The sequence below is a fragment of the Mytilus edulis genome, chromosome 3, assembly GCF_963676685.1.
Source record: "Mytilus edulis chromosome 3, xbMytEdul2.2, whole genome shotgun sequence".
NCBI classification, from domain to species: domain Eukaryota; kingdom Metazoa; phylum Mollusca; class Bivalvia; order Mytilida; family Mytilidae; genus Mytilus; species Mytilus edulis.
The window spans coordinates 18,966,315-19,038,403 of record NC_092346.1 but is presented as its reverse complement, the minus strand read 5'-3'; the positions used below and the strand labels follow the sequence as shown (position 1 = coordinate 19,038,403).

Here is a 72,089-nt window from a genome sequence, read left to right as displayed (position 1 = left end):
AAAAATGTTATTAAACCAATTTATAATATCATTAGAAATCCAAAAACACTAAATATATAGTAAATAGTTCAAATGTTTTTGAAAGAATTTTGTTACATTTTTGCGCATGGGCAAATACTGGATATGTCAAATATTAATTTTTGATAAATATGTGATGTAAGGAAGGTAGCCACCAAACCTTGTTATTGGTTTTTACTAAAAGAAGTTTAAAGAAAAGTTTTCCAGAAAAATCAGTATTTTCAAACTAAAGAAAACAGCCATTTTAGAAGATGGCTGTGGCCATCTTGAAAAAAATAATTTTTTTAATCGCCAGCAGTTATTTCTTACAAAGTATATGATAATGATGCTTTGTGGTAATTTTGATGCTTGTATCATCATTTGCACAATTCCCTCGATTTTGCTTGCTAATATCTTCCACTAGTTTGCCTGTTGATATCCAACTTAAAATGTTTGATACTATGGTTTCTCCAATTCTTCTTTGTGGTTGTGAAGTGTGGGGTTATGAGAATAATGCTGCTGTTGAATCTTTGTTTTTACAATTTTACAAAATTGTACTTGGTGTTAAAAAATCCACTCCTAATTGTATTTTATATGGAGAACTAGGTAGATACCCTACTGACATATTTTTTAAAGAGCAGAATGATAGGTATGTGGAAAAGGCTCATATGTAATAAACAAGACAAGATATCTGCTATGTTGTACAAATTGTTGTTTAATATGCATAAGAAAGATTTTTCCATTTTAAGTGGATAACATATATTGAAAATATCTTGAATGATTGTGGTTTTTCTGAATATTGGATTGAACAAAATGTACCAAAATGTATAAATTTATCAAAACTTAAACAGAGATTATGTGATCAGTTTAAGCAGAATTGGGGTACAATTATTTTTAACTCACCAAAATGTCTTAACTACAGAATTTTTAAATATAATCATGGTTTATAATATTATTTACTTAATTTACCAGATGATTTGAAAAAAGCCTTATGCAATTTTAGATGTCTAAATAATCAACTTTGAAAGGGGCCACTTTTGGGATATAGAACGTAACGACAGAATTTGTGACATATGTAACAAAAACCAACTAGGTGATGAATATCATTATTTATTTAATTGTACTTTTTTCAATAATGAAAGGAAATCTTTATTACCTTGTAATCTTATTACCAACCATAATACTGACAAATTCTATGAGTAATTTAATTCTGACTCTTACAATGTTGTTCTTAAAATTGCAAAATTTTGTAAAATTGTACTAGCTGTTGTTAATTAAACTAATATTATTTCAACCATTGATATGTCCATTTGAAGTTTACTGTCTTCCTTTAAATGCATTACTTTTTCAAATGTATATATGTCAATGAATGTTTATATTGTTCACTGCATTACTTTGATACTTTGTTATTTTGTTATATTATGAATACTTATGTACTAATTGTTATTGTTCACATACCCCTGTTGGGGTCTTTGAGAAATAAAAACTTGAAACTTGAAACAAAAAATAACTCAGTTCATATTATTAAAACCAGTTTATTTGTTTATAAAATCGAACAGTTCAACATTTACAACTAGAATCCACTTCCTAGGAAAAATAAAACGTTGGTCTTCGGGCATACCTTCCAATATATATTCCTAATATTTGCGTATACGACAACATTATTTTTAATTAATTGATGAATGATAACCTGAATGGTTTGTTCGAAACAAAGGAAAATATAAGTCAAGGAATACTAAGTATTTTTAATCTATTCTATAAAGCTGATACATTTGTAAGTTACGATTGCAACATAACTTTAAAAATTCCATTCGCAGAAGTTGGAACTGTTAATGCTGAAAAACTGCAGTTCAGTTATAGACTTTAATGGGGTTTGTTGTACTTTTCTTTCGTTCTCTGTTATTTATTACTACCTTATCTCATCATATTTTAATTCTATATACTTGATGATAAAGATCACCACTATGTAGAATAATTTAGAAACTCATTTCTTATCAGTAATTGTAAGTGGTTGGTGTTAATGAAAATCAAAATTGTAAGCATCTTCGTGCCAACAATTTTTTCAAATTAATTCTATGTACATGGGTTCACATCAATGATATATTAACGAGTTGAAATATTAGCGTTTATCAAATATTTTTGAGGAAGTTATGATTTTAAAATATGAAAAAAAAAAAAAAATAAAAATAAAAAATACACTGTATCTTTTAAGTACCAATTCTATCATTTAATGAAGTGTATATCATACATAGGTTACCGCATCAGCAATGCCTCGGTTAAGTTCGAAAATCAGGTCGATCGATTTTGTTTTTGTTTTGTTGTGATTTATTTTTAATTTATGCCATTTTGATTGGTAGATAATACAGAAGAACAGTTTGCACTTAAGTTGAAGGAAAATAAGCTAATAATTCAAAGTTAACGTCTGCGATATTTTAGATAAGCGCTATTTTGTGCATTTTTCCTTTGATCTTTTTTTGTGATAATTTTTCATCATAATTTTTCATATCATGCTACTCGCTTGAGATGGAAAATTATCGGTAGAAACTAAGCAGGTACGTAGCGTTGCTAACAAAATTGACATGAAATTGACAACGTCGTCATAGGTAAAATAGCGATAACTTGTGACAGATTATCATTGGTCATCTCAACTCGATTGCCTTTCACGCTTTCGCCGTGACCGGCTCAAGCTCGTTGCGATGATCAAAGATAATCTATAATTATTAAAAAGAAGATGTGGTATAATTGCCAATGAATTAGTTCGTAAATCAGAGCTGATTGAATATGTTGGAGAAGTTATGTCCCTTTTAAATGTAAAATGCTACGAAAAAGCAATACTATAAGTACTCGCACTCACATTTCTCAATGGAGATGAATGAAATTGTGATTAGCAATTTAGCATTTCCTTAAAAAAATCAATTATAGTAATAATAAGTGAAGATATAACCTGATAGTCAAGCAATGTTAGACTGAAATTAAATTGAACTACTACGAATTGTGTCCGTTATTCATGAAACATCATTTAAAAGATAATAACACTTCTAATTATTTGTTTAGGCTAGAAAAACTTTTATATCACAAAATAACGAATGCACTAGGCTTAGCGTTTTGTGAATATGAACTTGAAAAAATGCAATAAAACAAGCGAAACAACCAAAAAAGATATAAATCCGGCTCTCTCAATTATACTTCATTGCAACAATTATCTTAATACACGCAACTTATTTATATAAACAAACAAGCACAATGACGAATCTTGGTTTAATTCAAAACAATGATTATTACACATGCGATTCAGAAATTTGGGTATATTTTTGTAAGCTATTTAAAATCCTCCGTTGACACCACTTTTAAAAATACCAGTGAAATTTATCAGAAGGATTACTGTGGTATGTTCAAAATATGGCGGGTTGACTTTGTTTTACGTGTCCACATGCCTCCCCTTTTACCAAACTGACCATATGTGGTGAAATAAAATCACACATTTAAAAAACCTGCACAGGATGGCCACACACTTGAGCATTTAAGGGCATACGATATAGTTTTGATCCCATATTTAAATTTTGCTGACAATTTGCATATACAAAATGTAGGCTATTTTTTGCCTGATTAAATCAAATATATAATACAAAATATACCTTCATGTGTAACTTTTTTTTAGAAAAATTGGGTCCAAATTTGATATATTTGCTCAAAATTCGGATTTGTGGACTTATTTTTCCTTTCGACAGAAATACATAACTTTTTTGTTTTAAAAGATAAACACAATGATCTGTTTTTGTTAAAATATTTGTTAATTCTGTTTTATATAAATGTCCTTTAAATTTGTGCAATTTGTTTTTCACATAACTCATATTTATCAAATGTTCACGAATGTAGAAAAACGACGTTAGTTTTGGCACATATATTTATCAAATTAAAAAAATACACTATAATTTACGTTTTCGTGATAATTGGCACACATAATCTCATTACGTAATCAAACAAAATGGCATTTTAAAAAAGAGGGGTCCATGAACTGGTTTTCAAGTTAGATAAGTTTGAATGATAAAAATCAGTCGAAAACTGAATCTTTTCATAATAAGTCATAGTTTGGCGTCGCGAAAATAACAATTTACGTAAGCAGCGTCATTACCTCCCCTGTAACTGTATCGTATGCTCTTAAAAGTACAAGTGTGTATATAGTTTGCTTATTGAACTGCAGTGGCGGATCCAGAGGGTGATTCCGGGGGTTGGAACCCGCCTTTTTTGGCCGATCAATGCATTTGAATGGGGACATATAGTTGGAACCCCCCCTTTTATCCTGGGTTGGAAACCCCTTTTAAAATGGCTGGATCCGCCCCTGAACTGGTATTTGTAAGCATAAGAATAAAACGATATCGTTTGACCTTTTTGAAGTATACCCCACGTGTTCCTTAATAATAGGAAACAATGTAAGTTGATTGTGAACTTAGAGACCTTGATTTTAGAGAAGACACAAATAAACAGATTATATAATGAATTTAGGTACTCAGAATATAATCGCGTGCATCTAAATGAAGATAAATACGGCAATAATAACTAATATTAGACATACAAACATGCAAATCATGAGTTTTCCTGACGGATGATAATTATTTTTTTGGAGGGAAGGACAAATTAAGACATTTTCAAACATAACAATAGCCATTGTAGTGGTAATATAAGGAAGTATAGGAATATAGATATTTTCAGATCAAGTCGAAAGGATCAATAACACGTACATGTACATTTTATTTGTAATCTTTATTGCCATAAAACTACATATTTATACAGTAATATCAAAATTTAGAAATAGGTATTCGATTACAGCTGCTCACTTTAACAGTTTCATGTATTACTTGCGCTATATTGTCGTGTGTTGATGACACATTTGTTGTGTATGCCCTCAAAAGTTTATTTTAAGCATAAATTTCATGTTCACTTAACTTGCATTATGTAACTGTTTGAACGACTTCTGTATTGAGGTTCTAGTAACTTACAAAAAAGATGCTTTAATTTACACAAAGTGCAACGAGACAATTAAAGACCAAAACATGTGAAAGTCCGAGTTAGGGTAACTAGCAACTGGTCCGAGTTTTTAGTACGAGTATTCTCAAAGTTAACTTTGTTAAAAAAAAAAACACTCAGTGGAGTCAATATTTCTATCCCCTTATTCAACGGTAGTGCACTTTTACGTCATTCATTCTGGATCGATCACAGTATGCATTTATTTGGCATTTTAGACGATTGTATTAGTAATTGTTAATTTACAAATTTTCTGCACGTTATGCAATCCATAATCAACAATTAAATATTAATCTGATTTGAATCACACGACTTAATTTGTAGTTTGAATCAGGGTTTGAGGTTATGTGTTGTAACCTACTAGTGTGGCCGAGCTGAGCGAGGTGATTTTTTAAACAATATCCATGCCACTTAGAAACCCTTTTTTCCCGAAACATATTGAGTTTAAACAGCGTAAGACTTAAAAAACGCAAAACATCTGTACCGAAAAATTATTTTTAATGATTTATATCTCCTAAATATGTAAAACGGTTGTGTGTAAAAGGAACTACTACCAAAATCATTGCCTAGTTAGTACAAGGACTGCACCAACAATTATCAGTTGAAAAATAGAAAACAAGCAAAGAAAAACAACACCGAACAAAATATGATCACGGTATAATTGATTTTGCACAGCTGGCAATATGTGGTAGGTAAACACTTTTATCGTGCGAGGTACTGACCATCCTTAGGCTTTTACTTATACTGTTATAAAATTGAGAATAAAAAAATGGGAATATGTCAAAGAGACAACAATCCGACCACAGAGCAGACTACAGCCAAAGACAACCAATGGGTCTGCAATGCAGAGACAAACTCCCGTACCCGGAGGAGTCCTTCAGCTGGCCCCCACACAAATATGTTACTAGTTTAGTGATAATGGACGTCATACAAAATTCCGAATTATACACAAGAAACTAAAATTAATAACCGTACAAGAATAACAAAGGCCAGAGGCTCCTGACTGAGGACAGGCGTAAAATGCGGCGGGGTTAAACATGTTTTTTGAGATCTCAACCCTCACCCTATACCTCTAGCCAATGTAGAAAACCCAAACGCACAACAATATGTTTTTATATATTCTTTGGTTGTTTTTTTTCAATAATACCGCATTTGTCATGTTCATGCAATTCGTGTTTTCTCTTTATTTAACAGTAATGAAAAGTTTGCCGCTCTTTTATATAAGTTTTTCTGTAACCGCTTTTGTGCGTGTAATACCCGTTGACGTTCCCTGCTTCTTTTGATTCTTCATTCTTCAATTCTCCTACAAAAAAAAACGCAAACTTGAGATTAGACTAATTACCCTTTAACCTAAACTTTCATATTTGACGTCACTTTAGTTCAAAAATAGTACATACGACTAGTATTACATCATTTATTTTACTTAGTTAATGAATGGATTTGCTTACATTCACAAAAGAAGAGTGTGCTAATGACAGTAAGACAATCTATTAATTCTATGACGTTATATATGTAGTTTTGACGGCCGTACGATGACCTATAGGTTCATCTGGACTCTGTTGGACAGTTTTCTAATTGGCTTTTATACTTCATCACCATATTTGATCATACTCTATATTGTAGTAAGCATAAATATACAATATTAGATCACTGTAAAAAAAATATAAACTTTTTTGTATGAGGCCGAGAAACTGAGGATGGGCGAGGTTCTTCCGAGACCTTCCCCGGTTTTGTGCTGAGTACAAAAATTTATATTTTTATGACAGTGACCTAATATTGTTTTATACTGCAACTTAGATTAATACATTGACAACTATTTAAATTGGAACACACTTTTCAAACTTATTTCCATTCCTTAGCGAACCCCTGACTGTGTTACTATATTTAGGAAATGAACAGAACTAGTTGCAGTTAAAAATTGAATGCTTCTTTTTTTAACTTCAGTGGGGTGTAAAAGCGTTGACAGAAGTACATTTTGTATAAACCGCGCTTTATTCTAAATATGTACGCACGGTCAACGTTTATACAACCCTATGAAGTTACAAAAAGAAGAATTCAATACTTATAATTACATGTTTTAGCTAGGATCATGAAAACACAATTTTTATCAAGTTTTTATTTAATTTATCGGATAAAAGTAACTAAAAAATAATAAATGTGTCAATGGTATTTTGTGTGTGGTTCCATAAGCCATTCGATTCGTGAAAAGGTTATCTTTCAGATGATATGCATTGTATTTACCCGTAGAGTACCCCTTACCCCCAGTACACAAGATTTGTCAATGAATTTTCATGTGATCGTTTTTAGTCCTCCTACAAAATACAACTACTTCCGTTTTAGATAATTTGCATAAAACAGTGAAGGATAAGTCCAAAGAGTCACAAATGATTAATGTAAAATCCAGAGAGTGAATGACCCTATGAACTCTGAACCGACCAATCACAAGCGGTTTTGAATTTTTAGGCTTTAAACCGATTGTTGTTGTATTTTGTAGGAGGACTAAAATGATAACATGAAAATTTATTCATAGGGCCATTACGTTTTTCGGTCTGCACGTCCGCCCGTCTGTCCCGCTTCGAGTTTAAGATTTTGGTCAAGGTAGTTTTTGAAAAAGTTGAAGTCCAATCAACTGGACACTTAGTACACATGTGCCCTTTGATATGATCTTTCTAACTTTAATGCAATATTAGAGCTTTGAACCGAATTTCAATGTCTATTGAACATACTGAACATAGAAAGAGATAGTGAGAGAAGAGCATCCGTATATCATGGACACATTCTTGTTTTTAACGATGCACATTGTAGTCTGCAATTAGTAAATACAACTGTTTCACCAACCCCGCCTCTTTATTTGAAATAAATAATATTCATAGATATTTTGTTTTGTTTACCAGATATAATCTCTATTTTTCATCCGTCATAGAGAAATAACTTTGGAATATTACCATTAAAAACATCTTTAGCTGTAAAAGGAGTATCTATGTGAAGGGCTAAATAGTCTGTATTTACAGAAATGCAACTTGTAAGTACCAATCTACTAACTACCGAGTTGATATACTGACAGATATAATAACATTATGGCCTTTTAACATTTAAAATACCTCCTTGAACAATGCAATATTGTTTGATTTTATCTTTTATCTTACACATAACATTATGGCCTTTTAACATTTAAAATACCTCCTTGAACAATGCAATATTTTTTAATATTATCTTTAATCTTACACATGACATCGTGGCCTTTTAACCTTTGAAATACCTCCTGAATAACTGTAATCGTGTTGTTTTTTTTTCCACTTTTCAATTAACACTGTAAAAAGTTGTGTTTTTTACATTGTTTTAAAACAAATAATTACCACTTTTTACACAAAAGTTATTTCCCGATTGTTTTTCACTTCACTGAGAGCATTTCAAAATAGTGTTGTAAGCTTGCATTTCATTGGGTAGTCATGTACACTAATACGTATTCCATTTTGTGTCGTTACGATTAGGTATATTATCAGGCAGACAAAAAAATCACAAACCCAACTAACAAACAACTGAACACTCACAAACACGTTCCTGTGTCTTGACTGTGATTGTTGCTCTCGACAGATTGCAGTTTATTCAAATTCTGACCAAATTACAATTTGTTTTATCAAACCAAACTGTTCAACTTGTCACAAATTTTGAGCAAACTGCTGTAGAAAACCACAGTTTAGTTGCGATAGTGCAAAGTTTGATAATACAAATTACAATTTGTTCTGAATTCCTCATCTTCGGAGGATCAATCTGAACACTCTGATATTTCAATTACTGGTAATCACTTTGTAATCTATCTCTTAAAAGATCACTTGTAAAACCTCTATCTTCCAAAATATCACTCTGTAACTTTCGTATTCTGAGGAATCACCTAAAAAACCTCTATCTCTTGATTAACCCATTTGAAAACCCAATCTTATGATTAATCACTCTGAAAACCTCCATCTTCTAAGGATTCACTCTGAAAACCTCATTTAGTATTGATCAAATCTCCGTCTTCCGAACGATTGCTCTAAAAACCTCATTCTTCTGAGGACTCACTAAAAATCTTATTTATTTATCGATTACCCTGTAAAACACTATCTTCTAATATAAATAAACTCATCATAGATACCAGGTCTAAATTTAGTATATACGCCAGACGCGCGTTTCGTCTACAAAAGACTCATAAGTGACGCTCGAATCCAAAAAAGTTAAAAAGACCAAATAAAGTACGAAGTTGAAGAGCATTGAGAACCAAAATTCCTAAAAGTTTGGCCAAATACAGCTAAGGTAATCTATGCCTGAGGTAGAAAAACCTTAGTATTTCAAAAAAATCAAAAATTTGTTATCAGTTTTATAAATATAACCATATCAATGACAATTCATAAAGATTGCTCTGAAAACTTCAGTTTTTCGAGACGTCACCTAGTTAATTTCTTTTCATTTACAAAAAAAAACAAACTTAAAATCTGCTTGCTTTATACATGGAAGCGGGTAAACATAAATGATGTTAGAAAATAACAAGAAATTTCTCGGGAACTTGACAACTTTTGTCCAAGAAAGTCAAACTATTAATCTACCAATGAAGTTTTATTATTACATTTTAAAAATTTAATAAAACATGCTGAAAAACGTTGCAATAACCTTTCAAATGCACTGAACATGTTTTTATATCGTTTACAAAGATGTGTTAGCAATAACCATTTTAATAATTATGTGACAAAACTAATTTCCTGGTTTCTGGTAAATTATACGTAAGTGAGATCAGAAATCTGTATTCAGTGTTAAAGATATTATTAAGATTGACTTGTGATTAATACCAGAATATTAATTTTACAGCGAAATTCCTTAGTTTACATGTGCTCTGTATCACACATTATGTTTATAAATAAAAGGCGGCATATTGTAATTATAACGTATCTTATCTACGTCATTAGTAAGGATATTTCCTCAATATAATTAACATATACTCTATACTCAGACGTACTTAGAAATATAATTATTTTCTGTGACTGTATCTTACATTAATTTGTAGGATCCTTCACTATAAATAATTTAGCTGATCTGTAAGAATAACATCTTCATGCCTTATATATCATGTACTGTAGTACGACGCTAGATTAAAACTGACGTGGAAAGATAACACCTGGCCACCGAAAGCTTCATGTGGTCGTGTGGTCTAGCGGGACGGCTACAGAGCAGGCGTTTTGGTGTCACGATATCTCAGTAGCATGGGTTGGAATCCCGGCTAGGGAAGAACAAAAAATTTGCGAAAGCAAATTTACAGATGTTTAGACGAGTTGTATATATATATATATATAAACGAGTCTAAATTGAAAACTACGTTCAAACCTATGATTGCGTTGGATAAAAACCACAATTTTTATACGTGTGCATGTAAAACAAATTTCGTTGTAGAAGGGTCTATAAACGAGTCTAAATTGAAAACTACGTTCAAACCTATGATTGCGTTGGATAATAAACAGCTGCGCCATGAGCACATGATACGCCCGACGTCTTGTGTGGAAGTTTTATGCAATAATCATAAATAGTTTCTGAGAAAGTTTAAAGCAATAACCATATATTGTTTTGAGACAAGGTGGGACATGTGAAACCCCCCACCCTATTTTTTTTTTTAAATAAAATTTTAAATCAAACCAAAAAGTAAACAGATCTTTAGATTAATATAACAAAGACTTGTGTAAAGTTTCAAGCAATAATCATATATTGTTTTTGAGATACGGCACATGTAAAAAAAAACCCTCCCCCTTTTTTACAAAATACTCAATAACTCAAAAATAAAATTTTGAATCATCACCAAAAAGTATACAGATCTTTACATTAATATAACAAAGATATGTGTAAAGTTTTAAACAATAATCATAAATGGTTTTTGAGATATGGTGCGACATGTAAAAACCCCTCCCCTTTTTTTACAAAATACTCAATAACTCAAAAATGAAATTTTGAATCATCACCAAAAAGTATACAGATATTAAGATTAATATAAATAAGAAGTGTTTAAAGTTTTAAGCCATAATCAAGAATCGTTTTTGAGATACGGTGCGAAAATGTGAAAAAAACACACCCCTGTTTTAGTTACAAAGTGCTGTAACTCAAAAAGTTTAAATCTTATTTTCACAAGAAAGCATACAGATCATTTGACCATCATAAGAAACAACTATATTAAGTTTCATGAAATTTGGATAAGTCATTCTCAAGTTACGGTGCGACATGTTTACGCCGGACAGACAGACGGACGGACAGACGGACGGACACCGGACATTTGTATACCATAATACGCCCCGTCAAAATTTTGACGGGCGTATAAAAACCACAATTTTTATACGTGTGCATGTAAAACAAATTTCGTTGTAGAAGGGTCTAAAAACAGCACAAACAACATTTTCTAAAAGATCAAAAAAGTGAAAAAGTATATTTAAACAAAACGCATTTGACTAACAGGTCGAACAACTGATGTTCTTTAACCCTGCTGACTGCCATTGGCGATTGCCAAATAAAATTGATCACAAGATGTAACAAAAAGGATCTTAATATAAATTTAATACTAAACAGAAAAAAAATAACTTGTGGCCACGATGTTATGCTACAAACATACGGTGTCAATATTTTTTTAGTACACCAGATCCGGATTTCGACAATAAATGTCTCTTCAGTGATGTTAGAGATCGAAACGGTATTTGGAAGGCCATATAAAAATTACCCTTATTTTTAGAAAAAGTATCCTCAGTTTTAGATAGAATCTTGAATTTTAAGAGTCAATATAGGATGAACGGATCATATAAACCGGAGGGAAAATATGATGCAAGCCCAAACGAAAAAATATAAACGAGTCTTAATTGAAAACTACGTTCAAACCTATGATTGCTTTGGATAAAAACCGCACTTTTTATACGTGTGCATGTAAAACAAATTTCGTTGTAGAAGGGTCTAAAAACAGCACAAACAACATTTTCTAAAAGACCAAAAAAGTGAAAAAGTATATTTAAACAAAACGCATTTGACTAACAGGTCGAACAACTAATGTTCTTTAACCCTACTGACTGCCATTGGCGATTGCCAAATAAAATTGATCACAAGATGTAACAAAATGAATCTTAATATAAATTTAATACTAAACAGAAAAAAAATAACTTGTGGCCACGATGTTATGCTACAAACATACGGTGTCAATATTTTTTAAGTACACCAGATCCGGATTTCGACAATAAATGTCTCTTCAGTGATGTTAGAGATCGAAACGGTATTTGGAAGGCCATATAAAAAGTACCCTCATTTTTAGAAAAAGTACCCTCAGTTTTAGATAGAATCTTGAATTTTAAGAGTCAATATAGGATGAACGGATCATATAAACCGGAGGGAAAATATGATACAAGCCCAAACGAAAAAATATAAACGAGTCTAAATTGAAAACTACGTTCAAACCTATGATTGCGTTGGATAAAAACCGCACTTTTATACGTGTGCATGTAAAACAAATTTCGTTGTAGAAGGGTCTAAAAACAGCACAAACAACATTTTCTAAAAGACCAAAAAAGTGAAAAAGTATATTTAAACAAAACGCATTTGACTAACAGGTCGAACAACTGATGTTCTTTAACCCTGCTGACTGCCATTGGCGATTGCCAAATAAAATTGATCACAAGATGTAACAAAATGAATCTTAATATAAATTTAATAATAAACAGAAAAAAAATAACTTGTGGCCACGATGTTATGGCTGGATGGAGGATGGAGAGAAAAAACATCTCTGAAATGGAAAAGGATACGACAAAGCTGTGGAATGTGACAAATGCTGAAAATGATGAGGGAAGTAAAGGCCAAAAGATAACTCTAGAAAAAAGTAAAATAAAAAAAAATTCTGAACTCAGAGGAAAATCAAATCGGAAAGTCCCCAATCACATGGCAAATTCAAATGAAAGAACACATCAAAAACAAATGGACAAGTACTGTCCTATTCCTGACTTGGTACAGGCATTTCAAATGTAAAAAATGGTGGATTAAACCTGGTTTTATAGCAGTAAACCTCTAACTTTGTACGAAGTTGATAGGAGAACAACGATAGGAAATAATGCTGCAAATGCTTTTGCAAAAGGATATGAAGCAGAAATCAATACCAACATCCCAACTTTACGTAAACAGAAATTAGAGAAAGATAGAAAACACCAGCACATGAGATCATGCAGAGCTGACATCACTATGTCTGAGATGAAACATTCTATAAGAAAGCTAAAGAAGAAAAAGTCTCCAGGTCCAGGTAACATCACAAATGAGATGCTTCGACACCTAGGGAACTCAGCCTATATACTTTGCTTGACATAGTCAATCTTAGCTAGAGACAAAGTCAAGTCTCACAATGATGGAAGGGAGCAATAATAATGCATATACTAAAGAAAGGAAAGAACAAGTCAAAAGCCTCAAGTTATCGTCCTATAAGCCTAACAAGCAGCTGTTATAAATTCTTGGAGCGCATAATAAACAAGCGCATGGACATATACTTAGAATCAGAGAACATCGTTGGGCATGAACAAGCTGGGTTTAGACATTACAAAAGCACCGAAGACCAGACAACACATCTATCGCAGGTAGTAGAAGACGCCTTCCAATCCAAGAAAGTAACGTTGGCTGTGTTCTTAGATCTACAAAGAGCACTTGATAAGGTATGGAAAGATGAACTCCTTGCAAAAATACTTACATATGACATAAGTGGAAGAATGTACAAATTGACCAAACTGTACTGGTACAATAGAAAAGTCAGAGTGCTTGTAGGTGGAAAGTGTGGACAGAAAGAACTCTTAAAACAAGGGGTCTCACAAGTGGGAGTATTACCACCAACTTTATTTATAATCTTTATGAACAATCTAGTATCAGAGCTTCCAAAAAGGGTACAATCAGAACATTATGCAAATGATCTTGTTCTCCCTGTGCTCAGAAGAGTAGGAAACTACAGCTAAATACAGAATACAAACAGCTTTAGATATGATAGTCACATGGGCTAAGCAGTGGTATGTTACCATCAACAGAGAAAAATCAAACGGAACACTCTTCACACTCTCTCCCAAAACCCAATCTGTCAAACTGATTGTGGATTATACTCCACTTAAAATGGAAGACCAACAAACATACCTTAGGGTAACTTTTGACAAAAAGAATGACATGGAAGCAACATATAACATCCGTTGAAGCTAAGGCTAGAAGAAAATTGAACATCATGAGGATCATCTACCAAGGAAATGTACGACCACATCTTGAATACGGATCTAGCTCATGGATGACGACAGCCAAGTCTCACCATCAAATCTTGGATAAAGCCCAGAACCAGCACTACGTATCATCACACACCAATACAAATTATGGAGAATATAACAAACATACCATCATAAAGTAAGAGAAGGCAGTGTAAAGCCATAATACAAGCCACTAAATTTCAGTATTCACAAGACCACCCAATGAATACCAGACTTCAGCACAGGCACTTGTCTCAGAAAAATAATTCATATACCTTTATATAACACAAGGTACTTAACTTGCATTTTAGAAAAATGTCAGGTGGTGACGAAGTTCCGTTATATGCTGATTTATAGGCTGTCAACCCCACTAAAACTTGTTATATCGTAAATCTAAATTGATTTATCTTTACGATGGTGTATAACATGCCTACATTTGTTGTCGGAAAAATCTGTAGCAATCATACCAAAGTATGTCAATCGTAATGATTTTGCAAACCGCTGAAGAATTGGCAATAAACCCGTCACGTCTCCTTGTATATCTCGGTTTCCGATTGGTCAATTCTGTGGGAAAGGCTAAATGATTCTCGGAGTTATCTGATCTTGTTTCATTTCATACGTAAAGTCAAGAGAGAGTCTGCATGACATTGACGTCATGGGAAAATTTATAACTATTACACATACCATAAACAACACTTGTTAGGTTTTTTTTTTCACAGTATATTATACAATTTTACAAACTTTATGATAAGTTCTATTCATACGAAAACTAACAGTTTTTTTTTTTTTTAAAACAATTTTTATAATAAATCATTTACTGCGAGACGCGTATTGCTAATTTTGTGTACGTTGACTAAATAATTACGATTGACATACTTGGGTAGGATTGCTACGGATGATTCCGACAACAACAGTAGGCGTGTTATACACCATGTGAAGATAAATCAATTTAGATTTACGGCATAACAAGTTTTAATGGGATTGACAGCCGAGACACGGCATTTTTAATGGAATTTCGTCACCATATGACATTTTTAAAAATCGCGAGTTAAGTACATTGTGTTATATAAAGGTTCATGTATATAGGTGGAAAAATTCTGAGACGACTGCCTGTGCTCCTCAGGCAGACTCAAAAGATCCAGATTTAAAAGGTAGAGCCTTACAAAATAAACACCAGGAAGCTCTACCAAAATATATCGAACCCATTGCTTTCACATTGAAAAACAACCCGTGTGAAGATAAATCTGAAAATGTCACCATCCGACCTGAGTTTCGCTCATTACATCCAAAGATCAACAGACTAGCAATATTAAGAAAACACTGACCACGAGTATGCTTGATGAAGAGTACCATTCCTAAACCTGGGTAAGTGTATATATAGATGGATCAATCACAAATGCCACCACCAAAGGAGGGATCGGCATATACATTAAGTCCCCTAACGGAGACCAACAATCAGAGGCAATACCAACAGGCCTAAATTGTTTAAACTGAAAAGCTGAATAAGAAGCCCTTACTCATGATGCACGCTCAATCAAAAACAAAATAGATAACACAACTCATGTAGTATTCCTGACTGATGCCCTCTCTTTGCTACAAGCTACCTAAACTCCAACAAGCTTTATACAACATCAAAAGTCTGACAAAAGTTTTACAGTGGATTATACACGTCTTTTAACATAGCTTTAATATTTACAAAACGTTCACATTAAATATCAACAAATGAAGCTTTAACTGCAGTAAATCTACGGAAACGTCCTCATGTGACGTTCTCAAAAAGTCATCTTTTAAAAAATGAGCAAATTAAACATGTTACAAGCATACATTACTTATAAAATGGATAGTAAGCATGGACTAATGTCAAATTATTCTAAATACTTGAAGAAATGGAACAAAACATCTGTTATTCAAATTTTAAAGATGTGAATTTAAGCATGGATCCAGTTGGGTACTTTTCACAGCGAAATTCTGGGTCGTTTGGAGGTCGATTCAAAATTAAATCTGTGTAACTATAAAGAATGGAAACTTTTGTATGGATCATAAAAAAACGTTGGTGAAAAAACTGAAAAAATAGGTGCAATTTGGGTACCATCACTTTATAATTAAATTGTTTTAGGCTTTAAAAATCTTATGAAGATGTCCATTATAATTAAGGATGTTTTGCATCTTTATTTTATTATAATTTAATTTTGGATGTAACGCGTCTTCTGATTGGCTGACGTTATTTTGTTATGAGCCCATAGACATAATTTAGTCATGTGACCGTGACGTCATCAGCGTTTTTTCATGGTTTTCTACGGTTTAAGGTGGTATGGGTGTCTTCCTCCATCTTGGATTGTAAAAAACAGAGATTCAAAGGTCCAGATTTTCAATCAAGTTAGCAAAATTTGATGCAGGAATGCAGATGTTTAATGTACATTTTAATTAAAAAGTACCAATTTATAAGAATATAACTTCTAAATATTGATATTTTTGCAAATGTTAATTATTTTTGGTTGTTTTTATTTATTTTTTTTAAATTGGCATTTTAAAGGGAGGTAACTCTAAAAAAGTGCATTTTCTGAAGGATTCTGTATGAAATTTTCCTATTTTGTATTTTAGCCGGAAAAAACGTACGGTGACCATATCTTTTCTTTTGATATTCTCAAAGCAGTGTCTGGAAGCTATCTTTTCCTGAAGTATTTAACAATTCTATCATTTTGTTTAGTTTCTAATCACAAAATGGTGTTTTTTCCTGTATAATCCATACAAAATGTGTCATTTTGTCCCGTCCTGTAGCTTGAGAAAATGCGCGGTGACCTATCATTTTTATTATATTTTTCAACATGTATCAATAGATACAACGTTTTGGCAAAGTATGAACAAATTCTATCATTTTTATTTTAGACTCCCATACCACCTTAAAATAGAATTTAGAATTAAATTATAAGAAATGACTGTAATATTTTTTCTGTCTATTCGAAATAACATAAAAAATGTGGTGCACACTGTTAAATAACCCGCTACGCGCGTTATTCAGTGTGCACCAAATTTTTAATGTTATTTCTTCATAGACAGAAAAAATATTACAGTCATTCCTTAAATATTCGTGTTTACAAATTTCTCATCCTGTCTTTGTTTTTAACCCAAACTGCTGTCCTGCCTTTTTTCACAAAAGAGTTGATTATGGTAGTTGCAAATACATGTGGAACTTTTTTTGTGCTTAGTCATAAATTCCATCGTAAAACTCCACCGAAAGATAAAAAGTTGATGCTTTTCAACATTAATTTGCAACTCTGTCCCCGGTAACCGTTTTTTTTTTTTAGAAAAAAAAATAATTCTTAAAATAGTCAATAATCTTATTGAAATGTGAAATCCGTGTACACGTTTTTATGTCCAGACGTGTTTAAACTGACTATTTTAAAAACTTATAAAGCAACTCTACTAGTATTTGATATAATCATCTGGCTTCAATTTCTATTATTGTTTTGTGTTTAGACTACAGGTTGACATAGTAACAATAAAAATTTGACAAGGGGACCTTACAGTACATGAAATTATGCCTTTATAGTTGATAGATAATTTGTCTTTTAAAATTCAATTGCTATATAAGGATTGTAATGATGACATATGGTTAAAATTAAAGATTTTCAAAAGTTAAGTTGACAGCGCGTCATCTTGTCACTGGTTTCTATTTTCATTATTGAAAGATATAAGTGGCGTAATGGGAAGATATGTTTGTCGAAGTAGAATACTGACGATTTACCTTTTCTTTCATCATGGTATTTACTTCGCACTTGAGTTGTGTGGTTAAAAAAGTGGTAACGAGAGGTCTTGGGGTTAGGTCACTGAATAAGGAAAAGTTATTGAGAGGTCTTGGGGTTAGGTCACTGCATAAGGAAAAGTTATTGAGAGGTCTTGGGGTTAGGGCACTGCATAAGGAAAAGTTATTGAGAGGTCTTGGGGTTAGGTCACTGTATAAGGAAAAGTTATTGAGAGGTCTTGGGGTTAGGTCACTGCATAAGGAAAAGTTATTGAGAGGTCTTGGGGTTAGGTCACTGCATAAGGAAAAGTTATTGAGAGGTCTTGGGGTTAGGTCACTGTATAAGGTAAAGTTATTGAGAGGTCTTGGGGTTAGGTCACTGCATGAGGAAAAGTTATTGAGAGGTCTTGGGGTTAAGTCACTGCATTAGGAAAAGTTATAGAGAGGTCTTGGGGTAAGGTCACTGTATAAGGAAAAGTTATTGAGAGGTTTTGGGGTTAGGTCACTGCATAAGGAAAAGTTATTGAGAGGTCTTGGGGATAGGTCACTGTATAAGGAAAAGTTATTGAGAGGTCTTGGGGTTAGGTCACTGCATAAGGAAAAGTTATTGAGAGGTCTTGGGGTTAGGTCACTGCATAAGGAAAAATTATTGAGAGGTCTTGGGGTTAGGTCACTGTATAAGGAAAAGTTATTGAGAGGTCTTGGGGTTAAGTCACTGCATTAGGAAAAGTTATTGAAAGGTCTTGGGGTAAGGTCACTGTATAAGGAAAAGTTATTGAGAGGTTTTTGGGTTAGGTCACTGCATAAGGAAAAGTTATTGAGAGGTCTTGGGGTTACGTCACTGCATAAGGAAAAGTTATTGAGAAGTCTTGGGGTTAGGTCACTGCATAAGGAAAAGTTATTGTGAGATCTTGGGGTTAGGTCACTGCATAAGGAAAAGTTATTGAGAGGTTTTGGGGTTAGGTCACTGCATAAGGAAAAGTTATTGATCAGTGAATTGAAGTATGAGAAGACAATATAAATTTAATAGAAGCTAATTTTTGAATATTTTGATAAGATAACGGATTGTCTTTTAAAAGATGGATATATATATATATATATATAACTCGTCTAAACATCAACCCAACAATGTTAGATCTGTAAATTTGCTTTCGCAAATTTTGTTCTTCCCTCGCCTGGATTCGAACCCATGCTATCGTGACACCAAATCGCCTGCACTGTAGCCGTCCCGTTAGACCACACGACCACTTGGGCTTTACAAAAATAAACCTTTCAGTGGCCGTGTGTTACCTTTCCTCGTCAGTTTTAATCTAGCGTCGTAATACAGTACATGATATATAAGGCATGGAGATGTTATTGTTACAGATCAGCTAAATTATCTTTAGTAAAGGATCCTACAAATTAATGCGAGATACAGTCACAGAAAATAATTATATTTATCATATACTTAGACCAAATAACATATGATTTTTACTGTATGATAATAGCATTAAATGAACGTAAATTCCATATTTTTCGAATTGGTGCTTAGCGGGCTGATATGAAAAGTTTATCACATGTTTCGATTGTTATCACATGCCTTTCCGTAACGTTATCGCATGGCATTCCGGTGATACTCGGCAAATTCCGGAAAATACACCTCAATGCTACGTTTTCAATTAAAAACATTACAAAGTAGTGTACAAAACAATTATTTGGATATCAGAAAGTTAATTGTGTGAAATAATAATAAAAAAAAACAAATAAATAAAAAACAAACAAACAAACAAATTATTAATTAATGCATTTTTAAAGTTTCAAACAATATTTAGAAAATTACTTTTAAAAAGTTGATTTTCCAAACATGTTTATTATGTATATTTTTGTCGATTCGTCCATATTAAAATATTTTTCTTCTCTGTTTATTCATATGATAGAAAGATTCCATATTGAATGTACTAAACTTGGGGTCCGACGTCAGTGAACTTTTCACTCTTTGAACTCCTATTGGGGAGCCATGCGGCTCTTGGGCTGATATTGAACCTAAGGCTGATAATACATGCGATATGAAAAAAGCCATGTAAAATTCTGATATCATAAGTGCGTCTGAGTCAGTGGCAACTCTACAACAGATTTATCCATCGGACCAACAGCAATATGATTCCATTCTTTTGTTTGATTTGCTGGACAAACGTCCTTTGTTCTAGACAAGAATATTGAATTTGTTCATTAAACGTGGATATTGAAAAAATGACCTATAATGTCAGACTCTCAAACTTTTCCCATTTTGTCATTCTAATTATCTATTGATGTTCTGTGTTAATATCAGTAAATGTTCTTTTCAACAACATCATTTACAAAGTTAATCGATGATTACATTGTGATATAATGTGGACATTGTCACAAAATAGCTCATCAGGGATGATAATCGGGATAAACAAATGCCTTTTCTTTCTTTTTAATTTATGGCTCTCATATAACACATGTTAACTGTTTTATGTTAGAAAAGTATTAATCTCTCCTGCTGACAATTAAAAGATCGATCATCGTTATCTCTTTAAATCCGGGTTCCCAGTTGTTAACATATTCTACTTAACAAATGAAAGACAAGGTGTATATGTTTATATTTGAAATCCCAGTGCATGTTTATATGTAGATTATTTTTAAACTGGAAATGAGGTGCCGTGTTAATTGTAAAGACATCGCACTTTACTTCCACGTAAGCATGGTAAGATATTAGTATTTTATAACACAAATTGATTACCGAGATATAGAAAAATACTCAATTGGACGCCTCCGTATTTATATGTATGTGACAGATCATTTGATATTTTAACCTTACGCGTATGGTCATGAACATATGCGTATACTCATATGGTTTGACCACAAGATGATATTTCCGGTTAATGATTAACGGACCGGACCATATGAGTATATAGTTGATTTAACTTAATGTCTTAAGGAAGGAACCAGCAAGCCTTGCTTAAGTGTCACTGATATGGACTCCAACTGGCAAGAGGAACAGTGGAAAGCGAGATGAAGGAGGTTGGGATGTCATGGCGAGAAGTAGAGAATAAAGCACAAGACAGAGTGTTATGGAGAGAGGTAGTGTCGGCCGTATGTGCATCGAGTAAGTAAGTAAGCATGATCATGAACATATGCGTATACTCCGACCACAAGATGATATTCCCGTTTAATGATTAACGGACAGGACCGTATGTGTATATAGTTGATTTAACTTTCTTCGCCGGCAGAAACACATAGCTCGTTCTCTAAACTAGACATAAACATCTACTTTAAATTCCGTTAGCAATTGATAGGTTACATTCAAATTGTCCTAAAACATATGGTTTTAGTTCAGAGGTTCTTGATACTTTTTCATGAAATCTATACTATTAAACGAGAAGACCTCATTTTTGGTGTCGCTTCTCTTCTTTCCACAATAAATTAATCAACACGACTCTGTGTCCTATATATACAGTGCATAGTCGCATTTGTCATCCATTCATATGATTATTCAGATTGAGTTATTTTGGGAGAAAAACGAGAAAAAAGGCATCCGGATATTGTCCCGTCATTGGACGAAATTTTAAGTCAGATTATACTTCCGGTTTGCGTTTTTCTGTATACTTTGAACAAACAAATAGTACGAATAAAGTGTATTTTAATTCTGTTCAGAGTTTATTAAATGGAGGGGGTCTGTATACTATGTCAATTGACCACCATGGATCGATTACTAAACTAAGAATTGAAAGTAAATACACTTTATTTATATAGTAATATACAGATAAGCGCTAAAATTATTCATGTGAACTTTTGATACCTTTTCTGAAATTCTCCATTCATTAAATATTTTACAAAATTCATTGATTACAAAAATATAAAGATGTGGTATGATTGCCATGTTGAGACAACTCTCCACAAGAGACCAAAATGACACAGAAATTTACGACTATAGGTCACCGTACGGCCTTCAACAACGAGCAAAGCCCATACCGCATACTCAGCTTTAAAAGGCCCCGAAATGACGATGTAAAAAAATTCAAACGAGGAAACTAGCGGCCTTATTTATGTACAAAAAAGGAACGAAAAACAAATATGTAACACACAAACAAACGACAACCACTGAACTACAGGCTCCTTACTTAAATGTTCATAACATACTAAATGTATGTTCATATTGAAATTGATAGAAAACCAAAAATTGGGAATTTTGGAAATGAAGGAGGAGGTATAAAACTTCTAACAACACTTTACATACTTCTAACTCCGCTCTGAATGCCCGCGATTTCGCGGGTGTGTTCTAGTAATATCTAAAAGTTACTACTACAGATTCACCTAAGGTCACTTCTTAGATCAGCCTTTCCATGTCATATGTCTTCAAAACTAATACAAAATCTCAATCGCTCTATCATGTTTTTTTTTTGTTTTTTTTGTTTAACAAAGGTTAACGTCTAGAATGTCAAATTTATCAATTTAATGAGTTAAATTATCATATATTTTATATACACTTTGCTAGAGAGTAAAGTCCCATCAAAGTTTGATATTCAAGGAGGAGTATCAATGAAGAGCAAAAGTAAAGCATGACTTTGACCTTTGAACTTGAGCTTATTTTCTTTTATAATGACTAAGGACCTCAAATAAAAAAAAATAAAAAACTCTCAAGATTCTTACTATAAGCCTTAGGGTTTAACTGTGACAATAACAATTCACTTATCAAATGAATTACATAAAAGGAAATAACTCAATATTAATTTCGATATACTGACAATATAATAAAAAAAATTACAAAATAGTTTTGTAGGTTTCTTTACGGTTTCGAAAAAGGAGCGATCCAAATAAAACAGTGTTCGTGGATATCACTCTTACAAGGAAAAATGTTTAGTAGCAGTTTCAAAGCTTACAAACTGTTGGATATCATATACCAAATATCAGAGTGACATCTTGCTAACTGAAAAAAACAAAAATGGCGGAAGTAAAAATATATTCAAAACAAAATCAAACGGTGTTTCCACGGAAAGGTGAAAGACACAATTAAGACTAAAGCGCTTTTAAAAATTAACTTGAGCGATTTTATTATAATTATTATAACAGCAAATATCACAACCTGTACCACCATCATCACAAGCACCTCTCTATAGCTCGAAAACTTTAAAATTTGTGAAATCAACTTCAAAGGACGTGGTCATAAAGGGGTACATTGAACATACTATAAAAAAAAATGCAACTTAATAAATCAAAACGCATCTGGAAGCCAAGTTTTTAAGCGTAATTCCGTAAAAACAACGGTATGATTGCCGGCTAATCTGCATGTTCGACTAACAAATTGGCCATTAGATCGACAAAAATTCTGTCCGCAATGAAAAAGGGTCTTTAGAAGTAGTGTGAAAGTGTTTACTCGCGTAGTGGAAGCAATGGATTAATAAAAAATCTGAATAATTTTATATCTCGATGTTTTTCGGAAATATTTTGATTTTTCAACCCTGTAAATCATCATTCCTCATGTGAAATTGAAAACAGTCTGAAAGAAATAATCCAGAATGCTTTTCGACATAAGAATGGTAAAGCATACGCTAAAAATTTGTTACTTTTGGATACCATACGTCAAATTTTGTTAATAGTGCACAAAAACGTAAAACTTGCTACACATTGGTACAAGTGATTCTTATTGACAACATATTTTTTGAATGGGAACAAATTGTGCCCCTCTCCCTGCTGACCTTTTCTTATTTTCATATGAGTCGGATTTCTTTCAGACACTTGCCAAAAACAACAAGAACAAAGAATCCAGGTCATTGAATTTCACATTCAGATATATGGAATTTGATGCGACTGTCATACAAGTGAAAGGTTTAGCTAGCTATATAACCAGGTTCAATCCACCATTTTCTACATAAGAAAATAGCTATACTAATTCGGGAATATGACAGTTGTTATCCATTCGTTTGATGTGTTTGAGATTTGATTTTGCGATTTGATTAGGGACTTATACCAACTTCGCCTGCCTATGGAAAATACATTTCCATACATTCGGTCTTGAAGAGCTTATAGTGGCAACTCGGACTTTGTAAAACTTTACCAGTGTCTGAGCAGAGTCAGTTGATGAACCAGGGGAATTTCAAAGAAAGTCTCGTCCTTTTTCTAAAAAAAGTTCATCGGAAGGTACGAAGATCTTGTCGATAAATATTCCGTAACAACTTTACAAATAATACATGATGGTCTTGAACTATAGTTTCTTGGTACATACATTGTGTATCATCTTTTATTTGTCTTTTTGAATATTACTTTTACCGTTTAGTTTATTTTTGGTTATTAGATATAAGAAGATGTTGTATGAGTGCCAACTTGTGAGAAAAAACTCTCCATTCAAGTCACAATTTATAAATTTAAAGTAAACCATCAAGGTCAAAGTACGATCTTGATCACGGAGCCTTGGCTAACACCGAACAGCAAGCTATAAAGGACCCCAAAAATGACTAGTGAAAACTTACGGTCTAATCTATATTATGAAAAACTGGAAACCAGAAACAATTATGAACCACATGAACAACTGACAACTATTAAACATAAGATTCCTGACTTAGGAGAGGTGCAAAAATTCCTACGGGTTTAAACGTTTTAATAAGTACCAATCTTCACCCTTATCTGAAACAATAGTGTAACATCACAACATAGAAAAACGCACTATAACATATCAAGTGAAATGGCCTAACTCAATCAAAAATTAATAGTTTTGATGCTCATAGTACGAAGAACAATTATAGTAATACCAAACACTTATCCAAGTTGCTATATAGACCAGAATAACCCTGAATAACAGTGTTATAAAGTATACTAAATACATCCAATACAAAAGGGGTCAACATGTTTCCGTCCAAAAACACTGTGAATTTTCTATTAGATAATATATGGGAGCATGAAATTTATCAAGGTAAGCTCTTCAGCCTCTTAAAAGTTAGCATGGTTATATGCGTCCTATTATTGATGCTTTGTTTTTTTTTTTTTATATAAGGGGTGTCTGTCCTTCTGTCAGTTACAACAAGGATATACTATGGCAAGCCGTTTTGCTATTTATTCTAACTTCAAGATATCTCATACTTTATAAGATATCTTTTATAGTTATATTTTATATTTTCAGAGCTTTTGTCCCCTTTATTTTTTCTTATCACTGTTAGACTAAGAAGTCATTAACAAAAATCAAAGTAGCAAGACATCAAATGAGCTGTCGGAATAATGGCGGGTAACCGTCTGGGATAATTGCTAGAGAAATTGCAATAAGATTAATAAATATCTGAAAACACAAATGTCTTTTTACTTTAATTTTATTCTTTGTCTAACAATGATAAGACCTCAACAAATACAGGGGGTTACGACCCATTATTCCGGTAGCCAATTTGTCCGACAGCCCAATAGTCCGACAACCCAATAAGCCGACAGCCCAATAATCAGACACTTAGAAACAATTATTGCACGGTATATCAGGTAATATATGTGTCTGTCTGTCTGTCTGTCTGCAGAGGCGGATCAAGAGGGGGTCCCGGGATTGGAACCAACCTTTCATTTACGATCAATGCATTCGCATCACGTTTTATATGGAATTATTTATACAGCTTCTCATCAAAATATTTTCATTAATTAGGTGGGGTCATGATTTGCTTTATAAAATGCAGAATATATTTTCTGTACATATTGGATATCGTGTGGCTTCACTATGCCAAAATCAGACCCGCCTCTTAAGGGATATTGGGGGCGAATATGCGTCTCATTTAGAACAACCTTCGACTTTTTAAAATTAATATTAAATTTGCTTAAAAGTGGGGCAAACTAAATGCGACTTTAGGGAGGATTCTACTGGGTCCCGTATTGTGATGCATTAACATACATTTTACTATTTACAAGATAATTGTAAGTACTACTAATAGTATCAGTTTCTTTTTCCTTCAATGTAATTTAAGAAAGACAGTATTTTTTATTAGCTGGTATTGGCTTTGAACTAGCTTTCATTAACTTCAAGTACCCTCAGATATGTACTTTGAGTTTTTATTGTTGTGAATGATGTATAAATATACTAGGCCTGCCACGTCCATGCTGTATTTGTGCAAGATTTTTTTTTCTGCTTTATGATGAGTTAGGCCTTTTTGAACTGATTTTTATAGTTTGATCTTTGTACTTTAACCACACTGGCCCAAATTCAATAATGAATAATGAAATAGTTTATTATTCACTATTCAATGTTAAGTCATGAATAATGAATATAAATGACATACGTTATGTTTCAGTATTCAAGTTGAAAAGTAAATAATGAAATAAAAAAATATTTTTTGACCTTGACACTACATCACGTATTTCTGAATTCGTCATTTTGATGTTATCTGTTTCAAAAAAGTATCTTCAATGTTCTTATATTTTATTTTTTTTTGTATTTTGTTAGTTTGTTTGATATTTCCTCCCTTTTTACTGGACAGCTCTGCTCGACCCTTTAGTTTCATTCTAAATTGTTTAATTGTAATATGATTATAATTATTATTTAAAAAAAAAAAAAAATATTTTAATTAAACACTATCAATTTAATTAATATATAATAAAACATTCAATGTCATACAAACATGTGAAGTTTGTGACAAAAATCTCTATCATTTTCATGCCCCTTGACTATTTTATGACCCTTTAAAGTTCATAAATAAAACAATCAAAGAAACAATTAATTTTTTGAATGTATCATGTTTCATTGCTCTCCCCCTTTGCCATCTTTTCTTTGGTAATGGCCTGGACTTCTGATACTACATGTATATATATAATCAATCAAAGTTGAAATTTGTTGCTAAATGAAAAAAAGGAAAATATGATAATTAAATTCATCATCATCAAAGTATTGGTGTTTGCCAGTAGCAAGTATTTTATGCACGTGTCGCTTTAACCATCGGTCTATTTATATGCTCCTTATAATAAGATTCGTGAAACAACGACACAAAGAAATTTAAATATATACTCATTACTTTATTCAAAAGTACATTAATGTTCAACAGATTGAAGAGGAAATTCAATTTAATTGATCATTTAACGCACATATAAACACTCAATAACGTGTCCGATTCCCCCAAAGCGTGTCCATGTGAGGTTAATGATCTGATAAACATGTCAATTTGCACGGGCGCCAAAATATGTTCTGTTTATCAACGTCTGCGGGAAGTCGGTCGTGCAATACCCTCATAGACATACATTTGGTAAAAAAGACATTTAGGCATCACCGGATGATATTAGAACAAGAGAATACGCATGACATATTTGCCACTGGACATTAAATAATCAATAGTTATTGTGTGTTGTAAACTTAGCCTGCAGTTATGCTTGTTATGAATAATCGATGTTGAAAAAACTAATGCTTATTAATGACATACAGTGAAGCACCAGGAAATTAGTTTTCTTAATTGTAAAGTACCTCTGTCTGAACTTTATTATAATAATTATCCTATTAATAAAAAAAATCATAAAACCGCTTCAAATAAACATAACTTTTTATTGTGCAATTTTTTAACTAGGTGTCTGTGTCTGCAAGCAGAAGTAAGGGTGCACAGTGTAGCATATCTTGGACATTTGTCTGTACGGATTTCTAAACCTTTCCTTCAGATTTTTTTTGAAAGCTGCTTCGAGTTTTTTTATAATCCAAACGAACAATACGGGTTTTATCGTATCACACACCATTAATATTGAATTGCGGTAGACGTTTTATACTTCACAGAGTATTATTGGGGGTATTTGAATACTCTGGCGTTTTTAACTGGACACATTCTAAAATTATCGGACACATTTTGGGGATGTGTAATAATAATAAAAAGTTATTGTTCTAAGTCAGGAAACTGGTATTCAGTAGTTGTTGTTATTGATGTGGTTCAAAAGTGTTTCTCGTTTCTCGTTTTTATAAAGATTATTTTTCCCGTTTGAATGGTTTTACACTAGTAATTTTTTGGGGCCTTCAGTAGTTGTCGTCTGTTTATGTGGTTTATAAGTATTTCTCGTTTCTAGTTTTTGTATAAATTAGACCGTTGGTTTTCCCCTTTGAATAGTTTACATTAGTAATTTTTTGAACCCATTATAGCTTGCTATTCGGTGTGAGCTAAGGCTTCGTCGTACCTTCACTGTAAATCTAAGTATTAATAAATAGAACACTGATTGAACGCTTTTTTGTAACATTTTTTGAACGTGTAATGGCGTTCCAAATGTTTACACTAGTGTTCATCAATTGAATGTGTGGTGTTCAGTTTTTAATGCCTTTGTGTTTCATTTTTGAACACTTGATGTTAGATATTTTAAGACTCAGTGTTCAAGGATTTAACGTGTCCGGATACTTAAAATCTTTTAAATACGTCGACGCGTTCAAAAGCTCTGTAACACATTTTGAACACATAGAACATGTTTAAAACCGAAGTGTTAAGAATCAGAACACCAGACGTTTACTTTCAGAACAGTTGACTCAAGTGTTCAAAGTGATGGTGTTCAAGACAATAACAATCAAAACCAAGGAGGAAACAAAGACTCACAAAACCAAAGGACATTTACATCAACAGTTATAAATAATAATTAAGAATCAACACGAACTCCACTAAAAACCGGGAGTGAAATCAGGTGCTCCGGAAGGGTAAGCATTTCCTGCACCGTATACGGCACCCGTCGTGTTATTTCTTTGTTCAGTTCGGTAATGATGGAAGATTATTATGACTGAGGAAGAATATCAGATATGATTTCTAACACACTTTTGTCATAATGGCCAATCAGCTCATGATGTCGACCGTAAAATTTCTTGAGTGATGACCTTAATTTGATTGATTCATAGCCCTGTCTTAGCATCTTTTGAGAAAGCAGTATTCCTCGTTCAACAAAAACAACGTACTTTGAGCTAGCTCTAGAGTAACGTATCGGACTAAAGGGGCGTCGGAATCATGGTTTATTGTAAAATAAATTAGGAAAAGACAATACTTTAAGAAAATCAAAAGAAAACATAGGGTTAAATACAAAATAGGAAAATTCCATGTAGAATCCTTCAGAAAATGCACTGTTTGAGAGTTCCCTCCCCTAAATATTCCAGTTTAAAACATTTAAAAACAACCAAAAATAATCAAGCTTGTAAAAATACTAATATTTATAAGTTATATTCTTATAAATTGAGTTTTTTAACTGAAAATTCACATTAAATATCTGCATTCCTGAATCAAATTTTGCTAACTTTATAGAAAATCTGGACCTTAGGTTCTCGGTTTTTTACAATCCAATATGGCGGAAGACACCCATACCACCTTAAAGAGAGGACATATTTTTTTATGAACACAGTGATCTATTAATCCATGCACTGAAAAGAACTAGAACATTTATATACTTAAAACAGTAATGAAAAATTCCCTACAGATACAGTACAGTGTTATAATGAAACAGTACTGAAGAAATCAGTAACGAAGCATTACTGACGAAATCAGTACTGAATCATAACTGACAAAATCAGTACTGAAACAGTACTGTCATAATCAGTACTGTCGAAATCAGTACTGAAACAGTACTGTCAAAATCAGTACTGAAACAGTACTGACAAAATCAGTACCAAATTTATAGAATTAATAAATGTACCGTTTTTGTATAGACGTAATAAACAGTACTGGATAAACAGAAAGTATAACATTACAAGTTTTCTGTCTTGCCGAACATTACTGATATATACGAGGGTAGAAATGTACCAAAAAAACGTGAGTAAATTCTTATTAGTGTAGGTCATGATATCAGCCCGAGAGACGATACTTAGGTTTTTTCTTAAGAAACGTTTTGACCTCACGGTGTAGATCTTCGACGATGTTGAAGTCTCCTGGAATAACATGATCATAAGAAACATATATAAAACTAGATTTTTTTACAGTCTCAAGTGGAAGGAACATTATATTCTATATTAAAGTCTGATGTAACTGACGTATAGTTGAATGAAACATCTGCTAGGATTTTTATAAGATTACGAAATAAAAGGTAGTTCTTTATCATCAAAATATGTAGGTATTTAGCTATGGATGGTAGATTCATTGAATATACTTGATAAGTTAAAAAAAAATTAATATCTCTATTTATTTATTTTTATTTAAGAAAATGCCGTTTATGATGTTAAAAATGGACCAGTCGAGGACCACCTCCCCGGGTGCGGGATTTTCTCGCTGCGTTGAAGACCCATTGGTGGCCTTAGGCTGTTGTCGGCTTTGGAGAGGTTGTTTTTCTTTAAAATATTCCCCATTTCCATTCTCAATTTTATTATCGATACTAGGAAACAGCCTGTGAGGACGAGTGTATTCATACAATGGGTTAAAAAAGAATTTTTTTCACACTAAAAAAAATTCATAAATTAAGTTATAACTTCAATCAATCAATCGGAGAATTTTCGTACTTTCGCATTTCATTTTTGAAAAAAAGGAAGAATGGGATTTTTTTTTCAAATATAAATTTAAATATGTTTTTCATTATGTATCAATTTTAACATGCCGAAGTCTTATCAAAATCCAATTGATACTTTGCAGTTTATTCCAATTTTGAAAAAAAAACATCATAAAACTAGTACTTGCAAATAACCAATTATAATTGCTTACTTTTTACTGACAGTTTAAGCCGAGATATACGTTGTTAATTTGAGTTAGAAAAGGCGAAGACAATAAAAGTTCGTTTTCGGGTGAAAAAAGTGATCAGTGCTGATTTTTTTGAAAAAATAAAAGACAAAGTAAATTTTGTCATTTAAACCTCAAGGGATCTGGAACAATCTGTGTTCAATTAAAGTAAGATTATTGTAAATGAAAGAACTGTTAACAGAACGTAAAAATTCAATTCACTTCATGTTATTCTTTTTTTTTTATTAAACCACTTTTCGCTGTAGCATTACAATTAAGTACAAAGGATCCTTTTTTTTTTCATTCCGAAGACAAACAACTGTCCAAAAATTAATTTCATACAACTTTGAATACATAAATATATTTTTCAGATAATAAAATTTTTAGTGAATTAGAAATGGTTGTGCAATTTCATAATTGAACTTTCTATTGATATTTGACCAACATGAATGATTATGAAAGATATAATTGATAACTTTTAATGAACCTAACAAAGTACAGATAATAATTAATTATAGATCTACTATCGAGGAATTTACCCTGCACCCCTATCTGTGTCAGCAACTTGTTATCACAGATTTAGTATAAAAGGCACATTTCCAATTGGAACACCTCAATTAGAAACGAGACATTACACAAGCTCCATAATGGTGCTAAAGTTACTTATATTATGTGCCTTTGTGGTACTTAATCAAGCAGGTTTGTTACAGGCTAATTATATATTTCTAATTTTGATTCAAATAAGTAACGATAAAAACGAATGATTTATTATCCGAACACACATGTGTATTTCGTAATATTGAATGATAATGAGAAACTGATAATGTTTTATTGTAAAAATCGTGAAAAACCCAATTCTGTGTATCTCATTGTTACTTCATATCATACTTTTTTTTTTCGTTTATTGTTTTGCTCGTAAAACTATATAAGATCGTTCGTTTTCTCGCTTGAATTGTTTTGCATTTGTTATTTTGGGCTTGATAATTATTCAAGTCCGTACGATGAAATACTCGTGTTTGGTTGAGAGATGTTTCATTGCCAGTTATACCACATCTTCTTATTTTTATTATTAACTATGATATTCGTTTTCAGCTAAACTACCTAAATCACAGACTGCTACATGTGCAAGACAATGTACAGGTAAGTCACGTGTTTCATACTTTGTTACCTGAAATCTAGCGTTATTTTATAATACAATTAAAACATCATTGAATTCTTAAGATAATGTAGTTTTAAAGCCCAGAAATAGAAATCAGCATGCATTTTGACACGATGCATTACTTTATTTCCTATATAATAGTTGTCTCTTTCAGTCATGAAAATAATCGCTTTTATATAAAACCGAAATCATTTTAATCTTTCTATTAATAAAAGGTTTTCCTCATTACTTCGAACAGGGACAGTCTATACCTGTCCCGGTTTCGAAATATCCTCGTATTTAAATTAAAAACTTCCGTTGATATAAGTTCACTGTGGAACATCATATATTGTTTTTTTTCGAAAAGGAGGTTTTATCATAGTCATTATTTTATTTTGCAGAATCGAAAAAATTTGGATACGAAACCGGAAAGACATACGACTATGACTACACATCAAAGGTGTCAACGACAATACAAGGGGCTTCCGAAGATAAAGCGGGAATTGACATGGCTGCAAAAGTTCACATCGAGGTTCAGTCAAAATGCGATCTTGTGCTTAAGGTAATAAAGAAGAAAACAAGTTAATTTAAATTCAATTACTAATCGTCATTAATTTTGTTGTTGTTAACTATAAGTAGACATTGTGTCGTTAATATAGTAAGTCTCGATAGATTGAATTTATATCGATACATTTTCGTATTCAGAATCCTAATGCATTATTATAGTCATTTCTTTCCATTTTCAGATTTGTTATTAAGGAATTCAAATGGACAAAACCAGAGGATTTCGAAAATATATTGTCTTGTTAGATTGAATTCATAGCGATACATTTTCGTATTCAGAATCTAAATGAGTTATTATAATCATCTCTTTTCATTTGCAGGTTTCTGATGTAGTACTTACTGAATCAGACCCTAAATCACCAAACACCAGACGCAATGCTGACGTCACAGGCGAATTCAAGAAGAGTCTTGAACAGAATCCATTGATGTTCTCCTTCCAAGATGGCCGCGTTGATGATCTATGCCCATCAAACGACGAACAGACATGGGCTCTTAATATCAAACGAGCAATCATCTCTGCTTTCCAGAACTCTATGGATGAATTCAGTCAAGAACAGAAAATCAAAGAGGTAAAGTTGTGTAGCACAATCTATGGATAACCGATCATTCAGTTTTAAAATAACTCTATTCGTGTTTTTTTGTAACTATATGTTTGGTCTTTTTCATCTTCGGTTATAACAAACCAGTCAGATACTCCCGTAATTGGGACCAAGTCGTTATTCTAACCATTAAAAATAAAAGTTTTCAAAAAATCAGAACTCAAATAAAAGTTTTATTCAACGTAATTACTATTTAAATTTTCAACATTTACCGTATGTTATGAAAAAAAATTAATTATGAATTTGTTTTCAGATGGATGTAACCGGAAGTTGTGATGTAAATTACTCTCTGGCTTCCAATGGGTGGTACACAATGACAATCAAAAAGACAAAAGACACATTAGGATGCGTAGATCGTCATGGTTACAAAACAGCCATGCAAGGAACACCATACAGGGTACCATCTGTAAGTTATTATTCTATATTCAATAAATAATTATCTTAAACTTTAAAGTTGAAGGTATTGCAAAGTATTGCGCCTAGTCTCCGTGTTGAAGACCGTACCATGCCATATAATGGTTTAATTTTTCAAACAATGGTGTATCATTTTTAACAAATAAACAAGATCAAGGATAATCTTTTCAATACTTTTTTCCGTTTTAGGAAATCCAGTCAATGCCATTGGTTAAAAGCACACACGAATGTCAACAGGGAATCAGTAAAACTGGTATCCTTCAGAGCAGCAGTTGTGAGGAACAACATGTTCTCCGACCATTCTCCAGGGAATCCAGTGGAGCTGTTACAGAAACAAAACAGACATTGAAATATATCACAGAGAGTCAAAGCAGATCTACAAAAGGTGAGATTGAAACAACAGAAACTATTGATATATGCATCGCGAATCAAACGAATACTAAGGACTTTTTATCTACAAAACTCTTCCTAATATTAACGAAGTCCAAACGTCATTTATTTAACAATTTCATTGTAAAGAAATTTTAATACAAGAGCTTATATGACCTGGCATAGTTGACCATAGATGAATTTGTCTGTTGTGTTTATGTCCATTTGGTACTAACTAGCTTCTAACGTTGCCATGTACCCACGCATTCATTTAAGGTTGTGCGTTCCCGATCAAGATAAGAGAAGAAAAGCGGTATCACGCAAATAAATAATAATTGTGTTTATTGCATTAACCATATATAAAAAATGTCCTAATTAAGTATTTTATGTTCAATTTAGTGTCTACTGAAAAGAGAACAACATTGGCATTTGAGCATGCTTTTGACAACACCAATTCTGCAAACGCACAGAAGGAGGTTCTGAACAAACTGACAGAATTTTGCGAATTGTCTAAAGATACCGTGAAAGTATCCACAGCGAAACAGTTTACTGAGCTTGTCAGACTTATGAAAACTTTGGATAGCGATAGCATGGAAAGTGTCCACAAGAAAGTACATTCAGGAAAAGTCTGTCCAAAGAATACAAAAGTCAGGTATGTATAATATATGATAGGAGATAAAGTATATATGTGATATTTTTTCAGTGCAGCGTTTGCATTTACGACCTCAGTACTGTACAATATTACATGATCGGGTAATTAGTTAAATCAAATAATTCAAATTCTGCTTTCTTGTAGCTTTTATGGGTTTTTTTCATCACATTATCTCATATTTAACGTAATTTCAAATATGACACCGGTGATTTGGTCAGAGTTATAAAAGACATTTACTTTTTCTTCAATACTTTGTCAAATTCAACCTTTCCAATCTGATGAGAAGTCTAAAGTAATTGATACCGTAAGTGAAAAAGAGCCATTGCTTTTTTTAAAGTTGAAAGTGTAAAACATTTTTTTTTATAATTTACAGGAAATTCTTCCTCGACGCCATTCCAATGGTTGAAACTAAAGCTTCTCTGAAAATGATGACACATTTGATTAATACCGACGAAGTTACCGGAGCTGCAGCTGATATGTGGATGACAAGTCTATCTTTTATTCAACATCCAACAAAAGACATGCTATTGGAACTGAAGGTATATACAACTCTTTAATTATTAACTGGAAACAAAAGATTTAATGAATTGATTTCGTTTTCAAGATGTTAGAATGTAACGGTTCTTTGTAAATATGTAAATATATGTACAACTGTATATGTATAGATAATAACGGTTCTTTCAAATATGTAAATATATATATATACGTAATGATAATAACGGTTCTTTCAAATGTGTCAATATCTTTATACTAATGCATGTAGATACGTTTCAGCATAATGTATGGTGTTCATGATTTTCGTTTAAGCCTTTGTTGACTAACACAAAGAACGGACAAGCCATGCTTGCAGTTTCATCACTTGTGTACACCTACTGTAAAACATCTTCCTGTGCTAACGACATTGATATGGTAAACCTTGTTGCCAGCTTAAAAGACAAGATTGGTGTTGGATGCTATGCAGACAAGAACAGTGTTAACAACGTAAGCAGTTTCATTCATTTCTTAAAACATGTTGATAGTTCCTCGAAAAATTTACGTTTAAATATAATTTGTCATATTAGACAACAGTATTTTCAATATAGGATAATTCACTTATCTTTTACGTTTCGTTTTAGATAATCCGTGCCTTACGTGCCTTTGGAAATGCTGGTTTCTCTAGCAGTATCACAATGGTCAATAGCTGTTTGACGAGAAAAGAAAATCCGACAGAGGTTCGCCTTGCTGCAGCTCAAGCTTTCCGCCGAATGGCATGTGATGCAAACGTAATTAAAAACTTATTTATTATTTCTTATTCATTATCTAACATTCTATACTCTATGATAAACGAATCTATAATTTGACTTGTTAAATTGCCGACATTGTATTTTTTTTTAATTTTTATCAAAATTGTCTTTATTGTATCAATATATAAATACAATCATACCGTCTGATTACTGTTGTGCAAACATTTTATTTTGATGTTACTGTCATTAAATATCATAATTGATTTATCTTTTAATTTAGGGGTAGAAAATGAAAAAAAAACTATAAAAAAAAATATAGTGTATTTAAGATATCGAATGTATTATTACTGCAAAATAACATACTTACATGCAAGAAATATATCTTCAAAATAGGATTTGTTTTTATTTCAGAGAAACGAGTTAATGACAATTTACTCAAATCGCGATGAGGATTCCGAAATAAGAATTGCTGCTTATCTTGGATTGATGACATGTCCTTCAAAGTCTATCCTCAACAGAATCCAGACCACACTGGAATCAGAAGAAGTAAATCAAGTAGGCTCCTTCGTCTGGACTCACCTTACAAATCTAATGGAAACATCAAGTCCACTGAAACAAAGCATAAAATCTATTTTATCTAATGACATACTGAAGAAAGAATTCAACTTAGAAAAAATGAAGTATTCCAGAAACTATGAAGCTTCATTTTTCCTAGAAAAGTTGAACACAGGTGCAGCAATTGACAGCAATCTCATTTGGTCTTCTAAGTCTTTCCTTCCAAGATCAGCCATGACAAACCTCACCGTCGACCTTTTTGGTCACTCTGTTAACCTGTTTGAGTTTGGAGGAAGAGTAGAGGGACTAGAGTATTTCCTAGAATCATACTTTGGACCCGAAGGATATTTTGGCAAGTCAAAGGATGTTGTCAAACAATCAGTGAAAGGAATTAGCAACAAAGCAATGGATAAACTGAATGAGGAGGTGAGCAAATAGATTGACAGAAGTTATCCGTTCTTTTCATATTGTATTTGAAATCCATTCACATTTGCCTTTATTCATATTTTGTTTGTTATACATTAAGTGTCTAATCGTTTTATTCAAAAACCAATACTTATATGAAATAACCACTTTTCGTCCTTTTCATCTTATAAGTTCAAGTATATTTAATTAAAACAGAAACTTCAATAATAAATTTTGAATTTTTGCCGTTTTTTAGTTTGGATCAACAATGGAAGAGTTCAAAGGGAGCATGTATTTGAGAATATTTGGCAATGAACTACAGTACATCAACACCGACGATATCAAAAGTCTGATTGAAGGACAAAACTTCAACATTCTGGATTTTATCATCAATCTGGCTAAAGAGCAAGACTATTCTTTCACACAGAGCTTCATGTTTCTAGATACCAGTCTCATAATTCCAACAATGGCTGGTTTCCCACTTAACATAAGTTTAGACGGAAGTGCTACAATTGACCTTCAAGCTTCCGGTAAAATGGACCTTAGACAAATTCAGTCAAATCCCATGACAGTTTCCATCGATGGAAAAATTCGACCAAGGTAATATTAAATACTCAGATACACAATTTTAGTATTAAGATCAACCAAAACAAAAGACGCAAAAATAAAAAAAAAACCAAAGCCAAATGTCAGCTTGAAATTCAAACTGAAACATCAGGAAAGTCATTAACCAAATAAGCACATATCAGTCAACAACAATAGTTTGAATGGAGTTTTATGATTGTCTCCGCTTTTCATTCAAACATAAAATTTGTCATAATTTTGCGCAATAAATATCCCGTGGTTGATGATATCAACATGATCAAAGAAATTAAAAATTATATCAACCAACAAATTTTTCAAACTATAAAGTAATAATAAATGCTTTAAACAGTGAATACATATAATCAAACAAGTCTGGTGTTAATTTTTTTCTAGACAAAAAAAAATTAAAGACTATGCATGTTTTTACGCACGAAAAAAAAACCAGTATATCACAGTTGCGAAAGAATGTAGATCTGAAAAGATATATATCCGTACGCATAATTAAGAAATGCATATTTTCTAGGTAAATTTGTATCTTAATCAATCTAAATATCTTTTTAATTCAGTGCTGCTTTGGAAGTGACAAGTCTAATGAGTGTTGATGCCTTCGTAACTAAAGCTGGAATGAAAATGGTATCCTCAGTGAACTCTGCCTCTGCTGTTGAAGGTCATCTGGAAATTAAAGGTGGACAACTCTTTAGTGCCGAATGGAAGACACCAGATGCAAAGACAGAAATATTTGAAGCAAAGTAAATATGAAAAATTTCATGATAACTTATTTAGGTCATAAAAAATATCTTTTACTCTTAATATAACCAGTCTGGGTTTTTTAAATGGTATAGTTTCCGTGCTGTTTATGAAGTTATCTTGATATAATTCACTCGAATGACAACCTTAATTTACCTCTTTCCATATCAACAGCATGTTTTTTTTAGAATAATTGACTGTTCTGTTCTTTTCTATCTGTTACATTTTTTATTAATCTAAAAGGAAGAAAAGGGAATGCAGTCTCTTATCCATATAAACCTTGCATACTTTATAGTATGGTAATGGTTATCTCTTTTTGCAGAACTTCATTCTTTACTGTTCATCGTGATGAGACCCGTGAACAAAAGATGATAACACAAAACAGACAAACAAAGAAACTATGCACAGGAGATGACCTTTCCCACGTGACTGGACTTGAACTCTGTGGCGAAATTTCCTATCCTAATGCTTCTTTAAAGGCTGATTCTCCATATTTCCCTCTAACTGGACCATTGACAGCTGGTGTTACACTCTACAAGAGAGACAGCCATACTAGTTACAAAATGGAGTATAAATTTGGAAAGGTAATTACCTTTTTTTTACAGCTTACTTTTTTGCTGAAGACTAATGTTTAAAAATTATGAATTTATTTTTGATCACTGAATGCTAGTCTTATTTTTCAATTAGGTAATAATACTTCAACCACTCATATATATCATAACAGGAATATAAATATATATATCATTATTCCTTTTTTTTCTGACGTGAGGTATAATGGTTTTATTATTATAATTTATTTTAGACAAAATCTGTAGTGATTGCCAATGTAGGATTTAACACACCAGGGTCAAAGGTTGATAGAGAAATGAGACTCGGTTTCAATCTGAATATGAAGAAGCATGATATAGAAATGATGATGCTGTCACCATGGAAAAAGGCCACCTTCAATGGTAACTTTTAATATATAAGGAATTATGTATTTTATGTCAATACCTTCAATGTTATTTGTTATTGACAATGCTATCAATTTTCACAGTAAAATTTAATTTAGTATCAAGTCATGATTTTAAAGTTTTAAATCTTAAATAACATTATATTTATCAGGTATTATGGACTTCTTCCTTTTTTATTTATTTAAGAGATAAATACTTTTGTTAATACTTTTTACTAAAAAGTAATCTATTTTATAGGAGCTGTCGATACCAAACAAAGACAATTAAATGGTAAATTACTTATTGACCAATCAGAATACTCAGTCAATGCAGCTTTAGCTAGAAAGAAGAAGTCTTCTAAAATGATATATACACCATCTGTAGAAATAGTCATTCCAAAGAAGGATAACATCAAACTTGATGGAACTATTGAATATTTGGCGGGAACAACTTTGGATTCTGTATTTGCCATTCGTGGAGTTTCAAAAGAACCAATCAACATGAGATGTGAGTTAAACATCAATAGTCATAGAAGTTAAAGTCACATCCCCTTGCAAAGAATACCAAAATAAATAAACAATAAATCAAAAAGAATCAGCATGCCAGATTTACAGTAGTACATCTCTTTTATGAAATTCAATGATTCGATATACTTTAAATGCAAAAAAAAAACCAGCAACTAAATGCTGTGATGTATACAAAATCTATATGGGCACAGTTTCAGTTTTGTTTATTTTCTTCATAATTTACGTATACATATTTTTAATTTAAGTGATATACTTAATTCTATAAAAAAAAGAGAAGTTTAACTATATGGTTTTTGCTGTTTTATTTGTAGTGAACATGCTAAACAAGAAGGTTATAAAATCCATCAAGGGCAGTTTTACAATGGACAAAAAAGAAGAATATAGTTTCGAGACCAGAATGCAGACACTAGTAACTAAAAAATCTTTGAGATATAGTCCATTTATCTCAGTTAAAACCCCAGCAAAACTGTTGATGGGTCTTGGCGGTTCAGTGGAAATTAAATATAAAAAAGCTGCAAAGGTTGACCTGACTGTTACCGGATTGACACGTTCTCCAATGAAATATTTTGGTAAGTAGAATTATTCTTTTCTATATATATTCCATTTATCTCTCTTTGTTTAAGAGTATATTACAAAATGTATTTAGATTTAAAGGATGAATAATCTTGTTGGTATTCAACTTAATTTAAAACAGATAATAGAATTTGTTTTGGTGACATTTGGTTGTTTATAATTAGGGCCAAACTTTCCACTTTTGTTGATGTCATTTTTAAATATGATTTATGTTTTCAGTTCAATTAAGAGATACAGGAAACGCAAAGCAAGCCCGTTATCAGACAAAAATGAACATCCAATCTCCAATTCTGACTGCTAAAGGCAGATCCAACATTATGATTCGACCTACATCTATTATAACCAGAACCACGTTTGATTATATCATACCACGTATTGCCCGTGATAAGGTTACCATGAACAGCAAGATTGTCATGAAATCAACAAAGAAAGCTACATCAATCAAAGGCAATGGGTCAGTGTTATTTTATTTATTAGAGTATCCATAAGTCAAACATAGTCAGAAAATAAGCATAAGTAGCCTAAAAACATGGCAAATCTTTTAGGAATTTTGGTCCTCATTGCTCTTCCACTTCGTACTTTATTTGGCCATTTTAACTTTTTTGGATTCGAGCGTCACTGATGAGTCTTTTGTAGACGTAAAGCGCGTCTGGCGTATATACTAAATTAAGTCCTGGTATCTATGATGAGTTTATTTACAATATCATTGTTGAAATATTTAGCCTTCGCTTTAATTGATTAGACAATTTTGTAATAGTATCAAACAATGTACATATATTTAAGAGTCTCTTTGTATTTCTTTACAGTGTTTTGACTTTGAAGAAAATGTCACATTTGAACCTTAACCTTGGAATGAATTTTTTGACCAACGCTAAACTGACCACTAGCAACTTCAATGTCAAGTATGGTGCCAATAAGAAAGATATGAACAAACAGATTAGCTTTTCATCAACAGTAAAACACACGTTAGCATGGCGAGCAAGCGATGTCAGAGTCAGCGCACAACTGCAACACCCTGAATCAGTAAGTTATAACAACACTTTGGAATGTACGGCTGATATTCTATGTTTAAAATACAGAATATTATTGTCTTAAACGTCACAAAAAATATTCGATCAATGAAGCCTTTAAGTAAGTATACATTAAAGAATAAAATAGAAAGTTTATATGTAATCTGATTTTGTTTTGAAGAACGATGTCTATATGGTACCAAATATTTTGTTTTCTAGGCAACAGACCTGAAGATAAAGGGAAGTCACATTCATACCAAAAAGGCACTGGATACCAGCATTTCGGTGTCAGTTGGTAAGAAACACACCTTGAGCACATCAGTCTTCCTGAAAAACAAATCAAAGAAATTGACATCTGTTTCTGGTGGAATTTCACTTTCATTGAATGAGAAATCCCTTTCCATGTCAAATGTCTTCATCCAACAGAATAACCAAAAATATACCAACGACTTCGCTGCCACTATCGGTAAACAAAGAACAACGATAAAATCTGCCATCAAGAGCATGTCAAATATCGAATTCGAAATATCCAATGATGTAACACTACCAGAAAGAAAACCTTTTACCATTGCTGGTCAGCTAAACAGGAGCCCTAGGGATTTCAAAGTAGGAGCACAGATTGGAAAATCATATATTTTGGCATTTACTTCTCAATACAAACCAAAGACCTTGATCAAGATGTCTGGTGATGTGAAGGTTAACAGCAGACGCGTGACAGCTGAAATTGAAGCAATGAATAACAATCCTCAGTATACCGGAGCATTTGATGTTAAGTGGGATGCTGATAAAGGTGAATCAAAAAGAATAAAGTTTGTAGGAGATTTGACATACAAAAACTCCATGGATGTAAACGCTAGACTAGAACATGTCAACCCATTTACTAGTGTCTTATCGAGTTATAATCATATAGTTGATATAAATACCCAGGGCCATTTTGATATCTTTGTGGGAGGGAAAGAGGAAATAGCTTTAGATCTTAATCTAAAAAACAAAGGTGAAGGAAAAGCTGGAACCCTTAGAATGCAGACACCGGTCACTGGATTAGTACAAATGAATTATGATTTGATGTCAACTACCAAACAATATCAGAACTCAATGGATATCACATGGCAGAAATCAAACAAAATTGGAATTTTAGTAAATTTGGACAAACCATTCAATGCCAATAAATTTCATGGAATTGTTACAGTTAAAACTCCATTCAAGGGCTTCCAAATGTCCTCAGTAGAAGTGGACCATGAATACAACGGAAAGGTAAAAAGTATGCTGAAAACTGAACTCAACAACGAGAAAGTAAAAGTTGATATTAACTACAGTAACGAAGACCAGGATGTAAACGGTGTAATTAGTGTAAAATCGTCATTATCCAGCTTGAGAACAGCTTCTGTTAGCTTCCACCATAAAACTACAGACAACAAATACCAGAACGCTTTAGCAATGGAGCACAATGGCAAAGTATATCAGTATGAAGGTCAAATGAATCACAGATTTACAAAAGGAGGACTGAAGAATAAAGGAAAAATTGTCTTTAATCTACCAAACAAAAAATATGATGCAAATTGGGATCACAGCATTACCAGCAATGAACTCATTTCTAAAATGCAGTCAAATATTAATGGTAAATCCTATGAATTGGACGTAAATGGAAGACAAGCCATAACATTGAGTGAAGGGGGAGTATCATTTAACCTGAAGATTAAATCTCCACTTATGGACGATATCCTTCTGTGTGTTGACCATCAACACAGACCATCATTGATAGACAGTTCAGCAACCGTATCTATTAATAGTAACGTTATGATGTCTGGTCATGTAGACTACAAGAGAGAAGCGGGCAAGGTGATGTCAAAACAGTCTTTCAAAATGTCTGATATCGCTTTTGAAACTTCAATTATATCTGAATATGCCCGTTTTCCAATGTCAGTACAAATTAATATGAAGTTGAATGATAATGAAATCGATGCAAGTGGAACCTTTGATCGTCAGCAGAACAGCCAAAACGGTAAACTTAAATTTAGGTCACCATTTACCAAACCTATTGTACTAAGTATTGATCGAGCAATTGATGGAGAACAGATCATTTCATCGTCTATTGAGTATGGAAAAACTGAAATTATTGCCATGGAAAACAGATTCAGATGGGACAACACAAAAATTGTCAAGATATCAGTTGTAACACCAATAGAGTCAGTCAGGAAATTTGAAACATTACTCAAGTTTGATGGAGGTATAACTGCTTTCAAAACAGTCGCAAGTTTAGAAATTGAACCTACTTTTAGACCAATCCAGATGACATCAGAATGGAACTCTGTCAATGGGCTCAATGGAAAAATTCGTTTGGAAACTCCATTCCAACAAATACCATACAGTCAAATAAGTTTGGTTTCTAAACCCACTTCTAGAATGACATCATCAGATCTAGTTATTGAATATCTCCCAAGACGAGAAATAATCATGAAATCAAGCTACATGGTGCAGAAAGATCACGTTGAAGGCAGTTTAGACATAAAAACTCCCTTCCATGATATGCAAACAATGTCAGCATCAGTTAAACATGTAACTCGAAATAACGCCCTAAATTCTGAGATGACCTACACCTGTCCTAAAGGAACAAAATACGTCGCTGACATCAACTATAAATCTGATATCAAGAAAGAGGGGTCAGTCAGTCTGAAAATGGATAAGAAAAGAATAAGCGTTAATGGTATGGTCGACATGACGTCTGGATATCCAGCTGGTTTCTTGAAGACATCAACACCCTTTACAAATGATATTATTGTTGATATTAAGCAGAAGAATCAAGCTGAAGTAATTGTGACGTCGGGCTCGCTGAGATACGATAATGGAAAAGAAATATCATTGGAAAACCGATTCCGTTGGAATGATGCCTTTGTGTTCACAACAGCTCTTGCTACACCATACGAATCCATGAAAACAATTAACTCTGTAATAGAAGCTAAAGGAGACTTACGATCTTTCTCTCTTTTAAGCAGCATTGAAGCAGAACCAATCACAAAGAAGTTTTTAATATCCAGTGCCGTAAATACAAATGGTGGATTCGATGGTAACTTCCGCATTGAAACCCCATTCGAGGCCATTCCATATAGTCAGATAACCGTCTCTAGTCAAAGAAGTAGCGGATCCACAAGAACAGTTGCTGATGTAGAATACCTTCCAGCTAAATATATCAGTGTCAAATCAAGTCACACAATGGATTTGGATAACATTGATGCAACTTTTGAAATTCAGACTCCATTCGCCAAATTTCAACATGCATCTGCTTCAATAAAACACACAAATGACGACAAAGGCATTTCATCTTCTGTAGGAATCGAATATCCTAAAGGAAATATATATTCTATAGACACTTCCGTTAAAAACGCCGAAAGGAAAGACGCTTCCATCACCGTCAAAAGTCCATACAGCAAACCAGTAAGTCTGTCAGTCTATCATCAAGGAAAATATCCGTCAATGGAGACACACGGTGAACTACAGTACCAGGGCAACCAGAAACACATATTGGATATAGCATTTAATAATAAAGCTAATTTTAAGTCATCTGTGTCATACAAGTGTCCATCTATGGACAAAATATCTTTGGAGATAAACCATAAAGGAAGCATGAAACAATTCAATTCTCTCGTCAAAGCGCAATACAAGAAGGGCGAACCACATCAAATCGAAGTAATCTTTAAAAATTTGGCTAAAATGCAAGGATCTTTTACAGTCAAATCAGCGTTCATGGATGACTTTAAAGCATCTTTCCATCATACAGGGTCCTTGAGGAATCTTAAATCTCATGTTCAATATGCTTACGGTAAAATGACTCCAGCCTCTGCCGATGTAGCACTTATTTCTGGAAAACGTACCAAGGGATCCGTGAAATTGTCTGCACCAATGTTTGAGGATATTACCATGACTCTTATTCACAAGGGAAATCTGAAAAGCTTCAGAAACAAGATGAACCTAATCTACAGCAAGAAACAGAAAATCAGTACCGACTTTAATTTCCGTCTGGCTAAAGTAATGAAAGCTACATTTATGTTTGTTTCTCCTTTTAAAGGATATAAGAAAGTCATTGCCAACGTGAAACACGAAGGAACATGGAAGAGCTTCAAGTGTGATGCCAATATTAAAAAAGGAAAAGACGTTGTTAAAGCCAACATGAAAACATCCATGGGGTCTAAATTCAACTGGGAAGCAAGTGTAGAAACTCCAGTTGCCGGTTGGAAGAAAATGAATGCTGCTGTATCGCACGAAGGAACACTTTCTAATTTTAAATGCCATGCCGAGATAGGTCGAGGTAAACAAGACATGGTCGCTGCAGACATACGATTTGCAATTAATCCATCCATTGATATTCTGTTGGCCGCACAGACACCTTTTGTTGGCTACAGAAATGTCAAGGCATCTTTGTCACATCAAAAATCAGACAGCAAGATAAAGTCTCATGCTGAAATAACATACTTCAAGAAAGATACAATATCTGCAGATATCTTAATAAACAAACCAACAAGAAGTGTTGATATTTCCATAAAGACTCCATTCAAGAAATATGAAAAGATGACAGGTTCCTTCTCACACACTGGTTCATTATCAGAATTCAGTACAAAGATGGATTTGGCAGCAAACAAAGATAAGTACTCGGCTCAGATCAATTTGAAGACTGTAGGTCAATTATCAGCAGAGATGAAAATATCAACACCCATTGTCGGCTATCAAGAAACCGATCTTTCCTTTACTCATAATGGAAGCTTAAACAATTTCCGTTCACGAGCAAATATTCTTTTCAACAAGAAGAAGAGTGTCGCTGATGTCTTATTTAACTCACTCAGTGGTGTAGAAGGACAATTGACATTGCAGACACCCTATACAGAAACTGTAAAAGCTACAATTATGCATAGCACTGAGGGAAAAATGAAATCATCTTCAAACATTGCATATGGTAAACAGACCATTTTAGATTTTGATGCTTTGTTCAGTCAGAGAGGACAAACATTTGGAACTGTCTCCATCAAAGCATTGAAGGTACCAAAAATGGCAGCAACTTTTGAATACGAGGGAGTTATATTCAACAATAAAGCAACCATACAGGCATCACTTGGGAAAGACAAGATCATTGTTGAGACACAAATGGAAACCAAATCGGATGTCTCAGGAAGAATTTCTATTTCAACTCCATTTGATTCTGCAAAGACGATGTATATGGTATATTCTAAAACTGGACCGATGAATAAAATGAACGGTAAAATTGAAGCTGGAATCAACGAACAGAAGATTACGACTGACATAACTATTTCATCTGATGGCGTAACAAAGGCATCTGTCACACTCCGAACACCGTTTGCTGAACTTCGAAATGCTGATGTATCCATTAGATTTTCTGGCACCACTAAAAACTTTGATAGCCACAGCGAAGTGACAGTTAACGAAAAAATGGCTGAAGCTGATCTGACAGTCATTGTGAATGATCGTCTTGACATTAGAGGGTCTATGAAAACTCCATTTACTAAAGACTTTGTCATCCGAATGAACCATGATGGTGCATTGAACAGTTTCAAATCTTCTTCTGATGTATCATATGGATATGATAAAATTAGTGGACAAATAACAACTGATTTAACCAATGGAGTACAAATTGACACCACCCTCAAAACTCCATTTTCAAATGATGTGATCTTTGCTACATCTTCTAACTACGATTTCAAGGACTTCCGATCACTTTCTCAGTTAACATACAGTGGAACTAAACAACACGAATTAGAAGTCACCTTCTCTGTCGTCAAGGAAAGAAAATCTCTGAAGACAAATGCACAAGTAACCTACAATGGAAAATCAGTTTCAGGAAAGGTTGACTTTGAAGGTGGAATGAGAAACTTCAAATCTGCAGGAGAGGCTAATTACAATAACCAGAAAATAATGGCAGAAATCCAATTCCAGTCACTGAGAAGACTAAATGGACAATTATCATTGAAAACACCATTTTCGTCCGATTTCCTCCTATCCTTCAACCATCAAGGTCAGATACAAACTGCTTTTACATCAGCTGCTTCGATGTCATACGGAAAGATATCCCATGATATTCGGGCATCATTTAACCACGATGGGTCATTTAAGAAGTTCTCTACTAATGGTCAGATTAGTTACAATGACAAGAGAGTATCTGCAGACATTTCCTTTGATGCTACTAGTGACATAACAGGAACAGTGACATTGAAGTCACCTATGACGGATGACATAATTGTTACTTTCTCCCATGATGGAACACCACTGACATTCAGGAGCATTGCCAAAATTAGTTACAGTGGATCAATGAAACACGATGTTCTCATAACATTCAATCATGGCGGATCAATGATGAATTTTAACACTAAAGGCGCTTTAACATACAATGGCAAAACCACATCAGGCGAAATCGTATTTGATGCTATTAATGACATTGAAGGAAAATTAGAATTAAAAACTCCTATTGCAGATGACATAATTGTGGCAGTTTCTAACGAAGGATCCTTAAGGAATTTCAAAACTTGTCTCAAAGTCACATACAAAGGACAGTTACAACATGATGCCAGCCTTAAATTTAACTTCGATGGATCAATGATGCGGTTTGGAACAAAATCATTTTTAATGTATAACAGCAAAATAGTATCCTTCGATGTTAGTTTTGATGCTACCAAGGATATTGAAGGGAAAATTACATTGAAATCGCCATTTACCGAGGATATGATTGTGGCCTTCTCACACGAAAAAACGATGAATAATTTCAAAACCTGTCTCAAAGTTACTTACAGTGGAGAATTGCAGCATGATGCCAGTCTTACCTTTAATATGGATGGAACATTGGTGAAGTTTACAACTAAATCAGTGTTTACCTACAACAACAAAATGGCCTCTACAGCCGTCAGTTTTGATACCACAAACATTCTTGAAGGCAGAATAACAGTCACAACACCATGGACAAATGAAATCATTGTAGCTTTTTCAAATGAGGGATCTATACAAAATTTCAAAACCTGTCTTAAAATTACATACAGTGGTTCTTTGAAGCACGATGCCAGTGTTTCATTTAGGTTGGATGGAACAGTCAGAAAGTTCTTAACACTGGCTTCGGTGAAGTACAATGACAAAATAGCTTCCGCTGAGGTAACTCTTGATTCTAGAAAAGACATTGTTGGAAAGATCACCTTGAAAACACCAATGTATGATGACGTTATCATTGAGATTGCCCGCAACGGTAACTGGAAAAACTGTTTGTCTTTTGTTCAAATCACCTACAATGGCGCTTTGCAACATAACGCAAGAGTAAGCTACAAGTTGATCAAGAAACCAACAAGTATCCAGGCAAATACTGAGGCAAGTTACAATGACGAAACAGTATCCGGAGACATTTCTATTGAAACATCATCTGGAATTGATGGAACCATGACTGTTAAATCACCATGGAACGAGGACATTACCACAATTGTTAAATACAACGGAGAACCAAAAGATTTCACTGCCCAACTCCAGCTGGACCACAAAGGCTCTCGTCAATATGAAGTAAATATAAGACATAAAACAACTGGTGAAATGAAGAAACTTTCAACTGCTATCTCTGCGTCCTACAACGGCAAAGAAATGTCGTTTGACGGTTCATATGACTTAAAAGACAACAAGAACGCTCAAATGACTTTCAAATCACCATTCACCGAAGATGCATTTGTGAAAATATCTTTAGAAGGAACAGTTCAAAGATTTGGCTCAAATGTAGAACTATCATATGGCGAGAAGACCCATGTTATGACCTCAAAATTCAATATGATCATGACTGATTCCAAATTAGGTTCTACAGTTGAAATATCAGTCGACAACCAGAAAGGATCTATTGACCTCATTGTTGAGTACTCTGATGCATACAAGGTTAAAGTATCTGCCAGTTCTCCACTAACTGACAACATTGAACTAATTTCTTCTGCAAAAATAAACCGTAACAATCTAATTGGTTCATTACTGATTAAACTCGCAGGAAAAACAACCCACGACAGCAGTTTCAGCCTGACAAGAAGAATGGGAGAAAACCAATTTGTCGCGAATTTAAATGCTGTATACAACTCTAAAAATGTCAATGGGGGATTTTCAATTGTTACATACAATGGAATTGACGCCAAAATGACACTAGAGACTCCAGTTGCAGGATACGAGAAGATTGCAGCCAATTTCTTATACGAAACTGACAGGGATACAATTACGGCACAAGTCAATGGAAACGTTGGATCTAACAATGTAGAATTTAATGCAGTTTTTGATAAGACTTCACCATTCAATGGAAAAATTAATATCAAAACTCCAGTCAGTGGATTAACCGAAATGTCAATGAACGTAGTTTTCAACAATAATCCTTCAAACTTTCGTCTCACATCTGATTTCGCTATTGAGGGTCAAAACATGTATGACCTTAGTTTTGAGCATATCTCCTCAACAAGAAATATACAAGGAAGTCTAGAACTGAAAACAACAATTTTAGAAGACATTGACATCAAGTATGACATCTCTGGAAGTATAACAAAGTCTTCATCCTCGTTCAGTGCCTCCGTTGGAAGTAACAACCAAATTTCATTGAACACTTTGACCAACATTCAAGGCAGGCAAATGGGAGAAGTAAAATCAACCTTAAATATTAACATTGCTGGTTTCACAAAAACAGCTGAATTAGAATTAAAAAGTGGAAGAAGCTTCAGCGATTTCACTTCTAAAATAAGTGGAAAAATTGATAACGATGAAATCTCTGTAGAAACCATATTTAAAAGTCAACCATCTTATGAGGCATCGGTTAAGGTAGAAACACCTTTCAAATCAGCTAAATCAATGTCAGCTACGATCAAGAATATTCGTAAATCAAATTTTGTCAGCACATCAGCTGTTGTTGCACTTTCCCCTGAAAAGGTTTACGAAATGAATCTTAATTATCTCAACCAGAACTTCAGAAAGATGGATATAAAAGCCGAGGTAAAAACTCCAGTGAAAGGACATGAGTTGATGAGATGGGTATACAGGCACGGGACTGACCAGGTTTTATCTGTATTTTCGAACTACGAATGCTCAACTGGAATTCAAATTACTGGTGATATTAAACTGTCACCAAGATCGATCAACATGGATGTCAGGACTCCGTTTCAATCAATTCGATCATTGTCTCTTAAGGGAAACTTAGAAAGACAAAATATGATCTATAGTTTAGACACTTCTTTTGAGATGAATAAGAAATCAGTTAAACTATCTGGTTTAGTAGACTTAGAAAGCAGACCAATGACAACTAGAATCGAGCTGAAGACTCCATTTAAGGGACTTGAATCTTCCGAGATCAATCTGTCATGTACAGGAGATATCAAAGATTTGCGCGCCACAGTCGAAGTTGTAACTCCTTTGATTAAACCAATCAATTCCGAAGTACATATCCGTTACGATTCTCTTATGGACATGGAAACCACTGCAATTCTTACCACAGGGTTTAAGTCCTTCGAGCGATTGAGTGTTTCATTGGTCAACAAGAAATACAGAAATGAATACCAAACACATGTTGAAACCTCGTGGAATAGAGAAAAGACCATTTCATTTGATGCTTCATGTGATGTTTCGGAGATATCTAGTGGAAAGCATATCAAGACATCCATGTCAATTTCTACACCTTTCGAAGCCCTTAAAACTATAACTGTCAATATGGGACATAAATATTCCACTGATAACTACATGCAATCGGTCTTCTTGGAATACAACGGGAAACCCCTACTAGATATTGACACATCTTATTCAAATATTGAGCATCACACAGTATCCATAGTAACAAGACACCCTAGACCTATGAACTTCAGAATCGGAGGTCACATGGAAGCCGAAAAGATAAACAGTGATATTAGCTTAAACTGGAATACAGACAAAACAGACAGCAATATGAACATGGAAGTCTTTTATAGTCATAGCAATAATAAGTGTAACTTAGCACTTAGATTTGTACATCCATCAAAAACCATCGGATTTAGAGGAGAATTAAAACGTTCAACAAGTCATAACTTAATTTCGCTTGATGTTAACATAGATGATACCAATGTATTTGGATATACCTATGATTGTAAGCACGGCAATGATGACAGAGATACTAGTATGAAATTCCGTTTTCCAAACAGATCTATCATGTTTACAAACGCAATTCAGAACCGTCTTGGATCTAAAATGGTAACTGGTGCCTTCTTCTGGGATGCTGATGGTGACCAGACAAAAAAAGTATCTGTTAAAGGGGATATAACTCCAAGTGAAAATGGTGTAGATGCCAATGTTGTTCTAGAAATGCCAAGTATTGGACAGGTAATGAGATATTTTAAGTAACTTTTCTTGTAACTTAATCAATGACAAATTGAATTGTTCAATTTCTGTAATCGTACTTTCTTTACCGCCCCTGATGATAAAGTTGAAAGAAACATTGTATAAAGAATCTTTTTCTTATCGATGAATGTTAAATTAAACAACGTTTTATTCTGGTTATTCCAAAAAAAACGAACCTATTCTATATAATATATCCTGTATGGATAAGTCTCATATTTTTTTGTAAACATTAACCGATATTCATTTACTTTTTATAAATAGGATGTTAAGCTTGATTCCAACGTGAAATTCAACAAGGGATCTGTTCTGTTTGATGGTAAAACTGCATTCCAGTATTCCAAATATTCAAGGAAGACTATCATCCTTTCCTCACGACTGGAAGATCTTTCATCCGGTACTGACACCAACTACAGCTTTAACCTAGGAATCAAACATCCGTATACTACTGTTGATGTTGAGGTAACTTCACTCCTAGAATCATCAGTTTACAAAAAGATGGCTTCTGTCGATGTTAAATACCAAACAGCAAACAAAATGGCAAAGAACTTTGGAATAATGGGAGAAATCGATAGCTTAAAGAAGAGCATCAAGATGGATGTAAGTTATTAATTTACTGCCATGTTAAGGGATGAATCATAAGCAAAAAAGCGTTATTTATAATGCTATATAACACCCGAATAATCAGTAGTAGCTTGTAATTTGTAGAAGCACAAATAGAGAATTACTTGAATTAAGAAAGATGAAAAGAGGTCAACAAAAGGGCGGAACTCGAAGAATTATAAACAGAGAAAACATTTTAATGTCCATGAAAGATTACAATTTTAGAGAATAAATATAACAAAATACATTGAATAATAAAAGAAGTAGCTAAAAATTCTGTCAAAACCCTATGTTTTATTCAGAGAAAAATTTGAAATGTGTACGCAAAAGTAATATTGAAAATATATGTTTTATCATAATATATACATGTATTTTAAAAAAACCATATATGTTCATTTACAGCTGACCACGCCTATTAAATCAATCAATATCCAAGGAAATGTGCAAACAACAGCTCCATACAAAGTGTCAATTAAGAACCTGTATGATAATGCCAAACCAGTCAGTGCAGATATTGTCTTTGACCCATCAGATGCCAGTATTGATGTCAACATGAACTATGATATTGGTAAGAATCAAAAGCTGACCAAATCATTATTAATATTTAAACTAAATTGTAAATTTTCTATCAACTAATGTTTCAACTAAGTATTTTTTTAGTTACAAAGATTTCTTCTCGTTTTAGGCAAAGTATGTTTTAATAGTAAAAGTTGCAGCTTCTATAGGCAAAGTACTTTTTCAAAGCAAATGTTGCAACTTTCTCAGACAAAATATGTTTTTGAGTGAAAGTTGCTTCTGCCTCAGGCAAAGTTGCACTTCGATGATATTGCCTGCTATTTTTATGGTTAACTATTTTTGTCTAAACAGAAAAGCCCTCTATGTTTTTATTACACAAACTTGGATAGAGATTTATTCGAAGACAGTTATTACAAAGCACGTTGTCTGTTCTATTTATTCGGTCCATTACATTTGCAAATCTCAGACTTTTATACGACGATTAAAGATAATGATCTGTGTACTTAATATAGAAATAGTTCATGATAAAAATATGTAGCATTCGGATTAAGGACAATATAAGAAAGGTATACTTCTTAAATATCGAAGTAACAAAAAACATTAACGTGTACAGCATTTTAAGATTTTACCTTGATATTCTTTCAGACAATCCACAAAACATTCTTCATGTGAATGCTAAAATGTCAGACGAAAGTGGAATCACAGCCGAAGTTTTCAGAGATGTGGACAGTAAGAGAGTTTCCGATACACTCATCAACCTGAAACTGAAGACTTCAAAGATACTCCATACAGGTGTACATTGGAACCCAGATCTTTTGAAAACCGTCAAGGTTTGTTGTACATTAAAAGTTATGGGAAAACATTCATCAGTGTTAAACATGAAATTACTTAATTACAAATTAAGCAAAACATTTATCTTTTTTACATCAGTAACTTGTTAAGATGGAAATAATAAGATAAACAAATCAAACAAAATAACAACTTCATTAATATTACAATTATGAATAGAAATTATATTGAAACAAATTGAATTTGAAAAAAGTCTTTTGGTATTTGCATTTTTTTTCTTTTAAATTATATGTCCGTTGTTTAAGCTAATCATGATGTCTTCTTTTGTAGTCTGTTGGTTTGAACAAGATTCATAAATATGGCAATGGCATCAACAAAGCACTTCAAACATCATGGATTGCTGTAGAACAGGAGGTCCAATCAAAACACAGATTGATCATATCTGCTATCAAAGAAGACATGAAACCATACATCAATTTTATGTCAGCTAGAGTTACCGAATTTTTAAAAATGAGACGCAATAATGATTACTACTTAAATGATATCGTAGCACATTTCCAAACAACACAAACTGTTATCAGGTAGTTAAAACCGAATCATTATCTTTAATTTTGTTTCGTTAATTTTCACTATTATTGGAATTCAAAATTTTGTTATTTCTTTAAATATAATACAAAATAAAGATGTTACTATAACAATAAGTAAAAAGTATTCACAGTAATACCGAAAGTTAAGTCTTAAACAGTTATGTGTAAAACATGTAGGAAAGTCTAAAAACTAATAGAAGGAGTGTCAACAAATGGTGAAATATCCAAACGAGCTTAAGAAATTAAACACTTTTAATTTCTATGAAAATGTTTGACTATAATTCTGACAATTTCCTTTATTATTTTAGACATCAGATGACATCACTTCAGAATGAAATCAACAGTCTAATAAAAGATATGGACTGGACACTATATAATTTGTATCTTGATGAAATTACTGAATTAGTAAAGGTATATTTATTTCTGTGATTTTGTTTTAGGTTTTGCACTCATATTGTTTTATAGCGTTTCAATTTGTATATGATTGCTATTCCTTGTCTTAAACATTTTACAACAATAACAACTATGAATTGTAACATTTTACTACAATAACAACTATGAATTGTAACATTTTACTACAATAACAACTATGAATTGTAACATTTACAACAATAACAACTATGAATTGTAAAATTTTACTACAATAACAACTATGAATTGTAACATTTCACTACAATAACAACTATGAGTTGTAACATTTTACTACAATAACATCTATGAATTGTAACATTTTACTACAATAACAACTATGAAGTGTAACAATTGACCTCAATAACAATTCAAAAAAAAAATATATGAGTTGTAACAGTTTATTACAATAACAAATAAACAACTTTGAATTGGAATATTTCACTAGAATAACTACAAATTGTAATATTTTACAACTAAACATCTATGAACTGTAACATTTTACTACAATAACAATAATGAATTGTAACATTTCACTACAATAACAACTATAAATTTTAACAGTTTATTACAATAACAACTAAACTTTGAATTGGAATATTTCACTAGAAAAACTACGAATTGTAACGTATAGCAACCATGAATTGTATCAACAAACTTCATAATATTTGTTCTTCTTTAAGAAGAATAACACATTAATATTTTATTTACATTACAGTTGATGGAAGACATGTCGTTACAGTACTACTCTGAAGTTTTAGATTTTACACAGTCACAGACAACACAGCTGTCAAACACCATTGAAGGAGTATATACCAAATATGGAAAACAAGTAACAGGTATACATCAACATTAATGATTAATGCTAAGGATATAGATATCAGATACTACTCTGTAAATAGGAACGATGAATTAAATTTAATATAAAAGTAACAGGTATACATCAACATTAAAGATTAATGCTAAGGATATAAATATCAGATACTACTCTGTAAACAAGTAACAGGTATACATCAACATTAATGATTAATGCTAAGGATATAAATATCAGATACTACTCTGTAAATAGGAACGATGAATTAAACCTAATATAAAGTACAAAAGTATGTAAAAGGAAAACATTAATACTGAAGTCCAATTCAAAAGCTTTTTATTTGGCTATTTAAATTAGGGACTTTCCGTTTAGAAATTTTCTCGGAGTTCGGTATTTTTGTTATTTTACTTTTTTACGATTTGATGTATTTTCAAGTTTAAACTATTTCTTATTTATCTTTCAGATTCAGTTGCATCTTTTTCAAGCAATAAAATTTTGGAATCAGTTCGTTCAAGATTACCAACAATTCCAATGAAACAAATGGCTGACAGATACAACACAGTTATCTACAATGCAAGAGAATCAATCAATACTGGGCTAATAAAGACACTTCCAACCCCAGTATATCATATGGTGAGTTATATATTTGAAATATACTCTCAAACCCCCAGTATATAATATTGTGAGTTATACATTGGAAATCCATCTTTAACTTGCAGACATCTTCAAACTATATCATCATAATGCTCAAAGTTTTATCAGCAAAGAAAAATTTAATTAAAATTCAAATGAAACCAATTTTTTGTTGAATTCTATCATTTTTTATAAGTTGGTTATCTTATATTGTGTTGAAATATTGACTCGATAAACTAAGTGTTAATTGAATGTTTCTTCTGTTCTTTTCAGGCTTCATCAACATATAAATACTGGGAGATTGAAGAAAACATCAGATCTGTTTTTATCAAATTCGTCAATTTTATTAAAAAAGATATTGAAGACGAATTCAATAATATCAAAGACTTAATTACTGATGTTAAGAAAACAAAAGTCACAGTATATGACCCAAAGAAAGGTCACTTTGAAATGGACATTTATCTTCCACTTGAAATGAAATCTTTCACAGAAGTAAAAAGGATAGCCAATCCAATTGAGAATCTCAGATCTTACATTCCACAATCTAATCCACTCCCATCCTTGGGCGATATTTGGTCTCATGCAGTTATTCCATCGTTTGGTGGTGAGTAAAATAAAGAAACGTACTCTGAATTTAAACCAAACATTTGTTTATAGTATTTCCAATTCACTAGAGTTCAATGTTCTAAACGACTAACCTTTATGCTTATTTTTTTTTTGTAATACTATGTACATCATACATAGGTATTTATTTTCAGTGAAAACTTATTTTTCGTGTATATTGCATTCTTTATTCAGATGATCATTTCAGTCAATTTGACGCAGCGATCATTGCAGTTGTATCATATTCAATTCTATTCTATTATAAAGTTCAAATTTATGATAGAAAAATAATTATGGGAATTTCCTGCTAAAGAGAGGCGAAAGATACCATAGGAACAATTAAATTCATCCGTCGATAATTAACTGACAACGTCATGACAAAACAAAACCAACACCAGAACAAAACAATAACAACATTTAACTTAAAGCAACAAATAAGAATAAGTTTGCGCACATTATCGTATACTACTAAATAAGTATGTTCCACACCTTCATTTACAAAAATGTATACCAAATTAATTGAACATATTTCAGCTCATGCTTACATCAAGGGAGATCATTTCACCACCTTTGATGGACAAGAATTCGATTTCAATGGACGATGCAGCTATGTCCTTGCACGTGACTTTGGCAAGGACAAGTTCAGTATCATTCTTAATTACATGGGACGACAGAGCAAAAAGTTGGTTGTCATGACATCCACACAAAATGTTCAAGTTGCTCCAAATGGAAAGGTAAACATTCTTTGGATCTTATGTTACTAAGTTTATTAAAGTTTAAGAGATGCATTTGATAATCTACATCTGAGAAAATAAATGAATTTTATAAAACTTTGCCGCAGACGATATGTTTTTTTCTGCATGTATTGAATTCATTGTATTGCATATTCATGATGAGTACGTTCCGTGTAAAAGTTAGGATTTGATGTTCGATAACAAATATTTATACAAAATTAATTAAACGATTTTATTTCTTTTTAATGTTTTCTGCTTTCTTAAAAACAGCGTATGATTATTCTCTTGTAATCCTTATTATGTATGTGTTATGTTATTTTCAGGTCCGTGTTGATGGAGTAGAGAGCAAGCTTCCATATGCCTCAAACGAGATAAAAATTTCACAAGTAGGAGACAACATTTACGTCGATGGAAATGGCTTTGGTGTTGTCAACAATATCAAATCCGCGTCATATGACATTGAACTCAGCCATTGGTTCCATGGAAGAACAGGTGGTCTGCTTGGTGTCCATGACAACGAGAGATTTGACGACATGATGATGTCTAACAAACAGATCACATCTGATGCCAACGCTCTGGCCAAATCTTGGAAAGTCCAAGAAAAATGCCGTTAACTATAGAACTTTTATCCAAAGAGATTAAGTTCTGTTTTTGTTGATTATTTGTTAATTTTTGGTTCTTATTTATTTCTTCATTTATTTATTTTTGTGTATAAACATTCGATTATAATAAATTAAGAGCTGCATTTCTTGTGTTTATTTTTCATTTATAGATGAACCATTAAGAAAATTGCCTATAGACATAACGATAATTAAAAGATAAAAAAAAAATACTATCAAAAGTACTATTAAGTGCTTAACACCGCAAAATTTTAACTGTTGAACGAAAAAAAAAACTTGCGGTTATTCCCTGTTTTATAACTGTTTGTAATAGAAAAAACAATGGATGTGTGGAATCCATCCACATGACAAAAAAATTAGTTGATGCACATCAAAAACACATAAAAAGGCAAAAGAACAGCGCTCTTACGGCGCCTTTGCACCCTGTGTCTTGGTTGTCATATATGTATATAATAGCGATATACGACTTTTTACTAAATTTATTATAATTATATATAATTATACATGTTTTTTCCAAACTTGTGTCCACCAACATGAGTGGAAAAGTTAATGGTAGCAACATATGTAGTTCTTACACAAATCAAACGTTTTTTCCATATGGTAAAGACAGCTGTTTGCTAGAGTACACCAATCTACATGAATTCTTTAGTTTGATGGTATCTACGGTTATTGCATTGACGTTCAACCGACCACTCTTTCTACTCATATCCAAAAAAAATAAAACGTCTTATTTTCTTGTAAGAAAGAGGTTTAGAGGTCATAGTTTGTTTCATTGTTACTTTACTTGACGGACAATTGCTTCACCGTAGAGATATTAAATTGTTGATATGCGCATATGGTTAAGTAATATTTGTACCATTAGTATTTATAAATTGTTTGCACCTGTATTAAGTCAGGAATCTGATATTCACGAGTTGTCGTTTGTTGATGTGGTTCATAAGTTTTTCTCGTTTTTTATATAGATTATACCGTTTGTTCTCCCGTTTGAAAGGTTTTACTCTAGTAATTTGTGGGGCCCTTTATAGCTTGCTGTTCGGCGTGAGCCAATCTTCCGTGTTCTAGACCCTACTTTGACCTATAATGGTTTATTTTTTATAGCTTTGACTTGGATGGAAAGTTGTATCATTGGCACACGTGCCACATCTTCTTGTATCTATCATTATATGAATGAGAGACGGAAGATAGATTACTAAATCAATATCCAAACTCACAAATGTACTCATTTGTATTATGTGCTAGTGACGTAATACGGTATATATGGGGTCAGTAAATTCCATATTTGGATTCGAGCTTCGCTCTCACCCCATATGGAATTTAAAAATGTGGTTTAATTGACTTTTGTAAAATACCTGATATTCACTGAGGCCAACGACCGAAGTGAATGTCACTAGGTTTGTTCAAAAGTTAATTAAACCACATATATTCTTAAACAAAAGACAGTTATTGTTTTATTACATGTTCCTAGAAAGAACAATTTGCTTAGAATACTAGTAACAGTTATTTACCACAACCAACTTAACGTCAAACATTGTATCATTATTATACAAGTAGAAGCACGCGAAGTTTTGGCAGGTGAATATAATTAGAAAGCCGATTGGACAAATAATAAACTGAACTTCTACGGCTCATTCATTTATAGTGTAATATATAATATAAGACAAGAGGACTTTGTTGCATATGCCGGTAGCCTAAGGTTAACGACACAGGCTCTCCAGAGCCTTTACTTTGGTCAACCTAGGGTATCTGTATCGGTGAAAGTGTACGTTAAGACAACTTTCCGAACATGTTAACTAGATAGGTATACCTATATTGAGACCTAAATAGACCGGGGTCATATGGGATTTTGAACCCAATTGTAAATTGACCCCGGGGTCAAAATACCGCTATGGTAAAGTGACCCCCCTGGTAAATTGAATCCCCATGGTATGTTGACCCCTTATGTTTTTTTTTTCATTCTAGATGGTTATTACAATGTTATTCACTATTCTATAGCGTATCATAGATTAAAAATCTTTCATACAAGAAGAGGAGGTCAATTGTCCATTATTAGTTGAAAAGAAATATCTTTGCTTGGTATAAGTGCTCTAAAGCCTTAACCAACAAAATTTGATTCAAAATACTTCTTGAAGCATTATAACTAGACCATGTAACTTGAATAGTTTAATTATTTGGAAATGTAACATATAATAATGTGTATATAAATTTTGTTTTAATTTTTCATGGTAAAAAAGGGGGAGGGGGTCAAATTACCATGGCTCAGTAACATTTAAAAAGTTAAATTTTTCAGACTATCTTTTTTAGCATGTAAAATACATACAAACTACTTATTGGAGCATAATAACTATGTTCAGATGCTATAATAGCAAGAATTTTTAAATTGGAGGTGTAAAGGGGGGGGGCAATATACCATGGCAAAAGAGGGGTCGAAATTCCATGGTTTAATAAAATTTTCAAAGCATATTTTCAAGCAAGTAAAATACATACAAACAACTTATTGGAGTATTAAAACTATGTACAGGAGAAAATAACTGCTAGAATTTTTTGAATTAAAGGTCTATAGTAGAGAGTTCAATACACCAAAGCAGGGGAGTCAAAATACCATGGCAAAGTATTAAAAAATTTTAAAATATCCTTTCCAGCTGGTAAAATACATATAAACTACACAAGAATTAGAATTTCTAGATTCTTTTTTAAATTAAAGGTCTATAAAAGGAGGTTCAATATACCATGGCAGGGGGTCAAAATACCATGGCTAGGTAAAATTTTCAACATATCCTTTCCAGCATGTAAAATACATACAAATTACTTATTGAAGTATAATCACTGTACTAGTATACATATTTTTTAAGGGGCCAGCTGAAGGACGCCTACGGGTACGGGAGTTTCTCGCTACATTGAAGACCCATTGGTGACCTTCGGCTGTTGTCTGCTCTATGGTCGGGTTGTTGTCACTTTGACTCATTCCCCATTTCCTTTCTCAATTTTATAACCATACACAAGATTAAGAATTGCCAGATTTGTTTGAAATTAAAGATCTATCGTACGGCGTTCAATATACCATGGCAGGAGAGGGGTCAAAATACCATGACAAAGTAAACTTTTCAAAAAAAAAAATTTACAATGTGAAATACATAAAAACTACTTATTGGAGCATAATAACTATAAAAAGGAGTGATATAAGCTAAACTGTGGAAATTGGAGGTGTAAAAGAGGCGGAGGATGGTTAATACACCATGAAAAGGGGGTTGGGTTCAAAATACCATGGCTTAATAAAATTTTCAAAACATCTTTTCAAGCAAGTAAAATACATACAAACTACTAATTGGAGTATTAAAACTATGAACAGGAGTAATAACAGCTAGAATTTTTGGAATTAAAGGTCTATAGTAGGGGGGTCAAAATACCATGGCAAAGTTAAATTTTCAAAATATCCTTTCCAGCATGTAAAATACATACAAACTACTTATTGAAGTATTATTACCATACACAAGACTATGAATTGCCAGATTTGTTTGAAATTAAAGATCTAGTGTACGGCGTTCAATATGCCGTGGCAAGGGAGGGGTCAAAATACCATGGCAAAGTAAATTTTATAATAATACTCCTTGTTTGTGTGTGTGTGTATTTAATTAACATGCTGGAAAAGAAATTTTGAAAATTTTACTTAGCCATGGTATTTTGACCCCCCTGCGGTATATTGAACCTTCTACTATAGACCTTTTATTTTAACAATTCTAGTTATTTAAACTCCTTTATATAGTAGTAATACTCCAATAAGTAGTTTGTATGTATTTATACATGCTGAAAAGAATTTTTAAATTTTTACTAAGCCATGGTTTTTTGACTATCCTTGCCATAGTATGTTGACCCTCCCCCACCCTTTACACCTCCAAATTCAAAATTCTATCTATTGGAACTCATTTTTTATTAATTGTAATAATACTCCAATCAGTTGTTTTTGTGTGTGTGTGTGTGTGTATGTATTTAATATGCTGGAAAAGATGTTTTGAAAATATTACTTAGCCATGGTGTTTTGACCCCCCTGCCATGGTATGTTGACCCCTCCCCCTTTAACACATCCAAATTCATAATTCTAGCTATTGTTACTCATTTAAATTGTAATAATACTCCATTAAGTTGTTTTTGTGTATTTAACATGCTATAAAAGATATTTTGAAAATTTTACTTAGCCATGGTATTTTGACCCCCTTGCGGTATATTGACCCCCTGACTTTTTATTTTTAAAAAAATGCAAGCTATTTTGACTTCTTTATATAGTAATAATACTCCAATAAGTAGTATGTATGTATTTAACATGCTTGAAAAGATATTTTGAAAATGTTACTTAGCCATGGTATTTTTACCCCCCTGTGGTATATTGAACCCCTACTAAAAAACTCTAATAAAAATATGATAGCCAACAAATTGCAAACTAGATAATCTGCAATACTATTTATCTGAAAAAGGGGGTTCAATATACCGCTCGGGGGTTCAAAATACCATATGACACCGTGTCTAGACAATTTATAGATATGATAGGGGCTATAAAAGTTTGGGACATTTAATATGACCAAAAGTCTCCAAAGCAAAAAAACGGTAAGATATACTACAGACAATGAGGATAATATGTCTTACTAGAAACAGGTTGATCAATACCGAGTATTAATAGTATTTTGACTTTGGTACTCACTCGTTTTCCTGTTTTATATCTTAGTTAGGGGGAGGACTTTAGCTTCCACACTGTATAATCAGTTTAAATAACATTTAACATTATCAACTCCGTTACTCCCCGGTATTACGAAGTAGACTAGTACTACTTCATGTATCATATTCTTATACAGAAATCCTACATTTTACACTGTAATATCTGTGATGCAATTACAAACATATATTATACAGCAAGTGTTTTCATGTTATGCACCAACCATTGATCTTTGTTTGGATGGGGACAAAATATTTTTTGCAAATAACCTACAGGAACAAGATTATTAAAAAACAGATATGTCAAAATAGATTTTCTCCGTAGTTTAAAAAAGAAATTATGTCGAAATAATTTTTCTCCGTAGTTTTCAACTCTCCTTCTTAAATATTAGGGTTTTTTTCTAAAGAATTTTTTCAAAATACATGCCTAAACACATAAAATTAGTGGTCCGTGGTTAATTGTCAGTGACTTGAGTTTCGACTGTTTAACATTTGTAACTTTTCATTCTTCTAATACCAATTATTGTCTGTGCTGGTATTACTAGAAGAAAGTTAAAAAAAAAGAGTACTAGAACATCATCTACTGTGGTGAGATGGGTGGTTTTTAATTAAAAGATATTTACGAAACTTCAAACTTATATAATGTTCTAATTCTTTTACGCAAACGAATTCGAACGAAAAGAGACCAAAAGGAAGTATACAAACGCTTTGATAGAAGTGTTTTGGCTTTATGTTTTTATGACTCATTTTGAGTCTTCTCATTAGTTATTATATATAAAGAACACAGGTCTTTCTTATATACAAAAGTTTCGTACAGGGCCATTGCCAATTCATTGAGATATAATTGCCACGTCATATTTATTATTATAAATGTATCAATTTTACTGTGCAAGATGCACATTTCGACAAAAAGATACATTTAAAGTAATGCTCGAGACTGAAATATTTATGAACAAGTCATAATTCATATATTTGACCCACAAAGGCCGTTGTTCACATAGTTTTGTGTAAAATTTATGTTCAGCAACAATTATGTTGAATCGTCATTATGTATTGCCTCCTTGATATATTTTGTATTTTTATATCCCCAGGTCTGTGTCTTTGTGAATAAAACAATAAAACATATGTTTTAATAATTTAATTACATATATTGATTGTATTAATATACATAATTTAGCAATAAGAATCATTCTTCATTATACATGAAATATTCACAGATGCTTGTACGAAAATTATATAGTTTTATTATTTTTTACAAAAAGGAAAATTAATCATAATACATTTACACAATAAACTAACGCATTAAGAATGTACGATTGAACGAAAATGTACAAAAAACAAAATTTCAGCCTTTTTCTCCAGCATATCTTAATAACTTCATTGGAAATACCATACCTTTAATTAATCGTGTAACTTAATAAAACATACATTTGCAACAAAGGTTCAGAAAACATTTTCTGTCTACAAATTAAACATAAATAGATATAGGAAGATGTGGTGTGAGTGCCTATGAGACAACTCTCCATCCAAATAACAATTTATAAAAGTAAACCATTATAGGTCAATGTACGGCCTTCAACGCGGAGCCTTGGCTCACATCGAACAAAAAGCTATAAAAGGCCCCAAAATTACTAATGTAAAACCATTCAAACGGAAAAACCAACGGTTTAATCTATATAAAAAAAGAAGAAACGAGAAACACGTATAAATTACATAAACAAACGACAACTACTTGTACATCAGATTCCTGACTTAGGACAGTTGCAAACATTTGCAGCGGGATTAAACGTTTTAATGGTACCAAACCTTCTCCCTTTTTCTGAAACAATAGCATAACATCACAACATAGAAAACCACACGATAAAATATCAATTGGAAGGTTTAAGTTAACTCAATCAAAAATAAAATAAAATCTGATTTCCTTTTCAAAATCTCAATTTTTACAACACAATTGATATCTGTTAATAACTACATTAGATATACGTGTATGTTTCATTATAACACGTTATTCTGATTGGATACACTGCAATCTCGCGTTATTCCTTAATCAATTTCATTACACAATAAAATTTATCATTCATGATGACACGAGGTCCCACAATAAAGTGCACAGGTCAATTAAATAAAAACTTGATAAAAATTGTGTTTTCACTGATCCTAGCTTTAAAATGTAATTATAAGTATTGCATGCTTCTTTTCAGGTAACTTCATATGGTTGTAAAAGTGTTAACCGTGTGTACATTTTTAGAATGAAGCGCTTCCGCGCTTCATACAAAATGTACTTCGGTCGACGCTTTTACACCACAATTAAGTTACAAAAAAAGCATTCAATTCTTAAATAATACCCCTCTTGATTAGATTTCTACTAAACTTTATTCCAATTGACCTTTTCTTAAGTTTTAAAAATCAGTGTGAGAACGACACCTATTTTAACAACTTAACGATATCACAATAACCTTTTTCAGACGCTATATATATAGAAATAGGCGAGTTATTATCTTCAGAGCAAATAATATCACGATAAGCCTCGTGGTGAAGCAAAATTTTCACAACATCAGTGTGATGTCCTGCTGAAGCTAAGTATAAAGCTGTTCTGTTAAACTTGTCTATAATATTAGGATCAGTCTTGTTTTGTAGCAATAATGTAACAATATTGGCATATCCTTTTTCTGAAGCTATATGTATTGGTATTTTCTTGTCTCGTTTGCGATCGTACCAGCAGATACTTGTGTTTGGGTCACTGGTATATTCTAACAATATTTTGGCCATTTCATAATAACCTGCTTTTGCGGCAATATATAAAGGTGTGCTATTAAATTTATCACAAAAGTTAGGACTAGCTTTGAATTCCAACAACAAAGTTACAATATCAATAAAGCCGTTAACAGAAGCTATATATAAGGGCGTCACATTATTATGATCATTTTCTGTGTTAGGATCAGCATTATGTGTTAAAAGCATCTGAACAATATTAGTAAAACCTTTCAAGGAGGCTATATACAGAGGTGATTTCTTGTTTGGGTTACTGTGTTTCTTAAATGAAAATGAAAATTCAATTTCCTCTCTAGCAGATGGCCTGGCATCGTACAAGATGCTACTTATGTTAGGGTCAACATTATATTCTAACAGTATCTTGACAATTTCTAAATGACCTGCTTGAGCGGCAATATACAGGGGTGTGCTGTTGAATTCATCACAGAAGTTATGACTAGCTTTGAATTTTAACAACAAAGTTACAATATCAGTAAACCCTTTAACAGAAGCTATATATAAGGTCGTCACATTATTATGATCATTTTCTGTGTTAGGATCAGCATTATGTGTTAAAAGCATCTGAACAATATTAGTAAAACCTTTCAAGGAGGCTATATACAGAGGTGTAATCTTGTTTAGGGTACTGCGTTTCTTAAATGAAAATTCAATTTCCTCTCTCGCAGAATTACGAGTGAATCTATCGCTGCTAGTCTTTGATGAAATCACAAATTTCGGGAGAATGTAACTGAAGTTTTCAGTATTATGTGCACAAAGTAGCGACTCGTGTATTGGCTTAGAAGTACACAAAGAAGGAATATTAGGATTGACATTTTTGTTTAAGAATAAATTTACAATATCACTATATTCTTCATTTACAGCTATAAAAAGTGGGGTTTCTCCGATACGGTGATCTATATTCAAATTAACATGCTCAGTTATCAATAGAGGTACAATATCGCAATATCTTTTGTGTAGCATATATAATACCAAGAAGTAGATCTTTTCACCCGATACCTTATGGAGTAATTCATTAAAATTTGACATGTCTTTGATTTGTTCAACTAACCTCCGGCGAAAAGTAGCGCAAGCCAAATTTTTGTTCAGAAAGATTTTTTCAAGAGAACCTTTATAAATATCTTTTAATAATCGCTTTAAATATTTTTCTTCTTTTTCTACTGGTATCACTAAAACATTTTCATGAAAGTCATAACTGTCGTTTTCTGACAGCGACTTCAAAACAAATCTATCGCATATAACATCTGTTTGAGCAATATCAATAATAAGGTCAAAATTTTGTTCTCCTTGAAAGCAAACTAAAATATCAAATATTTTGTTATGAATTAAACTATAGGCATCTGACTCTTTTTTTTACATAAAAATCTTTTTAATTTTTTAATTCAGATTTGACAACTCGAGTTGAAAAATAGGAACGTAAATGTAAATTATCTGATATTTTTTCAAGAATTGGTTCTATATCTGATTTCCCTTCTAAAACAGATGCCTGCAGGCAATTATTAAAGGCTATTAACAGCATTAATGTGCCATATTTTGTCTGATCAACAGCTTCCCAAAGTAATTTTAATTCGCATCTGACGGCCTGTTTCGGATTTTCGAAAAAAATCAAGTACATTTTGTATATTCTTAGTCTTATTTCGAGAATACAGATAACACGAAAGAGGAAAAAAATCAAAGCTTAAACTCTTTGAAAAATTTAACAGTTTATCTGTTTCTTCTTTTCTTAGATATAAGCTTGCAATTTCCATTTTTACTGTATCTGTTAGACAAAAGTCTTCTGACAAAAAGTCACATAACGTAGCTTTTCTGAAAAGTTCAATCTGTTGCATCAGTCGGTCCTGAAAGATGTGGATCCTACAAGAAGCTAAAATCCTTACTTTATTTTTTTGCAAGATGTTATTTATGACATTTGATAAATCATACCACTTAGTAACCTTATTTGCATCTATGGTTGCGTTGCTTTACCACACAAATCATTACAAATACTTGTTGAATTTCAGAATTAAAATGAGTTTCAATTTCATCAGCGCTGTGTGCAGGAACAATACTAAAATTTCTTCGACGTTGTAATTCAAGGGCTACTCGACGAATAGCAGTGGATTTTCCACAACCTGACGGCCCAACAGCCACTACCACAAGCTCCGTTTTGACCAATTCGTTAATTTTTGTGATTATCCTTGTTTCGATCAAATTTTCATTTTTCCATTCGTCTACTTTTTTACCATATAATACTACAAATGAAATTTTTTTTAATATTAAGTATAAGGTTTAGCGTTCAACTCGAAAAAAAGATGTACTTCATACAGGTCACTTTCCTTTTTAGCAATACAAATAACCAATTTAGAGCTTGATGTACATTGTATGCAAAACAAACACAGTCATCAAAACAGTGTTTATGAAACTTTGTGAAAATGTTGCCGTATTTGCTCTTCAACTTTGTACTTGTTTGGCTTTATAACTATTTTGATATGAGCGTCACTGATGCGTCTTATGTAGACGAAACGCGCGTTTGGCGTACTAAATTATAATCCTGCTACCTTTGATACCTGTTATGATCGATTTCCTGAATAAACTTGAATAATTATTTTATTTTAACAAAACACAAAAATATGGTATGTTATAAAGGTAAATTTTTCACTAGATATTATTATTCATTTTTTTTTTGTATAACTAAAATGCTTATGTTATGTCTTCCTTATCATACATCGTCGTTTTACATGCACAAGTATAAAATTGGGGTTTTCATCCAACGCAAAAATAATATGTTTGAACGTTGTTTTCAATTTAGACTTGTTCACATATATATGTCGTGTACAGTTTATTATTTTGTACAGGTTATTACCTGTACAATAACCTTGTAAGAGTAATTACTTGTATGATGCCATCATACAAGTTATTACCTGTACAAATTTAATTGTACGAGTAATTACCTGTACAGTTTTTGTTGAGAAAGAGAAAATAACTTGTACAACTCGCTATCTTTTAGTTTTATTTGTTTCTTCCTTCCATCTGCTTTTTTAAGTAATTACTTCAGCAAACATAACACTTTGAGCATACTGGGCTAAACAAATAGGTGCCACTAAAATAAGGACTTCTGGCGCATCGTGACGAAGTCATTGAAAGGAATGAATAAAATGAAGCATTTCTTGAATGAATAAAATGAAACATTTCTTGAATGAATAAAATGAAGCATTTCTTGAATGAATAAAATGAAGCTCTTCTTCCAATTGTTATGATTTATTATTTTTTCAATAGAGGGAAATATTCAATTGTTCTCTGACACTTGGGTTTTAATTATAATTATTTATTCACTTGTTTTTTGTATGGAATTGCACAAATCTTAATCATTCAGACCAGTGTCAATTATTTTTATGTGTTGATGAAATCATTATACTCTTTATGTCAGCGTTCTATATTTTTACGGACGCGTGACTTTGAGGTGGATTTGGTCTATCATACATAAATTAAAGCTCTAGCTCTGGAGCTCAAAAAAGTAAAAACAATGCCAGTGAATTGATAAGCCTCTTCAGCTGCTCTCTTTGCCTTAACAAGCGCCGTCTACTGAATTTGTGACAGTGATCCCGATAAAACATGATTGATAATCAACATTGTCTACCTGACAGTAAAATCTTTGACTTTGACATTACTACAAGGATTAAAGACTGTAGTATAGTAATCATAGGATAAGCGATCTTTTTCAAAATATTCACACATATGAGTGAAAATCCGGATAATTTCTCTGCTTATATTGGTAGATTGTGGTTTTGTAACTCCTTATGATTATTATGTGTATACCTCCATGACCAATGTTGACTCCAGAGTGTGCTGTTTAAATCAGAGGGTATAGTTGATAAACTATACAATAATAAATAATTTCGTCTCCTTTGCAAATGAGTTTATTAATTCCTGCTACATTCAAAATATCATGCCATCTTAAGAATTATTTTTGAGTGCTGTCTTTTTATGCCCCACATACGATAGTAGAGGGGCATTATGTTTTCTGGTCTGTGCGTCCGTTCGTTCATCTGTTCGTTCATCTGTGCCCCCGTTCGTTCATCTTCAGGTTAAAGTTTTTGGTTAAGGTAGTTTTTGATGATGTTGAAGTCCAATCAACTTGAAACTTAGTACACATGTTCCCTATGATATGGTCTTTCTTATTCTAATGCCAAATTAAAGTATTGACCCCAATTTCACGTTCCACTGAACATGTAAAATGATAGTGCGAGTGGGGCATCTGTGTACTATGAAGTATCTATTTATTTTTCACAAGTGAATACTGAATTATTAGAGAATTTTTTTGTCATCTCACTAATTATCTATTTTATCATGAACTTTCTTTTCTATGATGTTTTCCATTTTTATCCTTTTATACCCAACTAAACTGTACAAATTGGTTAACATATTTTTCAAATAAAAATTACTAACATGTTACAAGTTTATATTGATGCGCTTATTATAAATTATTTGATTAAAGGGAAAGTTTACTTGTATACAGGAAATAGGCCAATGGTAGAATAATGAGTTGTACAAGCTATTATCTTTTTCTCAATAAAAATTGGACAAGTAATTACTTGTACAATTATACTTGTACAAGTAATAACTTGTATGATGGCATCATACAAGTAATTACTTGTATAAAATGTTTGTACAAGTAATAACGTGTACAAAATAATAACATGTACACGACATATATATATATATCTATATATGTTCCAAGCATTTTCTATATTAAGGCAATTTGTAAAATGACTAAGTTTTTCGGCAATTTTATAAAATGCCTAACCTTGATAGACATAATGTAAAATCACTGAAATTTTGAAACAAAATTCAACAAATTTTCTGTTTAGTTTCAGGCAATTTATTGAAGAAGGATATCATTGAAATGCATATGACAGAAGTGGACACTAGTTACTTAAGACCCTTTACTATAATTTGAATTAATTAAACCATGAAAGCCATGCTGATTAGGAAACTGGGTCATCGGATACATTTTCAATCAAGATAGCCTATTGCAGATATGTTTATTCTAGTTGGCCAGGTAGATTAAGTGAAGAAGATTTTTGTAAAAGATTACTATTTTTTTTAAATTGTTTAGAAGAGGTACGAAAGATACCAGAGGGACAGTCAAAATTGACTGCAAAGGGGAACCATTCTGTAAAATTTCACAAGCCTTGTCATTCAAGGGCAGCAACCCACTAACAGGTTGTTTGAAAAGTTCAGAGAAGATATATCTTATCTTGAAGAACTCTTGATTCTGTCAGAGATATAAGCCAAAAAATGCATTTTACCCCTATGTTATATTTTTATCCATGTCTGCCATGTTGTTTGGCAGGCAGGGTCATCCGACACATTTTTTTAAACTTGATACCCTAATGAGGAGTGTTGCGAAATTTGGTTTTATTTGTTTCTAGTTTCAGAGAAGAGCATATTTGTAAACGTTAACAGACGACGCAAACAGTCACCAAAAGCTGAAATGGTCCATTTGGCCAGGTGAGCTAAAAATCTACCAAGCAAAGAAAACACTGCTATGACAGGATTCCTGTTATAGATGCATCACCCTTCATGAGCAGATCTGTTTTAGTCCGTTAAAAGCATTAAGCCAAAAATACAAGAAAAATTAATCATGATAATGTACTTTGAATTTTTGGGGAACATGTGAAAAAGAAGATATGCATGTGTGACGTGTGTGCTTCTTGCGAAACCCAATGTGGTCAAACATTTAGTGTTTTAACGGTAAAGGTAATGAGAGAACTAAATGTGTGATGCTCCATGTTTCTCCAAATGTGGTCGAAGTGCCAAAACCAGATTTTGCGCAAACAATATATTTGCAAAAAATCAGGACAAATATAGTGTAACAGTTCTGTCATCAAAACATTTTAAGAAATAATAAACAGTTGTCAAATTCTGTGCATGTGCGAATTTGGAATAATTCAGTTTAAAAATCTTAATTATTTAAACTCTTCTTTTTTATTTCCGTAGTTATCATAATTAAAACTGCCACGATGTTCAAAGCTTTTAATTGTTTTGTTTGAATATTTCATTATTTAAATTAATTTCAATTTTTCCCGGCATTTTGTAAAATGCCTAGAAAAATTATTCATTATATACAATGACAGAATCTTGCAGGCATTTTAGAAAATGTCTCGTAAGTTTTTAGGCATTTTACAAAATGCTTAAATTTAGAAAATGCCTGTAACATATTGAAGCCCAGGTGGTCGTGTGGTCTAGCGGGACGGCTACAGTGCAGGCGATTTGGTGTCACGATATCTCAGTAGCATAGGTTCGAATCCCGGCGAGGGAAGAACAAAACATTTGCAAAAGCAAATTTACAGATGTAACAAACATTAACCAATTCAGTTAAAACATATATTTCTCTAATTCTTCGTTAATTTATCCCTTTCTGCACGTGTACATGTAAAACAAATTTTGTTGTAGAGTGGTCTATATACAACACACACAACATTTTCCAAAAGACAACGCATTTGACTAACAGGTTGAACAACTGATGTTCTTAAACACTGCTGACTGCCATTGATTATTGCCAAATAAATTGATCACAAGATGTAACAAAATTGATCTTCATATTAATTGAATACGAAACAGAAAACAATAAACTTGCGATAAAGATGGTAAACCACATTCATGAAGTGCTAATTTGTTTTTACACCATATTCGGATTTCGATAATTAATGTTTCTTCAGTGATGTTAGGGATCAAAACAGTATCTGAAAGGCCATATAATTTACCTCAATTTAGGATAGACTCATGAATATTTTCTGCAACCAAATAGAAATGAAAACATTTTGTCAAGGATTTCTCAGCTGTTACGATGAGATTAATTTGATATACTGTCTGAAGCTTTCCGATTTTTATTTGTAGTATGTAAACAGTTTTTTAGTCTGTCGTATACCCAATGAAAATATGAAGGTATGTGGAGTAAATGTAAATGAGACAATATCAATATCAATACATAGTAATATCCAAAAATTGAAAAGTTTTATTGTTGTCCTTTATCTTCAAGTCATCATGATGCATTCAACAATGATCAA

The 72,089-nt window shown here is 32.6% G+C and overlaps 1 protein-coding gene across 1 annotated transcript; it reads left to right on the top strand.

The window, feature by feature from the left end:
- The first annotated feature begins 21,027 nt into the window (after positions 1–21,027).
- LOC139515089 (uncharacterized) lies at positions 21,028–57,695 on the top strand. The gene is made up of 30 exons (XM_071304649.1): positions 21,028–21,121; positions 31,710–31,757; positions 32,157–32,317; positions 32,640–32,888; positions 33,172–33,324; positions 33,522–33,717; positions 34,101–34,353; positions 34,727–34,892; positions 35,161–35,334; positions 35,469–35,615; positions 35,988–36,557; positions 36,793–37,136; positions 37,688–37,870; positions 38,191–38,452; positions 38,671–38,818; positions 39,059–39,307; positions 39,639–39,896; positions 40,120–40,354; positions 40,707–40,923; positions 41,130–51,248; positions 51,528–51,863; positions 52,269–52,434; positions 53,028–53,212; positions 53,502–53,752; positions 54,067–54,169; positions 54,885–55,005; positions 55,444–55,613; positions 55,887–56,217; positions 56,751–56,950; positions 57,274–57,695. The coding sequence occupies exons 1-30, from the start codon at positions 21,028–21,030 to the stop codon at positions 57,562–57,564; spliced, it is 16,380 nt and encodes a 5,459-aa protein (XP_071160750.1). The 3' UTR covers positions 57,565–57,695.
- Positions 57,696–72,089: the final 14,394 nt, after the last annotated feature.

Coding starts and splice junctions, on each gene's coding strand:
- LOC139515089 (XM_071304649.1), top strand. CDS start 21,028: ATGAAGGAGGTTGGGATGTCATGGCGAGAAGTAGAGAATAAAGCACAA. Junction 38,453..38,670: donor TGGAGTATAAATTTGGAAAG/GTAATTACCTTT, acceptor AATTTATTTTAG/ACAAAATCTGTAGTGATTGC. Junction 52,435..53,027: donor CAACATGAACTATGATATTG/GTAAGAATCAAA, acceptor ATATTCTTTCAG/ACAATCCACAAAACATTCTT.